The sequence below is a fragment of the Lampetra fluviatilis genome, chromosome 6 (genome assembly GCF_964198595.1).
Source record: "Lampetra fluviatilis chromosome 6, kcLamFluv1.1, whole genome shotgun sequence".
Taxonomy (NCBI): domain Eukaryota; kingdom Metazoa; phylum Chordata; class Hyperoartia; order Petromyzontiformes; family Petromyzontidae; genus Lampetra; species Lampetra fluviatilis.
Window position 1 is genome coordinate 14,008,977 of NC_136280.1, and position 71,877 is coordinate 14,080,853.

The 71,877-nt window shown below is 44.7% G+C and overlaps 3 protein-coding genes and 1 long non-coding RNA gene across 6 annotated transcripts in view; 2 read left to right on the plus strand and 2 right to left on the minus strand.

The window, feature by feature from the left end:
* Positions 1-14,979: 14,979 nt before the first annotated feature.
* Positions 14,980-23,446, minus strand: C6H19orf53 (chromosome 6 C19orf53 homolog). Its single transcript, XM_078857799.1, has 3 exons — positions 23,255-23,446; positions 19,875-19,930; positions 14,980-17,563 (listed from the first exon to the last, which is right to left on the minus strand). Exons 1-3 carry the CDS (start codon positions 23,355-23,357, stop codon positions 17,384-17,386), a joined length of 339 nt encoding a protein of 112 aa, XP_078713925.1. The 5' UTR covers positions 23,358-23,446; the 3' UTR covers positions 14,980-17,383.
* Positions 23,447-27,721: 4,275 nt separating this feature from the next.
* LOC144933181 (uncharacterized) lies at positions 27,722-37,254 on the plus strand. 3 transcript variants are annotated; one of them, XR_013636989.1, is made up of 7 exons: positions 27,722-27,855; positions 30,283-30,400; positions 32,841-32,956; positions 33,861-34,916; positions 35,083-35,241; positions 36,227-36,322; positions 36,455-37,254. It is a non-coding gene; the product is annotated as an uncharacterized LOC144933181 (long non-coding RNA). The 3 variants fall into 3 exon arrangements; XR_013636988.1 differs by lacking the exon at positions 32,841-32,956; XR_013636990.1 differs by lacking the exons at positions 32,841-32,956; positions 35,083-35,241.
* A 5,110-nt stretch (positions 37,255-42,364) lies between these two features.
* On the minus strand, positions 42,365-54,303 carry LOC144932923 (caspase-7-like). Its single transcript, XM_078857322.1, has 4 exons — positions 54,063-54,303; positions 46,451-46,617; positions 44,658-44,835; positions 42,365-44,318 (listed from the first exon to the last, which is right to left on the minus strand). The coding sequence occupies exons 1-4, from the start codon at positions 54,301-54,303 to the stop codon at positions 44,068-44,070; spliced, it is 837 nt and encodes a 278-aa protein (XP_078713448.1). The 3' UTR covers positions 42,365-44,067.
* Positions 54,304-70,817: 16,514 nt separating this feature from the next.
* PTPA (protein phosphatase 2 phosphatase activator) overlaps positions 70,818-71,877 on the plus strand; it is a 23,370-nt gene continuing 22,310 nt past the window's right edge. Inside the window, exon 1 of the mRNA XM_078857801.1 lies at positions 70,818-70,873. Within this exon, the coding sequence (XP_078713927.1) occupies positions 70,858-70,873 (16 nt within the window). The 5' untranslated portion in view covers positions 70,818-70,857. The remainder of the gene's footprint in view (positions 70,874-71,877) is intronic.

Sequence of the window (71,877 nt, forward strand, 5' to 3'; positions counted from 1 at the left end):
CACTTGCCCGAACAGTCTGTTAAGGCTACACGGGGGATCTTTGTCTTTGCACAGGTAATGGACTCGAGCGAGTGATGTTTTAGGTGGCGCCACCTTTGTATCCCACAACGCTGTATGACTTGTATTTACATTTACGATGTTAAGATGGTTCGGTGGTCCAGACTAACGAGGGAATGCTAGCCACGGGAGTGACTGCGCCTGAGAGAACATCCATTCGGGACGTCACGTTCTGCCTGCCAGCCAATCAGCAAAGGCGCCCTCCTCCTCTAACCAAGCTTAAATATACGCTGCCAAGCATGGTGGTGCTCATTCGGACGCTGTCTTTCCGACAGCCCTGTTCTTCACCTGAGGACGGCTGCTTACGTTGTGGCCGAAACGTCGTGAGAATTGTATTTTATTATGTTTAATTTTTATTATTTTATTATTTCCCTTCTACGTGACTTTACCGAAAGAACCAAGAAGATGAATCCCTGAAGTCACGAAAGCTTTAAATCGAAATTTAACCAGCAAAAACCTTTTAAAATTATATGCAAAGTGCAGCCATGTAATTACCGACTCACGCCACTGAGACCACTCTTGATGGATTGTCACATTCCAGGCCCGTGATGAATTGTGACGTCTTGGGGAGGCCTTCATCCAGCAGTGGATTTATTGATCATGGCTGATGATGATGATGCTCATTCAGTGATGCTGACTAGGCTATCCGGCTGCAAGGAAAAACTGTATTTGGCATGATTGCTGGAACCAGATGTCATGTAGTAGCAACGTTCCCATGATGTATAACGATTCAACGACTCCATCACTCGCTGGAGAGATTACGCAACATCTCTGCTGTTATTCATTTTCGTCTGAAATGAACTGACGGTTTTTTTCCCACGGAAGAGCGTGCGAAGATTAAATATCGTTACGTTCCGATCCTTTACGCAGGGTTCGTTCTTTTTGGTGGAGTCTAAATCCAGCGATGTTTCCCTCGGCGGTTGTGCTAGATAATGTCAGTAATATCTCTGACTATTGGGAAAATATTCAATGTCCATCCACCCCCCCCCCCCTTTATTGGTGGGCAGACAGCACGGCTAGCCTGAGTCACTGGCAGAAGTTAAGCACAGACGAAGGGGTTCAGTGTTTCCAAAGGACAGGCGAGGTTGACTTTATGCTGAGTGGGTCCACTTCACCAGGGGCCTGAAAAAGTGAACCTAACAATATATCTTAACCACACCTCCCATCCAATTAGAACACACAGACACATACATACATTTCCTTAAATCTATATATAGCCAATTCTTCCGATGTATGTATGTATGTACCACTTCGACTAAGCCTTATACAAATCCACATTTCTTTCTTCAAGTTACGCGTACAAATTTGGTATCGACCGAAAGCCAGACATTCTGTCGACGTACAACAAAAATAAACTTTTGTTTCCCATACTCGTTCCTTGCCGAGTTATGGGTGCGATACTAACGACCCCCCCCCCCCCCACGTTTACGCCGACTACAAAATTCAACCATCAGGAATCCTAACGTGCTTATGTGTATTACAAAATCAAATGTATCTCTGCCGGTCGCGAGGACCAATTGTCAGCCTAGCAACAAGCATCCTTAGCAACGGTATCCCTAGCAACGGTATCCCTAGCAACGGTATCCCTAGCAACGTCTGGGCCTGCAGGAAGTCAGAGGAGAGCATCCGGAGTGGCTGGAGGATTGAATGAGTCAAGAATGAAAAGTGTGAGAAACGAGAAATGTAACCAACATTTTGTTTTTATTTTTCACAATTCTGCGGATGTATGTTGAACTTCTTTCGCGCCGTACGTAGCCAACCGTGCTAATCTGAGGTGCGGGGAAAGGACAACAAATTAAACACAAAAAAAGCAGTTCCAAAGAAATGAAAAATTTGCACCATAAAGTGCTCATGTGCATTGCTAAATTCGAAGTTTCACTGATGTTCGTAAGAACACAGTGTGTGAATGTAAAAATGAGTGATTTAATGAGAGTAGAATGGGAGTGCGAGGATTGAGTGAGTGAGCGAATGAATGAGAGGAATTAATGAGGGAGGAATGAGTAACTGAATGTGGCATGAGTGAATGACGAAATAATGAATACATGACAGAATGAGTAAATGAGGGATACATGAGTGAATGAAAGAATTGAGAGGATTGAGTGCGCGAATACATAAATTGAATTATTTATTGAATGAGGCAATGAGAATGAGGAACGAGTGAGTGGACTGACTGAATGAGAGATTAATGAGTAAATGAGGGAGCAATGAGTGAGTGAATGAGGGAAAAAAAATGAGCCATTGTGATGGTCTAGTTTCATGGTGTTGTTTAGTTTAGCGGTGTGGTCTCGTTGCGAGGTGTATAGTGTTAAGTGGTGGAGTGAAATGGGTGAGCAGTTTACATCAGTGGCGGAGTGTGGACTGCAATGGTGTAGTGTGGTGGTCTCTTCTTCTTCTTTCGTATGGCTGATGTAGAGGCAGAGCAACAACTACAACTTTCACATTGAGGTGGTCAAGCCAGACAACCGCGTCAGGAGCAGCGGAGTGTTATCATCGCTGTGATGTCTCCTTTGTATTTGTAGGATTCTATTATATTTAGGATTTATATAGCGACCTTTCCATGGCGCTTGGACCGGACATTGCGTCGTTATACGTCGTTCTGAATGATCACAGTCGCAACACAACTGGATAGTTTTTTTTCTCTATTTGTGCATCAGGTATCCGCATTTGCCACTGGAGCTATGCACTTCTCTATCATTTAGATTGAAAACGCATTTCTTTAGAACTGTCTTTTTGTGTTTAGTTTGATGTCCTTCCCCCGCACCTCCGATTAGCAAGGTGAATAACGTACGGTGGTAAAGAAGTTCAACATACATACAGAGTGGGCATATATATATATGTGGAACCTTTCTTGCCAGTATTTAACATCTTGACACCTGTTTTATTGCCAGAAAGGGTAAACCCTATTGTTATATTGTTAAATGAGCATATATATTTTATACAAATAGGCAGTCAGCCATAGAGACCCATACACTAACACAGAATCCCACAAACTCGCATAATATGCAATGTGGACTTGCAGAGCGTCGAAGTGCGATCGCATATCAATACGCTGTCCAGAAACAGTGGGTATGTTGACTTTATAGACAGTTATAGGCAGAGGAAAAGTGAAGTTCTTGAGCCTGAACTGTAGCCACTGGATGAAGTCGACAGCACAAACCGCGGGAGGAAGGGCATTCGAGACCAGGGGTCGGCAAAGTGCGGCACCGGAGCTGCATGCGGCTCTGTAAGGGCCGCTTCGTGACAGTTATTTATTAAGGACCCATCGTCTCGTACTAATATGCATCGCGTCTCTTCAAATATTGAGGGGTTTTTTTTGGACCGAATTCGAAAAACATTGCCTCTGCTTGTTATTTTGGTTGCAGACTCCTATTCTAGATTACGGAGGGTGGATAACGAGCGACCTCCCGCGCGACAATCATTCAAGTTCCAATCTCGTATTTCAGACAAACAAGTGCCACATTTATTCCACGACGATTTGACCTCTGAACTCAAGAGCTGTGCCAATGTCTGCAAGTGGTCGAGTGCGGATTGTCTGCGAGGGGCTCGGGTGTGATTCATCAAATCCACCCGGGCCACGGTGGTTCAGGACATGACTCAAGTCGTGTTTTTTGGTTGTGAGCTCTGTTGGTGACACACGCACGATGACCACCCCACACCCCCTTATCCGCTCGTGGTTTTTTTCCTCCCTGCGCGAGTTTCCCAACCTCCCCCCCCCTTGCTGTGGGCTGTTTATTCCGGAGTTGGGCTCCACCGCAAGGCAAAGATCCGAGAGATCTCAAGCGGATAAAGCCCTGAGCCAATGGAACTCCGGCTGTGGGGGTATCATGCCCTCCTGCATCCATAGTTGGGGGAGGGAGCTGATTTTTTGCGGTATTTAAATTTAGCCCATAACACTTTGCCCTCTTCCCCCCCAACCCCCAACCGTTCCGTCTTCTACAATGTGGGCGAAACGTCACGATTAAGGGTCGCGAAATATACATAGAGTAAATCTTGTACATGTTGTTTATGTCGATTATTGTGAAAATTCGGTCACAGTTCCTATGATCACTGTTACATTGCTTTCATGGCTTTATTTTGGTGATTTCGAAAAGTTTTTTGGTTTGGCCATGTCTGTTTGTTGTAGTACGGAGTTAGACTGATGGCCTTAATCTAAGTTGTCTTGTGGTTGTTGTTGTTTGACTTGCATCCCACTGGGATTTTTGCACAGCGTTGGTGTACGGTGCTTTTTCTGTAATATTTTGCTGTCTTTTCTTGGATTTTCTATTTGCACATAGTTACATAGTCACTTTAAGATGTTTTGTTGTTCTTGTTCATGTTTTAGTTTTTTGTTTGTTGCGATTGCACCCGATTCAAGAGCCGAATGGCTCACGGGGCTGTACCAAATAAATGAAACTGAAAACTGAATGTTTTAACACTGGAGTGAAATTATAACGCCCCTAGTGGGGACATAGGTAACGAATGAATGTAACAATTTATTTTGAAAATAATTGACGCCAACACACGCATGATTCGATGCGTGTATCGTGAGTGTATACATCGGTTTTAATCGACGCATCGTTCCAAGCCTGATATAACCAGGCACACATTGTCACTGGGAGCCTATGGCAGTCAGCCCTCTCACGTTATAGATGCAATGCCGATAGGTCACCACAGCCAATGACGTTGATAAGAATAATAATTAAAATGTATTAAGTGCCCTTGAAGTGAGAAAGACGTTTGAAAATAGCTATGTTTTTAGTCGACAGTTGAAGATTTGTAGTGTTTTGAATGTCCTGACCTTGAAGGGCAAGGAATTCCAGAGTTTAGGTGCCGCAATTGCAAAGACACGATCACCTCAAGTGTGAAGCCTAGACCTTGGGACAGTGAGCAATGCACAATCTGAGCATCTTAATGATCTTGATACGAATATACGTGGCTGAAGGAGGTCATGAATGTAGGGAGGAGCAAGTCCATTTGAGGCCTTGAATACCAGCAAGATAATCTTAAAATCAATACGAGTTCGGACAGGAAGCCAGTGAAGGGACAAAAGCACAGGTGTGATCCTTAAAGAGTGTACCAGTTAGCACCATGGCGACCGCATTTTTAACATACTGCAACCATTTCTTCCTTCCATTGCTTGATGCCATTGCTTCCTTCCTGCTGTATGATCCCAAAGCTGCCGCCAAGTCAACACCTGACTTCAAAATTATCTTCGAGTGTCCCATCATCTGGCTTTAGGGTCTTCCCCATTGCGATACAGTTGAGGGTCACTCCTGAAGTTTCAACACCACCATCACCACAATACTGTATGGCTTTAGGTCTTCCTCTTAGTCACCGACCTCTATCTACCAGTGCCTGTCGCGGTTATTCGCTCCTATATGCTGCAAATAAACACTGCATAGTTAGCTAAATTGACAAATGACATCCGTGCAAAGTGCATTACAAATTCACCTTCTCATTATGCTGCTTTAATCAGAAGAGTTATACTGGAGGAATCCGACGGGCTATAAAGCTCTTTTTCACAGATGTCCATTAGGGGCAGGTCAGGACGTTACAACAACAAGCAATATAAAATCACGATAGGAGTGCAAATTATAGGAAAGATAAACAAATCATTTTAAAACTATACACAAATAAAACTTAACTATTTTTTTCATCTTACCAGGTAAGGCCCACTGAGCTATTAGCTTATTTTTCAGAAGCGACCTGGCCACAAAGAATAGCTTATCACGTGGAAATTTTATATAAGAAAAATAATCTAAATAATCTAGAGGCATGTTTCTAAACGGTAAAGGTTTCCCCAATGTTCGAATGAGTGGTCTTCTCATCTGTCTTTAGTTGTCGGGAGATAGAGTAGTGGTAAAACAAATTCCACATTGCCGTGGCCAGGATTATTCTCCATAGGGCAAGGGGTTGTTGACTTCTCACCAATCGGTGCAGCCTCTCAGGGTGCTTGCTGGTTCATCCCCCCAACCTCAGAGTGACGATGCACCAAGTTGACACTGCCCTGGTGTATTCACAGGACGTGAGTTCCATCTCAAACGGGAACGTGGGATTATGCCCCAAGGTCAATGATAATCACTCTGCATGCATATCCCAGTACTCCATTGCTCACTTTTCAACTTTTGTTCCATTATTCGTGTTGTTGTTAATAACCATATTTATGAAACCATACCATGAGCTACGTACTGATTAGAAATGTACTTCTGTAGCCACATTGGTATGTTGCTTGTATTATCAAGTTCAGATTTGCAAAAGTGCTCTCATCTGCTTCTTTATTCAATAATTTTCATTCCAGTCCACCCTTCTGCTGTGTTTTCCATGTGTGTCCCTCCAAATTATATCACCTTACATTTTTTGTTATTCAGCAAACTTTTTTGTGCATTATACCTTTCATTTGCTCATGTTTATCCTGAGCTCAACTGACACGGACACAACACGAGCCACACAAACACCTCGTAAAGGGACACTTGAACTCGAATCAAATGTGGCATTCTCACTAATATTATAGCGCAAGGCTATCGTGTAAGCCATTGCCTTTCACGGACAGAGTCTGCTGTAGTTTCGCAGTAGGGGGCGATGTTCCCTGTATTCTCTTTTTAACAAATTTCAACAGCGACACCAGCGCGGTGGGTGCTCAACATCCAGCAGTGGACTGATCATGGCCGATGGTGATGTTGAGTGTGGTGGATGCGCGCGCGTCTCTTTCTCAAGTGATACGCCACGACGGACGGACCTGGTGCCGTCACGACAATGTTGAATTTCCGCAATCGCGTCGTTTCTCGCTCTCCCCCCCTCGGATCACCGCGTGTTTTTTTCCGCAGTCCTCATCGACTCAACGAAGTTTGGGTTTAATCTTAGTTCATTGGCTCAGCCAGTTAATTGCCTCAATTCATGGCTCGGTGTGCCTCGGCTAAGACGGAGGAATCGTGTTGTTGTTTCGGCCAGTGTGAGGCTGCGTGTGTGTTGGTGTGCGTTTGTTTTATATTGCTAATAAATGGTATGGGAGCAGTAGTGCTAGCGGATAACGCGCTGCGCATCAAACCCGGCGACCCGAGATCGATTCCCGCTCACGATCAACACCAGTGACTATTATCGAAACCGGTCCTGGGCCTCTCCTATAGATCGACTCAGACTCCAGCGAGTACCTGTGTGACCATCGCCACTGGGGAGACAAAGGCGGCCGGGCGTGGTGCTGGCCACCAACCCCCTCGTGTGCCGTTTCGGCCTTCATAGGTGCTCGCTAACAGCACTTATCCCAAAAGACAGTAACGGCTATACGGAGGATCTCTGTCTTTGTTTTGATTGATAATTGTTAGGATGGCCGTCTGTTCGTCTATTTAATGATTTTATTTGGAATTATGTCTGTCTATTGTATTCATTTCAATGTATGTGTATTTTTAATGTGTTTCTATGTGCTTGCCTATTCATTATTTAATTTAACTGCCTGTTTTATGTTGATGTGTGTGTGTTAATGTCTTTGTTGATGTTATTTCATTCTCTGTGTGGCGTGATGTCATCTTCCTCGCCTGGTATGCGGGAGGTTGTGGGTTCGATCCCGACCCTGACGCCTGCTGCTGTATATTTGGAGTTTGCGTCAGAGGTCGCAATCGGGTACCCGATACCCGTACCCTACCCGATACCCGGCTACCCGTACCCGGTCGGGTACGGGTACCCGTTTGCGACCCTGGTGCGGCCGGGTACGGGTAGGCCGTGAGTCACTTGTGAGTCAACGTTTGTCACTCATTTCCCAACGTCTTGTCTCTTCTCACAATTCAAGTTCCTAGAATCAACCCACCCGTGCCTGCAACATGGCTTCATCCCAGAGGTCGCAATCGGGTACCCGTACCCTACACGATACCCGGCCGGGTACGGGTAGCCGGGTATCGGGTAGGGTTACGGGTACCCGTTTGCGACCCTGGTGCGGCCGGGTACGGGTATGGAATCAAAACCCGTTTGCGACCTCTGGTTTGCGTGTCTCTCTCCGCGTGGTTGTGTTTTTTTTTTCTCAGGGTCCTCCAGTTTTCCCCTCCACATTTATAAACGTGCGTTTGGAGTATCTGGCTGATATACATCTCCACACGATAAGCCGCTTCATTGAGCTATCATTTGTGGCCAGGTCCTTTAAAAAAAAAACTATCTAAATAGCTCAGTGGGCCTCACCTGGTAATATAAAAACTATTGTTTTAAATCGTTTCTAAAATCCACGGCACATCTGAAATTTAGGCGAGACACACCGCTTGCCAAAGCACTGCCAGACCAGTGCACAAGGGCTTTACCCTATCTTCGAATAATATCATGGCAATCTTTGATGTCCACTGTGGACCAGACGGCGTGCATTTGATTTACGCACGCGCAGTATTAACGAGGGTGGCCGCGGGGGCTTGAATCGTACACGTTTTAGCACGCGTTGAACAAAGTAACCGGAGAAATTTGACTTTTAACTTGCTGCGTATTTTTCACGCACTGTAAACGACCACGCAAGGTTTTTTTTTTAACGGAAGCGGCCTGTGGTTTGGTTTTTTGCACATGCTCATGGAAAAAAAGGTTTGAGGTGTCCATCTTACTTTTTGGTCCATTATTTTGCAGCAATTTAAAGTTCTTTTTTTTTATTTACACGCCTCAAGTCCTGGGTTTGTCATGTAATAAGTCACGCTGACAGGGATTATTTTAGTAGAATGTGTTCCAACATATTACATGGACAATCATCAGCCATGATGAACGCAGATGCCGTCCATCACGGCCCTGCGTTATGCTTTGTAACTGACCTATAACACCCACAATGCTCCACAACCACGCACACAGTAATGAGTTTCGAGACAAAAATGCGTTTTCTGTAAACTATTATCTATTTTCATTTTACCAGACAAGACCGACTGAGGTATGTAGCTCTTTTTCAAAAAATGTCCTGGCCACAAATGATAGCTCAACGAAGTGGCTTATCACGTGGAAATATATTGCAGCCAAATACTCTTAAATGGATGTTTATAAATGTGGAGGGATAACCCGGAAGATCCAGATACAAATCCACACGACCACGGGGAGAGAGAGAACATGCAAATTCCAAATATACAGGTGTCAGGGTCGGGATCGAACTCACAAACTCCTGCATATCAGGCGAGTTAGTTAACATCTCGCCACCGTGGCGCGTTGAGCAGGGCTCTATCGTTTATATTGAGTGCGCTTGCCAATAACAGCAATGTGTCGATCAGGCTTAACTGCGGAGATCTATGGCGAACAAAACTGGTCCAGTTAGCCTGCTAAAACAAAGAAAAACTGCTGAATAATATTGAAATTCGACAGTCAACAACACTGCCCTTAAAAGTAAAATAAATATAGCCTTTCTTCATAACACATACACGGGTTTATGATGTTTTTTGTGTGACATAAACAATGGCTATTGTCTGCAACGTTGCTGCTTGTTTTGTTTTAAGGCAGTGTTGTTGACGAATGTTTTGCGTTTGCTGTTCATTGTACTTGTGCACCATTTCCAAGGCAGCGTCCTCCAATAAAGTTGATGAATATTGTCCCAAAGAGCCAACGAAATTAACTACGTTATTTATTTACATGTGGAGACACAAAACGGAGTTCCGTTTCTATTTACTTTTACAAGCAATGCGTCACGGCTGAACATGCGTTTCTCGGGTTACATATGTATGTTGAATTTATTTCGCACTGTACATAGCCAACCGTGCTAATCGGATGTGTGGGGATGAACAAACTAAATACAAATAACTATTCTAAATGAAATTTCGATTTAGATTTCAAATTGCATAGTTCCAGCGGCTTCCTAATATCGGATGAGGGTTCCAGACGGCCGCAGAAGCGTATCTTGTTGACATCGATGATTACATTCAGGACCCTAGTTTGCAGAACTAACTTGCCATGTTCCCCCAAGACTCCTGAGTCTGTCATTGTTCTAAAAAAACTATGAATTATAAATTTTATATAAAAGGAAAGATTTGTCCTCGACTAGACTGAACGTATAAACACACTGTCGTTAACAATAATAGGATTGAAAACAGATATAAAGATGCAATTAATGTTTGTGCCCAAGTTTTATGAGTTATTTTCCCTCGATCTGTACGGCATCATCGGGAGTGTGGAATGCTCATAGGTCTATTTGACGACGCACATCCACAATACCACGTGTTTATTTTAAACGTGTGCGTAGCTCCATAGCATGCACAAGGCGAGTACAGAATTAAATAAAACATTTAGCAACCAAGACTCCCCCTGCTGACAATCATACAATGCAGATTTCTACATGGCATATAAATACAAGCACATCTCAAGGTGCTGTACAAAACTTTAGGGGGGGCATCCTGATCACATTTTATTGGGACATACGGAAATTGGCAGAGGCAAAGAGGGTACAAGGGAAAGTGACCTCCCAACGAGCAAAGGTTGACGGTGGGCCTTTCACTAAATGCATTGGTTGTTGGAGCAGTGTGTGGATAACGCGAACACAGTGAAGACGAAAAAAAATCTCACCTGTTGCCACGTTGTGCCGTTGGACCGGAGGTGATGGGCAAGGCTTGTAAACACATTGGCATCATCAGTGGCGCGCACGTGTAGGCGTGGCTTGCAGGGGGTTTCCTGCCTTTGGGAGGCCAGATGTGGGGAGTCGGCCTGCACTTCCATGTTTCCCTCGCTTTATGCGACAGTAGTAGATGCGTTCCCAAAAAATGGCGCACAAAGCGAAACCGCACGCAACAGCTGCCTGCCGAGCAGCAAATGCAGCACGCACAAATATTGTTCCACATTAAAACCCAACAAGATTGTTTTAATTTAATTTTACCAGGTAAAGCCCACCGAGCTATGTAGCTCTTTTTCAGAAGCGACCTGGCCACAAATGATAGCCCAACGAAGTGGTTTATCATGTGGGAATTTATATCAGCCTGATAGTCGAAACGCGTGTTTCTAAATGTGGAGGGGAAAACCGGAGGACCTGGAGAAAAATCCACGCTACCACAGGGAGAACGTGTGCGACTGCATAGCCGCATATGAGTGAGTTCAAACCTTACATCGCGAATTTTGGGTAGAAATAGGGTAGCCCCATCACGGCGAAATTGCACAAACTGAAACCCACATAAAGCCAGGAAAACCTTTGATCGTCCACAAAAAAGGAGACGTTTATAACATTTAATTGATATTATCGATTCAATTATAATCTAATCATCCTAGCTCACGTCACAAGGACTGGAGTTTGGGAAACCCTGGGGTGGAGTTTTTGTTGTATCACCCGTATTTGTATACTCGCAGAGGGTGCATAAGTCCCGCACGGGTACCTTCAAAAGTGAATAATACTTCAGGTTCCTCCAATAACAGAGGGAAGGGCACAACCCAGGCTGATTGATGCAAATGTAGCTGTTGCGTTTGTAATTATTGAGTCCCACAAATTAAGAGCCACTGTGTATAAGCGACTTGATAATACAATCCCAATAGAATCCACTTAAGCAAAATAGAAGTTATATTTCTTGGACATGCAATGAGAAAACAAGAGACTGAATATAATATTTTGACTGGGAAATGTATAGGTACAAGAAGCTGGGGAAGACTGCAAATCAAGTTACATCAGCAAGTTTAACAATTGGATGCAACTGGGCGTAAATGGAGGCCATGTTCGCAGACATCTTTGACAAAGGAAATGGCATGACAATTCACGGGCGATTTCAATTCACTGCCGGATGAAGGCCTCCCCACCACATGTCGGTTGTGGGGATTGCTTGCCCATTCTTCACCTCGCTGGTCAACGCTGATTGAAGGGGCTCCGAGGTACCCATACCTGTTTAGAAAATATCAATCGCCACCAATGTTAGTCATGGTTGAGATTCAAACTCGGGGTCGTAACATTCGCATGCTCAAATGAGCAGCGAGTGGCACTAATCGTCTGCAGTCCTGAATTGGTTGTAGAAATCCCACATTCCTTTGAGTGGGAATTTCATTCATATCGCCTGAATGTAACTCACAATGCGCTCCAATTTCTGGTGTGTCAAAAGACGATGACATAATACTGGTAGGAACCTCCTGGTTACACCAGCCCACAGGGGATTATTGTGTCCGTCCGTCGTGCAGGGAGGAGATAGGTGGGGCTGGGTGGGGAGGGGCTGAGTGGGGAGGGTGGGGCCTGGTGGGGAGGGGCTGGGTGGGGAGTGGGAAGGGTGGGGCTAGGTGGGGAGGGGCTGGTCACCCCGTGGTGCCCTTATAAAACTCAACGTTTAACCTACTCACGCCGGCTTGTGCCTGCCCTCACAGTCGGCAATATTTGCGGAATAGACCACGCCACCGTTGACCCTGGCCATTGACCGAGCAACCCAACGTTCCTACCAGCTCCCTCCGCAGGAATGTTATATATAGCCTGCTCTTTTGGAATACCAGTGTTTAATATCCGCTTCGTATTATAATTCATCTGCGACGTGGTTTGGGTTACTCTGGGAGCTAATATCAAATCATACGTAGCCAACCGTGCTAATCGAAGGTACAGGGGAAGGGCAAACTAAACACAAACAACAATTCAAAGAGGACACCGCACTGCGACCACTAAGATTCTGGGCTTGAATCCGAGAAATTGAATCTCAGCCTAGCCACCTAATGACTGGGGTACCGCAGTGGCAAAATGTTAACGAGCTCGCCTGGTATATAGGTCATGGGTTCGATTCCAACCCTGACGCTTGTATATTTGGAGATTGCATGTCTTTGTGTGATCGTGCGGATTTTCCACCGGCATTTCCCTCCAGTTTCGTGAAAGACAATTTTTTCACGGACGGAAGGGGGGGGGTCATCATTGGGCCTTTCCCCCTTTTCAAAGCTCTCCAGCATCGTTTGTTTTTTACTCATTTTGGCTAGGGGTTAGCTTGTGGGCTTACCAAAACTGTGACAAGTGCGCAGTGCGAGAAAGAGGCGTGGACGAAGTGGTAAATAAATTCATGGGTGGGCCACGCGGACTCGCCGCTCATTCCTGCTGTGCGGACCGGTTCCTAACAGGCCACGGACCGGTACCGGTCTGCTGCCCGGGGGTTGAGGACCCCTGATTTAGAGGATTCAGCAGCTATCCATTTCCACAATCCACTTCATTGGACTATCATTGGTGGCCAGTTCATTTGTGAAAAAGTTAAAGAGCTCAGTCGGCCTTACCTGGAAAAATAAAAATTTTAGTCGACTGGAAAAAAAATATTAGAATGAATTTGAACTGTAGCTTACTTCGGCTCTGGGAATTGAAGGTTTTACTTGATATATGGGGAACACCCTGTTCAAGAAATGCAAAACGTGTTCCAAGCGCCAAGAGGCATTTTGAAGAGACTTCTAAAGTTATTCTGTGACAAAATCTTTTGTAGCCATTCTCGAATATAAGCCTGGTGCACTACTTGATGTTTACTATCCTGTCAAGACAATGCTCCACTATTCGATATTTTAAAAGGGAACTTCATTTTACTTTTTTTTTATCCTATAAAGGATTTATTTTATCCACAAAACACACTCTTTTCAATGTGAACACAAATGTCACGCAATAAAGATCCCCATATAGCCTTAACAGACCGTTGTAGCAAGTGCTATTAGCGAGCACCAATGAAGGCCGGCACGGCACACAAGGGGTTAGGTGACCAGCACTACGCCCACCTACGATTGTCTCCCCAGCGGCAATGTTTATACATTGCACCACTACTCATTGGGGCCGAGTCAACCTCGGGGAGGCTTAGGATCGGTTCAAATAATCGTCACTGGTGTTGGCCGTGAGTGGGAATCAAACTCAGGCCACCGGGTTGGTAGTGCAACGCGATAACCGCCGCACGACCGCTCCCCACACACGTTCACGCACACAAACATCACAAAAACAACAGGTTTTCATTAAGCTTATTTTAATAACTCAAACTAAGTTAGCAAAGCGTAAATATCAACGACAGTACACAAATTAAAAAACACAATCTAAAACCTAAAAATCATGTAAAATTTCAAGAGTTAAACTGAAAATGTAGTTTTGATGACAAAAACCCAAATTTGTAATTCAAGTGTTCTTTTCGAGTACGTGTAGGTTATTCTCCATACTCCCATTCCTCCAACAAAAATACTCAAAAATATATTAGCTAAACATCTCAAACAGCACCATTCTGAAAGTCTTGAGACTAAACGAGCCTTTCATAGGTAAACATTATCGAATGCTTGCAATGTTTTGTTTAACGTATATGGTTTTTGAGCAATGTTGTATTCGTCCTGCATTTGCGACAATTTCTGAATGTGGGTGAAACATTTCCTGGGTTTTTTGAACACTTTGGTATCTTATAAGGCTGACTTTATTTCACTTCAATACTTTCTCAACGCAACTAACGAGGCAGTTTCAACCTCCAGTATCTGATCTTATTAACTCTTGTTACGTTACTACATCAGCTGTATCGTTTAAAACAGCTGACATCACGTGTACCAAACTTGATAAAGCAGATTTGTAAGCAACCCAGCATTTAGGTTTGGTCTATCGATGCTCAACGTATCGTTACTGAAATCTTTCGATCCCCTCTATTGTCCATATCTTGCCTTGGCTTCTGCAGAATATGCGCTGTTACACTACAGGCAATCCAGAAAATGGCAGCCAAACTTCACACTGAGCAAGTCACCTCCAATCCAGAAATCCACCCACTGGCTCCCTGTCCATCTAAGTATTGCCTGCAAAATAATATTTCCAATATCCTTTATGGATTCATCTCCACCGCTTCTCATTACACGATCCTCCTCATCCCCCATTTATCCAGTAACCATCTCCTAATGCCATCAGTCCAACTTCACTCAAGGGGTGGGAGGCAGGGTTACTCCTCCTCTGCATCCCTGCCTGTAATTGTCCTCATCAGCGTTGCCAGCTCCCCCCCCCACCCCAACTTAAGACCTCCTTTAAATGAACACCTAACTTTGCACTCTGATTACGATTCACTATTACAACTGACTTCTGTGTAATTTTTAATACTGTAGAAACTCATCATCCCTCTCAATCTTTTTCTTTGGTGCCCTGCCTTAACGGCAGTGCCTTAGATGCAATAATTTCCATCCTATTCTCTGCCCTCTTCATTTCCACAAGACCCTTCCTTCGGCTTTTACAACATCCCAATCCTCAGCCTTTCTCATTATTTTCCCATCCACTCTTCCTTGTACAATATCCTTTATCAAAGCATCCCCTTGTAGAATGTCCTATCCAGTTCTTCTTCTGATGACTGCCATTATCATTATTTTGTTGATGCCATTAAAGATGTCTTCGTTGGTCTTCTCTTTCCAGCTCTCGCTCTCTCTACATCACTGATGAGCAACCCAGATGAGACAGTGGGACACACGAGTGGCCCTCCTTCACATCAGTGGGCCACAAGCTTCAAAACTTGCTTGCCCACTCATCATGCCGTCACACATCACCCGAGACACACTTGGACCAGGCCACCACGAGGGGCTCCACAGGTTGTAGGTTGCCCACCACTGGCTCTAGATCCTTCTCCACCTTATTCCATCCTTTCTCAGTCTTCAGATTTCCGCTCCAGACAAAGAAGCGCTCCGCACCTTCATCTCAACTATCTTCCTTTTTTAGTTTCACGGATTGTTCTTGCCAACTCTTTCTTTCTTGCCGATTACCTGATTCACAATATCAATCCTTGACCTTAATCGCACACATCCATTTTCCATGAGATATGCTCCCAAGCAACTGAATGTCTTCACCTGTTCTACCAGTTGTCCAGTAATCAGAATATTAATTCTTCCTCAACCTAAACCTTGTAGTAACCCCTCATCTTATTCAATAATAGTTTAAAAATTTCCACAAACGTTTCTACCCATTTTCACAACCTGTGTTGCACTGCTCTAAAGCGTTTTGATTAGATGTGGCGTTAAAAAGCGGTGCGAGTTTGATATTATATAATTCAAAATAAAAACTGCTATAACAACTGGGTTTCCAAACAAAATGCACGTTGATGCTTGCTGTATTTTACCGTCACCGTTAACCATCACCTCACATGGATCAATGGAGCGCCTCGTATGATAATAAGAGTGGGGGGCCATTTTGGAAACTGTCACCAAGCCAAATGAGTGCAGTATAGAGAAAGGAAGCACCTTGCTTCCTAAACACATCACGGATTTTTCTCCAGTTAGTGAGGCAGGCGCACATCTGACTGATCACTTGACAATATGAAATGAACCCATCAAGAAAAAAAAAATACCAGTTTGAAACGATAAACCAAAAAGGTTAACGGTTACAAGCCTGCAGACTGTGGCGGGTGGGCACATGCTGCTTCAGTTAGGTCGAGGGTGGCACACGGTAGGCACACTGAATAATCAACAAGGAAAATGCAACTGGGGCGTTTCAACACAAAGTGCTGGTCAACGCCCCGATGCTCGACACTGATCTAAGCTGGCATGCATAAAGCATTTCCCTTTTTGTTCACCGTGTGTTTTACACATTCATGCGCATTCAACACAAATTTAATCGATCCTTTAACGTGAGAAATGTAAACATACGTACGTACACACTCTCCAATAGAGCTCAAATGATATGTGATAACCCGTCACCTGCATGAGCACCCACAAACTGGGCAACAAGGTTATGCCATCAGTACAGGCAGTAGGCTTCTAACAAATTACCCGTGTTGACTTGTGTGTTCTCCTCTAGTACGCACCAGTTTTCTCTAGGCACTCCAATTTTCAGCCACGTGCCAAAACACTCCCAAAACATAAATGGCTTATCACGTTCGGCACCCTCTTGAAAATAAATCTTGCCTTAAGACTCAACGATGTTTGCTTGCAAGTTATCCAGACAACGTTCTAGTCCACTATCCTATCACAACGCCAAAGCTGTTTTTCCCCACCGCTGGCTGTTCACTTGCTTGGCGTGCACGAACACAAAGTGTACCACGGACAGTTTTAGGTCCGGATTTATGCCACACTTTTCCCATTTGGCAGCAGTTAGTTAGATGCCACTACTAATTCTGCATTCAGATGTTCGTTTTCAATTCCTGCCATTGGCTCAGTGTGGCCTGTGATGTGGATGCTTGCGAACGAAGACAATGTAAAAGACATGAGCCCTCAATACAATTGTGCATTATATAAAATGGACCATAAAAAAATTAAACGTGCCAGTGATCATCACGTGTATTTTTGTTGTAAACTTGCAACAAGGTAATGCTTTTACTGGCAGCAGTTCTGACGACACACACGTGAAGATATATGGACGGATTTGAGTTGGACCACAGAGCAACTTTTATACTTCAGTGTTAGTGACTGTCATTCGAAGATAATAAACACCTACGTCACAACAGCAATAAAAACAAAAAACATCAACTCAACCACTAATGGGGCACCATCAGGAAATCCGCCACGTTTACTTCTAAGCAGATTTAGTCTTTGCTGCCGGTCTGCCTCGCTTAGGGGCCGACTTGCCTGGCTTGGCTTGGCTCTGACCGCCCTGCGAGGCCTTAGTGGCCACTGCCTTCCCTCTTGATTTTCTGGCGCTTGCCTTGACGCTCAGCTCCTCCTCGATGCGGCCTCGTATGGCCACCTCCAGACGCTGAGACGCGCACAAGCACAACACAAGCGCACACGTGATTCATTTAACACCAGCAATGCTACGTGTTGTTCACCAGCCATGTCACTGGAGCTAAGTACAAAACTTAAGTGGTAAAAATGTAAGCTGTTGCCCGAGTAGGCATTTCTCACATGAAAGAAACTGGTCCAGTTACATCATGGGACCTCCTTTGCAGGTACCAAAATATGAGAATAGGTTTTCCCCTTTTTTCTAGCAACGAAACAGGTGTTAAGATGTCACAACACCAAACTGAAACCTTTTACAAGGAATCATGTCTGCATTAACCACAATACTTGTGGTCAGAATGCAAACAAAAAACATACTCTGATAATATATGCATTGTCTTTGAAACTGATTGATGTGGACCACTGATTGGTGTGGACCAATCAGTTTCAAAGACAATGCATATATTATCAGAGTATGTTTCTTGTTTGCATTCTGACCACAAGTATTGTGGTTAATGCAGACATAATTCCTTGTAAAAGGTTTCAATTTGGTTTTGTAACATCTTCACACTTGTTTTGTTGCCATAAAAAAGGGAAATCCTATTCTGAAACTGGTCCAGTGTAAACAAAGTGTAAACAAAAACATTTTGAAAACGTTTATCAATAACACTGCCTTAATAGGAAATATATAAACATGCATTCGCCAATGTTTTGGGTAATGGCTCTTTTTCATGTGCTATGATGAAGGGCCAATGCCTGAAACGTTGTCAAATATATATTTTCTTTTTAAGGCAGTATTAATGAAGAGCATGTTGAGTTTTTTGTCATTTGTGCTTGTGCATCACTGCCAACCCACTGTCACCAAAATAAGCTGTTCGGTGTATTTTGTCCAAACCATATGGTATGAAAAATAAGAGGTAGGAAAAGTGGTCTTGGGTATGACATGCCACTCGAAAGGATCATGGTTAATAATGTTGATGGGAGACAAGAGGACGACCACTGAGGAGATGGAGGGATGAAATGAGCTTGTGTGCAGGCGCTAAGGGGGATAGTTGCATGACAGAACCACGAGATGACGATGGCTTGGGGAGGATTAATCATGTAGATTAATCATGGCTCATCCTGATGACGATGATTCACATGTGATGAGCCAAAAACGACTGACCTCCCAAAATTCAAATTAGGTCAAAGAAGTTGTTATTCGTCTGCGATTTTGTTTTAGCTGTAGTGGTCCCTCTGGCGGAACTGCTTCATGTAAACGAGGCATGCGACGGACAGGTTTTGCTTTGCATAGCAATCTCGTGACCCCTTTGTGCAATAGAAAAAAACACAACAGAGCAACATTATTCACGTAAACCAGCCGAGATCCCATTGAGGTGATACGTACTGGGAATCTGTGACGCTAAGTAGGGTACAAATATTTTTTTGCTTGATTAAATAACAAAAACTGTTAAATATTCCAAATGTGTAAATTAACCATCTTACGATAAATCACCGTTCCTAAGAGATCAAGGAAAAACGTTATCAGCAGCGACCTATCTGTGAAACGCCCTTAGGCAACGGGCCATTACCCTAGCATTAGCTAAACACTTGATACATTTGTTCAAGTACAAGCCAATGTTTGTTCTAAGGCATGAAAGTGCTCTCGATCTGTGTTTGTCCACACAAGTGTTGTATTCATTAGGCATAATGCCCACTTGCCTTTTAAATTATAAATGAGCTCTGGCTGTACAAAGGTGAGACTGTAATCATAAAAATACAAGCACAAACATAGACAAGACACATTTGAACAGTCAGTCTGCCTTTTGAATGTGACTTGGCGTGGAAATTGTTATTCTCAAGTGTTTTTTTGTGGATTGTTACTGATTAAACACTTAAATATGGCTGATAAAAGGCAAAACACATTGGCAAGTGATATCTCTGCTGTTTCTACCGTCTATGCAAAAATAGGGTCCGATTTAGGACAATACGATCCAATTTACGATGGGGTTTCTAGGAATACATTGTTGTAAAAGTCTGGACTGCCAGTATATAGTTTACTGCCAGCAAGAAGATAACGCTGACTGAATCCCAGTGCATTTGATTCCTCAATTTATATAAATATGCTATTCTTTAAATGCTTAATATCTGTATCCAGCGACCAGTGGGAATGAATTGGTAAATCTAAACGATAAGTTTCACCGAGCATTAACGGTTTGGCACTGGAGGAGAAACAACTAAAGTGAAGTGACCATTTCTGAATGCGGTGCATGCTTATGAATGTGGGGTTCACACAATTAGCACAAACTGTAATTAAAATGTTAAAGAGCAACAGAGTTCCCTCCCTACAGACCCATTAAGCTGCTTACCTTCTTCAGCTTTTGGGACTCCACAACTTTAGCTTTCTTCGGGGCAATGACACGACCTATGCACGCATTCGCACACACACACAGAAGCACATCAAGAGGTTACAATGAAGCATAATTATACTCCAGACAAAAATGTGTCAACAGTCCGGTGGAGAAAATGAATGCATGTGCAAGTCGACTGAATTTTTACATCTGTTTTTCCAGGGAACAATGTGGAACTCTAGTTATACAGGGACAGTTGATAATTTAGACCTACTTTACAACTTGAGGCAGGTTTGCTAATTATTAAGCCTTGATATAAAAAGGTAAAGGTGCAGCCCAGCAATTACTTGCATAGGCCAATGTTGGCAGAAGGGCCTCCACTACAGGAAGCACAAGAGAGCCCCTCTGAAGGATATCTGGCCTACTCTTCCACACCAGTCAGACAGTGTAAAAGGTGAGAGTACCCACATTGCATCCCACCACACGTGACCTGCCGATCAGGTGGACAGAGGCCCGGAGGTTAAATAACTTGCCCCATTATTACAACTGCCCTGCCAGGAGTCTGATAGGAAGTCTGGATTAGATTGCAAGGACAGTGTACTAATCATCACACCACAGGCATCTCAGCTTTCATATGAACCTTGTGGCAGGATCCTGAATAAACTTAAGTCAAAATCGTAATTAATGTATTTATTTATGGCGACTCCGTCCCACCGCACACAAACGCCGCGACCCACCATAAATTAATACTCTCGTTCTTCACCAAGCACCGTCGCCAAAATTGCCAGTCATAAACAAAACTTTGAAACTTTAACTAGTGTATCGTGTAGAGCTCGTCGAGAGGAATAGATTGCCGTACCGTCCGCCTTCAACAGACATAAGATGACCTCGCAGCGCAGTTTATGCGATGGGGGCTTATGGGACCACGGAGTACCACAATGAGGTTCATATGACCAATAATAAATTTTCTTCTTACGCAACAATTTGAAACAAACTGATTAGCTAAAGCTAAGCAGCTGAATTAGTTGTGGTCTTTGTTCTCTGAAACCAAATCTGTCCTATTGGTTACTTACAGTCTATGTACTAGGAGCAAAATGTGTTCAGAACATGAATGCAGTCAATGAATGGCACCTCTTGACTGTCGTAATGAACAAAAGGAATTGGCGTGTGTCGTTACTCAACACGGTGTTGGGTGTTGTTCTCCACTGTGTGCATGAAGCACCGACATGACAGTTAAAAAGACAATTACCAACCACTTGCATAATCTGGATGGCCCCCTCGAGAAACAAAGTACCCATGGTGAGCGCACATTGAGAAGACGCAAATACACAAGGCTGCCCTGTCTCTCAACAGCTGACTTTCATTCGGGTTGTAAATGTCGTGTATTTACATTACTGGTAAGCATATACAATAAAACCCGGTAAAAATCGGTTACCTGTTTGCATCCACATTATTTATTTTACCTTTCAACTGAGAAAATTAGGGGCGTTTCCGTGGTGTCATGGTTAGCACAATCAACTATTCTACCGACAGGTCACGTGTTGGGATAAAGTGTGGGTAAGCCCACCTCTTCCAAGACGTACACGGTCAGCAAGGAAGAGTAGACCAAATATCACACTACAGGCTCCCTTCGAATGGCGTGAGTAAGCAATTGCAGAGCTGCATATTTACCTTTAAACTGAGAAACGAGGGCACATTTACCACGCGGTGACATAAGCCGCCGTGCCCTTTGTAGGCTGGCGCGTGCCAATCTTTACACTACTAACATTTCCCCTGAAATCGATGTCACCAGTTCCTGACGTTGTGAACCGGTAATTGATGAGTACAAACGGTTACCGGTTTACGGGTGCCGATAAACCTGAATGGTTCACGTTACGCCACCACACCTAGGGGAGGCACACAGGTGTGCCGAAATTTAATTTCATGACGAGTACCAACGAGAGGAAGTCCAATATTTTCTGGGGTTCAGTCGTTGTTCAAAGGGCGATCATAGCAAACATTACCATGCCAAGACTGTGCAAGAACTGTTAAGAGATCACCTTATGACGTCAGACTATAGCAAACAAATGACAGCAAAGGCCATCGAATTTACGACCACACCGAAGTCAACAATCTCCCCGTAGGACAAAAGAATGTTGGGGATGTTGTCGTTCACGACCTCGTATTTCAATGGAGGCCGTGGGTTCGATCCCGACCCTGATGTCTGCGGTATATTCGGAGATTGCGGTGTCTCTACTCGTGGTCTCGTGGATTTTCCTCCATGTCTTCCCGCTTTTCCCTCCACATTTAGAAACGCGCGTTTAAACTATTTGGTTGCTATAAAATACCACATCACGAGCCATTTAGTGGGCTTTTTCCTGGTAAAAATTTTTTTTTAAGTTTCGTTTGATTTCTATACTATTAAGTGACGTTTACCTTTCCTATATTTTGCACCCATATCGTGTATTTCTATTGTTTATTATTGTAAGGTTCTGACCCGCCCCTCTTGGACATGTCCAGAAATATTCTTATTCTGAGCAATGGTTTGGCCAGCACCAGGATCGGCCACCTTTGTCTCCCCTGTGCTGATCTTCGCACACAAACACAATGCACCACCAAATAGCGAATCATTTCAGACCGAGTCGGGGAGACCCAGGGCAGGTTGAGACAATGAGACCTTTCGCCGTCGTGGCCGCGAATAGAATTCGGGTGGACGCAAGGTTTGTGGCGCAGTGCGCTAACCACTGCACCACCGCTCTCCCGTACAATGTCTCACGATTTCATCTTAACACACACGGGGGGGGGGGGGGGGCAGCCTTATTGAGGCTCAATGAGCCCCAATGGCCATTGTAAGGGCCACTGTGTGATTGGCTTTGTAAGCCCCATGATGACTGCGAGAGGGGGGGGCGAGGCTTTTATATTTTCTCTCTCAAAACAACGACACAGCTTTAACATAATCTTAGTGCAATTGCTGTTAGCGAACACCTATTCCATATCTATATACTGCACACACGATTAACGCAAGCGGACCTCTTAACTGCGGCTCATTGAGAAGACTGCGCACGTGTTAAGGGGGCAGAGGAACGACGTGGATAGCGTACAATTGTCGAGACATCTTACCGACAAATTAAAGTTACCGGGCTGGGTCAAAGCACCCAGCACCAGCCCCAGAACGAACCCACGTGGAGGGCACAAACGCACGTGGGTGGCCCCGCCACCGCGGAGACGGAGCGAATTTAAATTCACGTGCGAAACGAGCGTGATACCGACAGGCCTCCATCTAGCAGTGGATGGACAATGGCTCGCTGCTGACGCTGATGATGACGATTATGTGGAGGAGCCTAAGGATCGCACGACGCCATCCCAACAACAACAACGACGACGACTGCGGTTCGACCGCCAAATCATCCGTCGCCCACCTCCCTTCTTGGGACTTTTGGCCTTTGCGGGCTGCGCCGACTTCTGCTTCTTGCCCGTGGCTGCACGCGCCTTCGCCTTCAGCTTCAGGTTGCCCTGCGCCATCGCGACCCTCACAGTCGGCGGAGCGGGAAGAGGACGAGGACGACGACGACACGGAGCCTGGATCGATTCCCGCGACTGCGAATCGGGTGGTTAATGAACGATGTCGATTCGATTCCGCGATTCGCACCCCCGCACCCCCCAGTAACGTTAAGCAGCCCGTGGGCTGTGGAATCGAGTGGTTTGTCGATTCCTCGAGAAGCGATCCACGCGTTTGTTGCCATTACAGAGGGGTTTTTTCCCTCTGACCTCGAGAAATACGGCGGATTTATATTTTTTTAAGGGGATTTTTGTTTTGTTTCTTGATGTGGGTTTACAAGGGGGGGGGGGGGGGGGGGGGGGGCAGACCTGTAGCACTCTGCATTTAGCTCAAAAATAGTTAATATTCTCAGGAGGTGGCTGGAAAGAGACATGCGACGGTGGTTTGGTGATGCCGTCATCCAGCAGTGGATTGCTCATGGTGGATACTGAACATATATACTGGATTTACATTTGCCGGAAGTTGTGATGATGCGTGCAAGCGATTACTACTGCCTTGCTTCACTGAGCCACAAAGAGTCCCAACACTTTCAGTTGGTGTGTGTCATATTGAAAACTTTACAAATGGAAATGAAAAACACCATTTCCGCCGGACAATCAGTCGGTCTGGCTCGCTGTGGCCCTCTCGATGCCGCAATTGTTCGCCGATTTAGATGTGGAAATGTCCCCCCAAATAGAGTGTCGAGATTCCTCATTGGTGGGCAGCCACGGTGCCGCCATTTTGTTTTAAAATGGCCGCTGGAAGGGGCCCTCCCACAAAATGAGAGAGGGGCAGGTTGAGGGTCACCTTGTCCATTCTACAAGGGCTGGTGGGAGATCACAAAACAGCTACAAGTTTTTGGCACAAATATAATTGAGTTACCCTTACAACTGGAGAAAGCTGCAATTTGCTCTTTTGGGGCCCTTCAGTTTGGTCTTCCAAAATGGGGAGGGAGGGTAAGTTAACTATAAGGGCTACTTAGGGCAGTGAGCATTTGCGTACAAATACAGCAAAGTCGATACTCGAAACCAGAACATTTAAAAATTTGAATATTTTTGTATTCAAACAAAACTTTTTTTTATTTTACCAGGTAAAGCCCACTGAGCTGTATTTCTCTTTTTTTGAGAAAAACGACCCGGCCACGAATGATAGCCCAACGAAGTGGCTTTTCATGTGGAAATGTACAGCACATAAATACTTAGTGCAAACGCATGATTCTAAATGTGGAGGGAAAACCCAGAGAAAATCCATGTGACCACGGGGAGAGAGACATGGAAACTCCGTATATACAGGCGTCAGAGTCGTTGATCGAATCCACGACCTTTATACCAAGTGATGGAGATAACATCTCGCCACCACGGCTCCCTGTTAGGGCTCCCCAGAATAGGAGGGGATGAGTTAGCTGACACTTCTAGAAAATTTAGAGCTGAAATTTACAACAAAAAAAGTCGAGCCAATACAACGAGAATACACTAAAACTTTCAATTTTCGAATTTTATTGGGCCCCCAAAATACACATTGTAATGTTGGGTTAAAATAATGATCGCTGGATATGATTCCGGCGGGATTTAACAGTACATCACTCAAAAAGATGTGTAATGGGTATTACAGAAAGAATAACATGTATATATTTAAAATGAAAAACTTTTTTAAAAGCTGATGAATAAAAAATAAAATGTTCATGCAATAGATCTTCCAAATGGCAATCCAACTGCCAGTTCAGCTGACAGTTGTATCCATCTTCCTATGCATTGCCAAAATATTTTCTGTGATCAGGGTAACTCGGTTAACACTTTTCAGTGTCATAGAATTCATAATCAGCGTTTTTGGGTTAGATCGCGTTATTTATAAATTTGTCGAAACCCTCCACCACCCGACACGGCCAATCAGCAAAAAAAGTGTCACGTTGACAAAAAGACAAATAGTTCACTACTTTAGCCCACCGGTGTGTTGAATTGTGAAACCACAACATTTACAATTTTTGAGTACGACGTTTCGCTGGTAATTGCATCCAGCATCATCGGGCAATTCGCCAGAATGGTGAGGCTCTGCTCTTGCTCCCGGTCTTGCTGGATGCAATTACCAGCAAAACGTCGTACTAAACCCTCCACCACCGTGTCGGGTGGTGAAGGATTACGACACATTTATAAATAACGCAATCTAAACCCAAAAACGTTTATTATGAATAATATTGGTTGCGAAAGCCAACGTGTTTAACTGTCATATAGAACTTGAACCAGTTAAGATGTTTAAGTGCTTTACTGTTCTAGAATAATGCAACGGCCCTTGGATTGCTAAGAAGTAATATAGTGTATTATAAAATTGCTTGATTTTCAGGGGGTGCTGCAGAGTACTACTCTAGTGCATTGGTGGCCCATACACCAAGCACTCTGATCCATTCTGGGGTATCCCAACAGGCTCCGCGAACATCAAATGCTAGTGGGATATATTGGTAGATGCTATTATGTTCTTTAATGTTTGAATTCCTAGTCTCGGATTTTTTTTTGCCATCAGCTGTAAAGAAAATAGTTTTATCCTCATATTAATGTTTTGATTTCTCCTGAGATCTGCATGAAGTGTTTACGATCCACCCATGGAATGCGATGTATGTGTAGCGACATATATTGGGTCACTACTGCGTCTAGCGAGAGTCACTGACAGGAGAGTGGAATTGTGTGTGTGAGAGCTTCTCTCAAATACAAGTGTATGTTATGGCATGGAAGGGGACTCTCGGGGGCAAGGTCCCGGGTGGCTGTCAGGGAGAGACAGTCGAGGACGTGACAGTATAGAGCAGGGGTCGGCAACCTACGGCTCCGGAGCCGCATGCGGCTCTTTACGGGCTGCTTCTTGACAATATGTACGTATGTACAGTATGTACTCAGATGCATTGCGGCTCTTGAAATACTGCATTTTGTACCGAATTGGAAAGAAATGGCTCTTCTTGTTATTTTGGTTGCCGACCCCTGGTATAGAGGAACCCGGGAGGGCACGTGACGAGGAGAAGATATGGAGGGGGGGTGACAGGTGACGAGAAGGACAGGTCGTGTGAGGCCCAGAACCTTCTGGGAAGATCCTCAAGGGGGCGGGGCCGAGGGCGGAGGGAGCCCCACTCAGGGGATAAAAAGGGGGGTCAGGAGAGCAATCGCGGCTGTCTTATGGAATCAACCCGCCGGGCTACGTCGCTTCGATCTACGGTCATCACGTTCGGCATCATGGGTCAGGCAGTATATTCTGACCTGACCCGGTTATGTAGTTAACTCATTGTTACGTTAGGTAGTAGCCCTGTTGGGGCCATTTAATGATAAACGTGTTTCCTCCAAATTCAAGTGTATTCCTCCGTGGAACCCACTACATATGTATTATTATCCACAGCTGCCTACACTCTAATGATGATTTTGCCAACAATGTTGATCATAATTATGTTGGTGATTATGGGTTATGCATTGCCATGCATGTGTAGTGAGCGACTTCCGAGACACGACTTGTAGAGGGCTCCTTATTTATTTCCCACACTTTACAGGCAATATCACTGAGCAACATATACACTGGGCTACGTAGAGCTGACCCACTCATACAGCCACATCGCTGGCGTCTAACTATATAGCTGGCTGACTGATACAGCGATGACGACGATGGGGACCGTACAGCGGATCGGGCATACGGCCGGACGATGATGAAGAGACGACGGTGAAGACAGCGACGGCAGCCAGGACTCGAACCCTCACGACAGCACCGAACCTCTGGTTACCTCCCTCTTATATACTCCTCAGCGTGGCCAAGCCCCGCCTCTGGCCACGCCCCCTTCTAGAACTCTCATGCAGGTTCCAGGAGCTTCCTGATTGATCACCGCCTCTGACCCTTGGCCCAGTTACACCCCCTTTATGGTTGGCTGTTACATAGTGCACCCATACCCGTAGTTACTCTTCATGGTCAACACCCTGTCACTACACATGTATGACAGTTTTCTGCGTTCTGATATAAGTAGAGGTAATTAAGGCCTCGCTTAAATATATATTGTGAATGTTGCCAACAATCTATACAATTTTGAGGGCCTACAATTGTTTTCTAGACCAGAACAACCACTGTGGACGTGCACACTGTAAAAATGACAACTCAAAATTGTTCACCTTACTAAGATTTTTGCATTCACTGACAATAAAATTGCTAGTTGGAACTTGAACTATCTGTTGTAAGCCACTTGAACTCACTTTCAGACGTTTCTGAGTAAAAGTTCATCTTACTTTATAAATTGAGTTGATTTTATTTTTAAGTTGTAGTTGACACCCAGTTAAAGTGAGGTCAACTTATCTGCGCATGCTCATTTGAAATTTGTCATGGCAACCGGCTGCCACGGGGTTTCCAAGGATTTTGCCAGGAGCTCTCTTCGACAGTTTGAAAGTTTGCGTCCGCCATTTTGTCACGATGCCAGCGGTAAATTTCTCTGACTTCTTGGCCGAAGATAAACAACATTCATTCTAACAGGTAAGCTAATCATATGAATATGTATATGCATTTGGTATTTGTATTACATTTCATTGCGCGAAACAAAATCGATAAATCATAACCAGGCGAGGCGTTAATGGCAATACAAAATCCCACACTTGCTAACGTTAATTGGTTAGAAGCTAACGTAGCTTATTTTGAACAGCTAAGCTCAATATAATTCTTGTCCACATATTAATTGAAAGATTTGTGTTGCCGTTATGTTTGTTATTCTCGATGAATGATATGGCATTGTTTTATGCACGTCTGCTTTGCTCATTGACCTGAAACCGAAGCACCGGCGGTAACAGTTCACATTGCTGCTCGTGATCAAGGTAGAACTAACGTGCTAAAACTTTGATACAAAACTTCGGTTTGATACGGTTAACTAGATTTATATAGCTTCTAGCATGCGACCTTTGTGTAGGGCTGGGTAAGTTGCCGAGTTCGATACTTTTTAGGTAACGTTACCGACCGAATTGCCTCGATACTATCGAGTAACTTTATCTAAAAATGACATGTGGTTCGGTTCCAGTTCCAGAATTCGATAACGTTACCTAAGGAGTTAACTCGTCAACGTCAGTGCTCAAACAAATACATATGAAATGCACAACGACACACATAAAGTCGCTCACGCACACTCATATTATGAGACGCGCGCGCGCACCCACAACTTTTCACACGCATACTTATATGAGACGACGCAAGCACACACACACAAACTCTCCGCGCACATATTCATATGAGACGCGAGCACACACACATAATACCTTAAAGATGTGGAAAAGTCGATCAAAAGTGTGGGTACATTTCTCCAGGCTCGATGCCAACAGCGCGCGATTCAGTATTCGCATTAAAATAATTGCTGCAAAGACCGGTACCACGACAAATATGATGAAGACCTTGACAGTGCACGGAGTAAACATAAGAGCAGAAAGTTGCTCCGTCTTCGACTGGTAAATGAAGAGATACCTTGTTGATCACTCCAGTGTTTATATTTCAATAAATAACCTACTGAATGTAACGTTACACACTGTCGTTCAAAAATGTGTTGGTTTGTCAGAATTTGTTTTCTGTAAGGATGCATTAAAGTTATCAAAGGGTGACATTACAACGTGTAATGTTACAAAATATTTCGTTTTTAAATAAATCTTTTTTGAATTTTTTATTCATCAAATAATCATGAAAAAAATTATCATAGTTTCCAAAATATTAAGCAGCAAACTGTTTTCATATTTCTGAAGGGTCATTTGACACTGAAGTAATGATTTTGAAAATTCAGCTTTGATATCACAGGAGTAAATTACATTTTGAAATATATTAAAATAATATTTTAAATTGTAATACTATTTCACAATATTAAGTTTTACTGTATTTTTTTATTTTTTAAAAATCAGTTTTGGTGAGCATGAGCTCTTTATAAAAAAAATGTGTTCCTTTGTGCACTGGCTAAGGAGCATGAGTCAAACTAAAAAAATAAAACCAAAGTTTTTCTGAGGTAATGTGTTATGTATAGGGATGGGAATTGATAAGGATTTAACGATTGCTTATCGATCCGATTCCTTATCGATTCTCATTGGGTGAGGGAATAAGTACAAATGTGTTTGTTTGTATTAACTCGCTTTAATATCTGATCAGAAGACAGAGCACATACTGTATACACAAATTATGTGTAGCAACCTCAGAACAAATCTAAAAGTATAGGTGAGCTACTTCTCAAAGTGAGTGTGTGTGTGAGTGAGCATGTGTGCGTTTGTGTGTGAGTGAGTGAGCGCGAGAGAGTGTGTGTGCGCTAGTGAGTGAGCGAGAGTGTGTGCGTGAGCACTAGTGAGTGAGTGTGTATGTGTGCGCGTGTGTGAGTGAGTGAGCGCGAGAGAGTGTGTGTGCGCGCGCAAGTGTGTGTGTGTGCGCATGAGAGTGAGTGAGTGTATGAATGTGTGTGAGATAGCACGCGATGGCTTGTCGGAAAGCAACATGGCGTCCCGTTAAAGGCCTCATTATACTTCTGCGTCGAACTTCTGCCTCTGCCATGTTTGCCACGTTCTTAATCAAAACAATGCAGCGCGTGTGTGACATCATGACACATTAGCAACGAGCGGAACCGATACGCGGAATTGTTAAGCAGGCATGCTAACGGTTCCAAGGAATTGATTCACTGGGCACCGGTTCTGAAGAAGAATTGGTTCTCGGTTCCCATCCCTAGTTATGTAATCTTTTTAAAATGGATTTCATAAAATTGGTATCGAAAAAAGTATCGCTAGGAACCGGTATCGAAACTGAGGTATCGAAATTGGCACCGGATCGAAAGATTTTGAACAATACCCAGCCCTACCTTTGTGTGTTTTAGCCCTGAAGCTCAACAGCATTAATGTGAACGGTTGCGAAGTATGTCACTGTGTTAATTTTCTCCTCTTATTTTTGTGCTAGGTTTTCTATGAAGTGTCGCTTCTGCAGCTTTGCCAGTGCCAGTCAAGAACGTCTGCTTAGGCACCATCGGCTCAGGCACGGTAGAGGAGCTTACTGGCCGTGTGTTTACGGTGACTGTGTATGTACTTTTAAAACACCTGGCGCCTTAAAGTCACATTTGACCAGATCACATTTTAGGACAGCCAAAATACATGATAAATTCACCTTTTTTTGTAATCTATGTGAATTCCGGGAAATCTGCACGCAACAGTCTTTCTTCAAACACCTTGGACGCCATTTAAAAAAACATGAGACTGTGTGTTGCCCCTTCTTGAGATGTAGTTTTAAAACAAACAATCTAAAGACTTTTAGTTCACACAAAAGTAGGAAACACAAGCATGGTGATATCAGAACCTGTTTAAGAGCAGACTTAGAAAATGAACCTGTGTCCATTGAGACAGATTCCTCTGACCAACCATTAGGTATCTGTAGTGAGGAAGATACACTTCCAGGTAGTTCTGGAAATTCAGATGTCCAAGAAAAGGAGGAGTATGTAGATGCTGAGACTCTTGAACACAGGGCTGCTGGATTTTTTCTACGTATGCAAACTGAATTACATGTTAGTAGACACGCTGTACAGAAAATAGTTGAGGGGTTTAATGATATTTTACATCTTTCAAAATCCCACTCGCAACCAGGTATCAAAGCAGTGCTTGCAGAACACGGCATTGAATTAGATGATAGCGTTCTCCATAAGATTAATGATGCTGTCTTGGAAACAAATCCATTAATTGTAAGCACTCAAGGAAAGGGTGCATTGGCCACTGATCACAGGAGAAATCTTTTTTTTAAAGATAAGTTCCCTGTAATTCAGCCTACTGAGTATACATATAAAATAACCCATAAACAAACATTTGTTTATGTTTCAATCCTCCAGGTTCTTGGGACTTTGTTGAGACAGCCAGATTTTGTGGAGAAGTTGGTGTTTAGTCAAGGGGACAACCCAGGTAAATTTTGCTCTTTTCGAGACGGACAGTACTACAAAGACAATGGTCTTCTGGGTGTGCAAGATGCAAGTATCTCTATAGGACTTTACATAGATGACCTGGAACTATGTAATCCTTTGGGGTCCTCAAAAAAAATCCATAAAATTACTGCTGTCTATTGGATTTTGTTGAATTTACCAAGCAAGTTTCGCTCTACTCTCCCCCTAATTCAACTGGCTTGTCTTGGAAAAACTGTCGATGTCAGACAATTTGGGTATGATGCCTTTCTTTATCCTTTGATTAAGGATCTTGGATATCTTGAAAAGATAGGAGTGTATATTGAGACTCTAGATACATTTGTAAAGGGAACAGTGTTCTGTGTCTGTGCTGATAACCTTGGTGCACATAGCTTAGCAGGTTTTCAGGAAGCTTTAAATGTCGAAAAATTCTGCAGATTTTGTTGCATCAGTCGAGACCAAATTGGAAATTGTGAGCCAAGGAACTTTCCACTGAGAACTGCTACGCAACACGATTCTTTTGTGGAACAACTCAAGTTGAGTGATAAGCCTAAGCCATGTGTGAATGGTGTTAAATCATCCTGTGCTTTAAGTAAGTTGTCTTTCTTCCACCCAGTTACTGGATTTCCCCCTGATCTTTTGCATGATCTATTTGAAGGTGTTGTCGCAGCGGAATTAAGTTTGTGTTTAAAAGAATTGATTAGAAAAGGTTTCATTACATTCGATGGACTGAATAACCGCATAAAACAGTTTCCATACAAATTCTCTGATTTGGTCAACAAGCCACATGCAATTACAAAGACAAGCCTTGTATCTGGAAAGGTAAACGGTAACGGACATGAAAACTGGGCACTTTTACGTTTGCTACCTCTCTTGATCGGGAACTATATACCTGAACAAGAGCAGTCATGGGAAATTTTAATGGACCTTAAAGAGATTGTGGAGATTACGGTGTCTACTACGTTATCAGAGGGAACATTATGTTACTTGGGGAATAAATTGTCTGACCATCGCCAGTTACTCACTGACACCTTTCCTGAATTTAAGTTGAAACCAAAGCATCACTTCATTGATCACTATGTGCATCTCACACGGTGCTTTGGGCCATTAGTGGATCTGTGGACGTTTAGATTTGAGTCTAAGCATAGTTTTTTCAAACAGGCAATCAATGATGCTCACTGTTTTAAGAATGTACTACTCACCCTTTCCACTAAGCATCAACACCTCATGGCATATCTTCTTTACACACAGCAATTGTTCAAGCCAAAATTGCATGTTGGTAGTGTAGATAGAGTGAAAATATCATCTTTAGATGAAAAGCTCAGGACAGGACTAGAAAAGAAGTACCCAAATGAAGATGATGTGTCTCTTGCTAAAGAAGTACATTTGTATGGGACCCAGTATGTGAGGGACATGATAGTGTCTGCGGGTGAATGCAGTGGACTGCCAGAATTCTTTAGAATACTACACATATTGGTGGACAAGTGGTGTAAAGTGTATTTTGTCACCGCAAGATTATCATCTTGGTACATGGAACATTATCGGTCTTACCAACTTATTGATAACTGTCACTCAGATGTAGAGATCCTGGATCCAGAGACTTTGAACGATTACCACCCATTGGCTGCATACCAAGTTGGTAGAACTTTGATGGTGACCCCAAGGGCTTGGCTACTGCAGTAAATTGAAATGGTAAGCACCTTTCTGTTTGTATGTTTTCATAATTTTGTCATGTGTTAATGACTTGATTTTAAGTCTTCAAGGTACAGTCATGGCCAAAAGTATTGGTACCCCTCCGGATGTGTTGGTTTTCGAGCAAAACTCACAAACTTTTGAAGGTGTTTTTAATGTAATAACCAAACCAGGATATTTTCAATAGCTCAACAGAACTGAAACAACAAAAATTGGTTTCCTCAAATTCAACACAAAATATCACCAAAATACTGCGGGAAGTGAATACTGCATGGTCAAAAGTATTGGCACTCAAAATAACCGTCTTTTGCTGTGATACAAGCACACTTTTCATTGTTAAAATCCACAGCTAAGGTTATGGATAGTCAGACATCAGCTGTGGTAGCATTCCTGAGAAGTATAAGCCCATTTCTAAAGGATAATAAAGTCGATTCTACTTGAAGAAAACCTTATACTGTCCATATAAACCAACAGATGTATAGTAAGTAAACTGGAGATTTTTGTCCGTTAGAAATGGGCTGATATTTCTCAGGAGTGCTACCACAGCTGACGTCTGACTACCCATAACCTTAGCACTGGATTTTAACACTGAAAAGTGTGCTTTTATCACGGCAAAAGACACTTGTTGTGAAGGGTGCCAATACTTTCGACCATGCAGTATTCACTTTCCACAGTATTTTGGTGATATATTCTGTTACATTTGGGGAAACCAATTGTTGTTTCAGTTGTGTTGAGCTATTGAAAATATCCTGGTTTGGTTATTTTATCAAAAAACCTTCAAAAGTTTGCGAATTTTGCTTAAAAACCAACAATTCTTGAGGTGTGCCAATACTTTTGGCCATGACTGTATATGGCTTCAGTTTAAAGTGTTATGCAAATATCTGTTCTTCTTTTGTCCTCACAGGCTTTGTTGCTTCTGGTCCACATAAATCCCAAACTCGTCCGTAAGATTCGGCTGACCAAAGCTCCTGAAACTTTAGAGGAACTGTACAATGAACTGCGTCAAAAACTTGAACTTGTGGGTGAATTCTGTATACAGTATGAAGACTCAGACTTTGGCCAGGCAGTTTGCAACCTGATTGACATAGCAGAGTTACCTTCAGAAAAGGCTGTCTTGCATATTCTGTGGAGCAATGAGGACATGCCATCACCACCACCTCCAACACCAACTCGGTCATCCTCCATCTCTTCCCTTGACACAGCCATCATTGGATCTCCAGGCTCAATCCACAGCTTATCTTCAGTTGTGCGGACATATAGGAGGAATGTTTCACAGTGGCCCACTCCGTTCCCAGTACCAGAATTCTCATATGATGTGGAACTGATACTCCGCAAGGGGAATGACACGTTTGAATTATTAGGGAAGGGTTTACATGTAACCAGAGATGTGAAAAAAGAGATTCTGGACAAGTTGGCACAAGAAATATTTTCTGTGAAAGCCTACCCTGAAAAACATGAGTTTGATTCTGTTGCTGCTGAACTTGTCAACAAACATCCCTGCCTCAAAGAGCCTGGTGGTGGTACTGGATATGCGGGATGGACAACCAGCATAAAGTACAAGATGGGGAACTACAGATCAAAACTACGTCAAGCTGGATGTAATGAGGTTGGTGTCAACAGGAGATCAAGAAGGGAGGAGGCGGATGATCATGGTGTCAACAGGCAAAGAAGAGATGATGATGATGGGGATGGTGGTCCGGAGGGAAGGTTTTCCTTGAAAAAACCAAAACGAGGTGAGGTCAACCATGTACCAGATCATCCTGAAAGCTACACCCAGGATGACTTGGAAGACCTGAGGTCTTCCCTGGTTGAAGCCATGAAGAAGAAAAACAAGGACATGGAGTTCATCAAACAGAAGATGGACATCACATTCTCCCTTAGGAGAATGGAGATTGTAGAGATGGAGCCCATGGTCTCAGAGGTTCTGGAGAGGTGGCCCGGTCTATTTCTTGAAGAACAGGTAAGGAATCTTTTTTTTTCTTGAACTTGGTGCATTTGTGTTATGTTTTTTCCATGATAGTGTATGTAGGTTAATTTGTATTATGGCTTTGAGTTTGCAGTCTTAATTATAACAATGAAATCACACTATCAGCTTGTTGTATTTGTATTGCATTTGTTTAATTCAGATTTGTCAAGAGTTCACTCGTGTGACCACCAAGGACCTGATGGGAACATTTAAAGCTGCCCTTGAGATGTTGACCCCTCGTCTGCTGAAATTGTATCGTGCCAGGAAGTGCGCCTTTAGTCGAGAGATGGAAACCCTTTTGGAAATGCTTGACAAACAGGTTGTTATATTGACTACAAGGCCCTTTCTTGGTAACACTTTACAATTTGGTTCGTTAGTTAACATTAGTTAACTACATTAGTTAACATTAACTAATAATGAACTGCACTTATACAGCATTTATTCATCTTTGTTAATGTTAATTTCGACATTTACTAATACTTTATTAAAATCTTATTAACATGAGTTAATGCACTGTGAACTAACATGAACAAACAATGAACAGCTTTATTCATATTAACTAACATTAACAAAGATTATTAAATACTATAACAAATGTATAGTTCATGTTAGTTAATACATTAAATAATGTTTAATAAATGAACCTTATTGTAAAGTGTTACCCTTTTCTTCAGTTTGTCCACTAATATTTAAACCATTAATCAAGAAGGAACTACCAAGCTAGCACTCTGCACTTTTGATGGAATATAACTTAATAATTTTTTTGCATCAGCTACATTGGTGAGCGAGTTCCATCTTGATTGTCTATTTAATACAGTAATATTTAAAGGATACGTTCACGGTTTTGCACTTTGAGCCTCCTCTGTGGGTTGATGAAATAGTGTTTGACACCCGAATTTTGACTATTGGTCCAGTCTTGAGCTTTTGGCTGATTTAGAATCGGCCCTGCCATGCTTCAGAATGGCTAGCTACATGCATTCACAAACCTGTCTTTAAATCAACCCTAAACGTTCGTTTTCAAAGATGTGCAACTCACCGATTGGTTAGTGGTGTTCGTTGAGTGTTCGTCAAACACTCTATTTCAGCCAAGATAAAAGTGCAAGGGCTCAAAGTGCAAAATAGTGAACTTATCCTTAAAAGACAAAAATAAACACTAACAAACTAACAGAGCCTGCAATTATTTTATCTGCCTACATGCACAATTGTAGAGATGGGAATACAAATGGAACCAAGTGCACATACAGGAGTACATTTCACAGAGCTAAACAAAAGTATTTGTTTGTTTTTATATTCTTCCAAAACAGACATCTGACATCACAAGTCATCGCAGACAGGCAGCTGTGGAAGGTCTTCCCATATTTCTGCGGGAGAATACTGAGAAGCTTTTCTCTAGATGCCTGGTGAGTGCAGCTTGGAAGACCTTCAGCTTTTAGTAGTGTTGTATAGCAAAGAGGCCATACACAAATAGACATCACTCTTTATTGACTAGTTTTCTACAGGACATTATTTCAGTGGTGTTTTTGTTTTGTCAGGCAACTGATGCAGATGACAAACAGGTGAAAGGCATCAAGATGGGGGTCCTCACAGTGCTTGATGATGATGACGACACAGTCATTAATATTGCCCTTGTGTTGGAGGAAACCATTGTCCTGAAAGACATCCCAGACACCCCGACTGCGCTTGCGTATCTTTTTGGCTTGCTTTATGCCCTTAACATGGAGTTCCCAAAAGACATCAAGTATACCTGTGAAACTATCCAGCACATTTTCATGGAAATGTCCACCAATTGCTCACAGCGTGTCCGGAGCTTCAAGACCAAGCTGTTAAACCAGTGATTCATTTTCCATGGGGAAGATTTATTTTATCATGTTTGTTCATTTATGTTTGGATATTTTGTAAGTCTTCACATGGACCACCTTATAGTTTTTATGTTGTTCTTTTATTTTGACTAAAAAAAAATCTGTTATTTGTAGCTGTCATATAACTGTCACGAGAATATAGATTGTTTCTCAGTAGAAGCAAGCTGTGTTTCACAATTACTGTTATAGCCTGCGTGTTTGCATTTTTGGCTAATTTCAAAGTTCAGATAATTCAGAACGTTTAGACAATTTGGCTTTTTCAGCTGGGGATTTACACATTTCTGAATTAATACTTAGGCACTATACAACTGTTTATCGGTCATCTTTGACAATATTGCATTATTTGTAAGGTCTCAACAAGAGTCGGAAAGTAAAAAAAAAGATGTATTTGCTTTGGGTATAACTCGTTTACATTGCCCAATGCCCATACTGATGTCATTATGGAATTGTAAAGCTGTGCCAAAGTCGTTCAAATAAACATGCATAAATTAACAGTTTTACTGTCAGTGGATGATTTAGTGTGTGTGTGTGTGTGTGGGGGGGGGGTAATTTAAACTCAAAATAGTAAGCTTTTACAGACTTAAAAGTTCCAGTAACTTGAACTAAAAAAACCTAGTTGTACGAACTTGAAAAACTTAGCTGACGCAACTTAATAATTGTTGTTCTTCAAAACTTAAAAAATTAAGTTGATATCTTCAACTCAAAAATTCTGTGCAGTCGGTTACCTTGAAAATTTGAGTTGAACTAACTTAGCTGACGCAACTTAATAATTGTTGTTCTTCAAAACTTAAAAAATTAAGTTGATATCTTCAACTCAAAAATTCTGTGCAGTCGGTTGCCTTGAAAATTTGAGTTGAACTAACTTTTTCTTTTTTACAGTGCTGGGAGGTACGATTGGTCAGAACCTACTGGACAAGGTCGATTATAATATCGAGGGGTACAGCTTGCCTGAAAAAAAAAACATCGTAACTTGTATAGGGACGTGGCCTCAGATGCATTTGGCAAGTGTGAAAAAGGCTATAGAGAGTGTAGATAAACAAGCATTATTTATGGACATGAGCCACTGGGTGATTTTTAGAGCAATGGTTATAATAGTAATAATTAAAATTTATAATGCGCATTCCATCCTAGGATCCCAATGTGCAATGGTTGAAAAGCAGGAAACAAAAAACAGAACCAGGGCAACCGACCAAACTAAAGAGGGAAGGCCAGTTTAAAGATATGGGTTTTCAAAGCAGACTTAAATATATCCGCCGACTCTGATTGCCTGATTTCAAGTGGCAAGGCGTTCCATAGCTTGGGTGCCATGCTAACAAAAGCCCGATCATGAAAAGAGCGCAACCTAGACCTGGGAGTGCTGAGCAGTTGGAGATCACAAGATCTTAAGGACCTTGATGGAATACAGTGGCGGCTCCTGCAAAATCTCTCAGGGGGGGCAAATGTCTGGATGATTGATAAGGATAAGGTCCACCCATGCAATGGATAAATTAACAGCTTAAGCATGTAAAGGCAACTTCACTTCTTTAATATTAATGAAAAATAAAGTGACTCTTACAATACATCTTGTTTGTTTCTATACTCACTATTAAAACAAACCACTCAGGTTTATTTTATTAAAGATTCCACTAGGTGGCGACAAATTATATTGTTGGATGAAACGTGCTTACGTATGATGACGTAAGCACGTATGATGACGTAAGCACGTTAGGGCGAGCCCTCCCGGAACCCATAGAGAATGCATTGCAGCGCCCCCGTTCGAAAAAAAACATCTTTGAATGTAAGTCTATGGGACCACTCGGGGCGATTCTCAGCTGGAGGGAAATCGCCCAAAAAGAGGCAGTACTCCACAGAACGTAGCATGACGCTGATTGGACTATATCCAGCGGCACAGTGACGGCTAGCGTGACTCTGTGGTTGAATGACATTGGTGGTGCGTCGCCCAATCGCCCTAATGAAGAAACCGCCCCTGATGGAATATATACATTTATTCGTTCCTCCAAGCAATGTGAGGTGAACCCTTTAAAGCCTTTTCGGTTAATAACAGTATCTTAAAATCCACTCGGAATTTAACCGGTAACTAATGAAGAAAAGAGGACTGGTGGAATGTGCTCACGTAATGGTGTACGTGTAAGTGTAGTACCGTCGAATACAGGTCGACACCCGGGGTTGAGGCACACTGAGGTTTATTACAACAAACGTTGTGACATACACACTTGAGGGGGTATTGGCCCCCTCACCCGTCTATCTGAGGACACACCTCCTAGCCAACCCTAGCCTGCCTCAGAGTCCTCCTCTCGTGGACTAGGGGAGGCTATCTTGGCCCGACACTGGTCAGTCGGGCCCGGTACTCAGAGTCCAGACCAACACTGGCTCTGGCTCTGGCACCACGCCACTGGCTCGAGCCTGCGCGGTCCTGACAAGGACGGCGTAGCAGGGGGAGACCAGGGCTCTATCTCGGACGTCTTCCGTCTTCTCTTCTTAGCTAACCCAACTCTCTCTAGTCCCCCGATACATTCCCCTTTTATACATCCCCCTCCCTGAGGGGTGGGGCCCCGGGGGATCGTAACGTCCGAAGCGCGGACGTCGTAGAGGGCACCTGCCCGTGCACTGACGTAGCCCCGCCCACTGTGCTAGTTTCCCGTAGGATCCCATACATATCAGCTCGACACATATTTCCTCCGTAAGACCCCTACATAAGTATTCGAGCAGCTGCATTCTGAACAAGCTGGAGTCTTGTTCAACTCGGGATAACACAAAAGCATGCTGAAATCGTCAACGGCAATGGTTGCCACAATATATCCCGTTGTAAAAATCTCGTTGCTCAATATATGAACAGGTCTGATCACAGTTCCCCCTTGTGGGCAACTGGGGTAGCAACTACCAATCAGCTCAGAGTGAGCTTACCTGAGTACAAGCTGTCACGCTCTCTTTATTTGAAAAAAGTGTGGGATCTGGACGTGATTGTGTGGGATGATTGTGTGGTGGTGAGATGGTGTAATAGACTAATAATTAAATAGTGTGGTGAGATGGTTATATTCTATTCTTGCGTATAGAAATATGTTCAGGACAGTGGTGTAACTACATTATGTAATTATCAGCGCAGGGGGTGTGGCAATCGGTCAGTTGGGACCCCAGTCCAGGATTTGATTCGTCTCACACGGTCGTACCGAGGCTTTATATCGCGGATCTTTTTGCCTAATCACATCTCATCCCTGTCAACCCCTTATCAGTACCAACCATATAATAATAATAATGCAATTTATAACGCGCGCAAATTTGCAGACCTAACGGCCGCAACTCAGAGGCGGAGCCAAGCTCAGAGTCACTCGAAAGCGTCTCTTGAAGGAGACGATTGAGGTGATGCTGCGAATGTGCAGAGGCATTGCATTCCAGACTGTTGGGGCAGCCACCGAGAAGCGGCGCATAGACGTGACCGTCCTGAATCTTGGAATCAAGAGGAGGTCGTAAGTCACACTGCGAAGGCATCTGCCGTGTGCTGTGCTACAAGTCGTCAATAATGAAGAGAGGTACGGGTGACAGACCAATTCAGACCTTATTGGTCACCCCCTGCCCTTACAAATCTCAACGTTCATCCTCCAAAGTTCCATCACAAGGGAGAAACATAAACAACAAATTTTGTAGGCCCGTATTGAAACGGATGTACGCCGTATGGACCTGAAAACTCAATTTCCTTGTACAAGAATACAGGTCAACCGTATGTTCTTCATTACGTTCAAGGTCTGTTGGGGTGTTCCGTCTTTGCAAAATGCAGCCAATATTAAATGAAAGCTCTTTTATAAAAAAAAAAATACTGCGTTTTAAATAAGTTTTTGTTCTTTTACACTGTTGTTGAAAACATATCTCATGGTGGTTGTAAAGGGAGCCCCAATTCGTAGCTTTGGTCACCAGAGGGGCCAAGGCACCCCCTGCCCCCACGCTCGTTACGTGACTGGTTCAGGAGCGAAATGGCAATGTCGAGGTCTGCTCATAACGAAAGGGTTTCAAGAGAGAGTTCATGTTGTTTTGCTATTCTTCCACTTAAGCACAGTGGTTTGCTATATGGTCCGTCCATAGTTTGGTTTGCATAACGACAGTCGCACTGTAGTTATTCTTTATTTTTCCAATTACGAAGGAGATGTGCGCATTGGTCTGTTGATGTTCTGATAAAGTTGATGGTTCCACCAGCGTCTTCGTGGGGGAATGCCAACGCCAGGAGGTGTGCGATGTCTGGGTCTCGAATGAAGTGTTTATTATGGACATCTCCATTGTTCCACTGTTCACCAGCGTTCTTCCGGATCTGGGTGACATTCTAGGATGCTAACAGCGCAATCCCAGGAGGGTGAGGACTTCAGTCGGTAGCAGAGAACCTCGTTGAGGTCTTGGTTGATGGGTAGGTGGTTGTGGTTGGCAATCAACGTGTAAACTCTGCAGTTTGCATGGATATTTGAGATAGTGAGATGGTGTAAGAGACTAAATAGTGGGATAGTGGTAAAATGGTGTCGTGAGATGGTGTGAGAGTATGGGGAATAGGTGTGATAGTTGGTATAATAGAGTAGCATTGTGTTGTGGTGAGATAGTAGGGTGAGATGGTGTGGCATAATGGTGTGGTAACATATTCTTAGGTTTTTTTTCGGTAAAGTCACGTAGGTAAAACATCAAAATTAATGAAAATAAAATAAAATAAAAACAAAAATCACGACGTTTCGGAGGCAACACAAGTCTCCGTCAGGTGCAGCTAATTCGGCTGTGACGGTCCCACCTGATGACGGAGACTTGTGTTGCCTCCGAAACGTCGTGATTTTTGTTTTTATTTTATTTTATTTTCATTAATTTTGATGTTTTACCTACGTGACTTTACCGAAAAAACCTAAGAATATGATGCCTTGCAGTCACGAAAGCTTCAAATCTAGAAATGGTGTGGTAACGTCGTGTAATGTGATGGTGTGATGAAAGTCAGGAGGGATGGTGTGACCAGTCGAAGTGATGGTGTGTCGTGATGAGCCATGACGGGCCTCTGAGTCATTCTGCAGATTTTACAGTCCAGTATTTAGACACATCATTGCTAAACAAACGTAATGCTGGATAGAGAGAACTTCGTCACCAGATGTTATTTCTTGTCAACTTTCAATAATCGCTCATGATTAATGCAGAATCAGAATCAGATTATTTCTACTGGAGGAATCCGATTAGCTCTCCAGTTATTTTTCACACGTTCAGTGGGGGCAGTTCATAACTTTACAAAAACAAACAAGACAAAAAACACGAGAATACATTTCTGGTGATAGTTGCCGGCAACTAAAATCACCCCTGCAGATCATGGCCGTTTTTAGCACCGGGTGCCTAATACGGATCCCTCGGAGAACTTAATGTTTTATAGAACCACCTATGATCGCGTGTGATATAAGGTTCACTTTAGTGATAGTATAATGTTGAAACAGTATATATTCGTTTTGGGATCTGTTTTAAATACAACCGTGAATCAAAGCTGTCACCATTACGTTTTGTCGCTGTAATGCTGTGTTGTTGTTTATTACGTTTTTCAGCCAGCTGGCCAGGATTGGGTAAAACTTAGCAGAGCACAGAACTAAGTGTTTATAACCTAAAATTAAAACAAACAATGACATATATAAGAATGATAGTTAAGAAACAAACAACATATACTATTAAAAGGGATTCAAATAAAATCAGGAATCTATGAGCACGGCAAAACAACTCATTTAAATCTACGAATCCAACAATGGAAACAACCATAATACACGTGGGATTTATACCATATGAAACAGGCTTAAGACTCACAAGGTAAAGTAGCATACAAAATATATAATCACACAGTTTTTGTAATTTATATTATAAATTAGCTTTACACTCCAATATCCAATATCATCAGTAGTAGCGATGCTACACAAACCTTTATGCCCTGGCTCATGAGTGCGTGCTTTTGAATATATAGTTAGGAGTCTGCTTCTTGCCAAAGTGCACTTTAGGTGGGTGCGAAAGAAAATAAAACGGTTAGTCTTCATTTGAATTTTGAACCTAACGGATTTGTGGGAAACTGCTCGCAGAACCTTTGCCCTTCGTTATCTTTGCTCCTAAAACTGAAAAGAGGCAACCAAAACACAAGAGATAGCCCATCATAAATAGCCATGATCAATCTACTGCTGGGTAAAGGTTTCCCTACATCGTTACTTTCCTTTACAGTCCAGCAATGCCCAGGGCTGGAAATGGGAATAAATTATTGGGTGCGCCGCGGTTGCAAGATGTTATCTCCCTCGCCTGGTATCCAGGAGGTCGTGGGTTCTGACCCACTGTACAACTGACCACATCACCGGAATCTGCGAGATCTTCCCTCTGGCAAAAAAATGGGAACAATCAAGTAGCAAAAATGATTAATGAAGCCATCGAGGAGTCATCCTCAGTGAGGAGCTCGCATCTGGCTCCAATTCCAAATGGCTCACATGGTGGAGCCTAAAGAGACTGAGAGTGTGTTTCGACAGATACAACTCTCTCATGAATCGTGGGGCTTTTGCAAATCATGCATCATCTCCTGAGATGCCCTGCAGCACCCCAGTGCACTCCTCAAAATTTGGCAATGCTAACACCAGAAGCGGTGGCCTGTGCAGGATATTGGAAAATTACTATATTGGTTGGGCAGGAGACACGAAGAAGAATAACGTGTGTAAGTCTCTGTGCACATCTGTGGGTATCGATGTGTGTCTGTGGGTCACTATGTGTGTCTCTGGGTCTTTGTGTGTGTCTGTCGGTCTCTGGTCGTCTGTGGGCCTCTGTGTGTGTCTGTGCATGTCTGTGGGTCTGTGTGTGTATGTCGGTGTCTGTGGTCGTCTGTGGATCTCTGTGCTTGTCTGTGGGTCTCTATGCATGGCTGTCGGTCTCTGAGCGTGTCTGTGAGTATCTGTGTGTGTGTATGTATGGGTATCTGCACGTGACTGTGGAACTATGTGTGTGTCTGTGGGTGTCTGTGCATGTCTGTGGGTTTCTGAGCATGTTTGTGGATTTATGTGAATGTCTGTGGGTCTCTCTGTTAGTCTAGGGGTTTTTATGTGAGAAAACAATAATAATCTTTCAATATTTTCAGAATGCAGTCAGATAAAATTTTTACTCTCACTATGGTGTTCCGGATTGTTCTGGCCCATGGGTCAGTTTGACTTTCTATAAAGCATGTTATACGGTGCCTATGTAAGCTTTCTCCCACAAAACGCTCCAAAAATAAAACACTCACGTCCCAACAGCAACATAGTAAATGAGTTTATTATTCTGTTTGAGCGTTGTCACTGGGTGTAGCCCTGCCGCTGCACAAGGTACACGTCTCGCGTGAGGTGGCTGACGAGGCAAGGCATCTGCTTCTTGCCATTGTACTGTTTGTCCTTCGAATTCGATTGGAAGTCTCGCGCAATGTGGTGGGACACGCGTGTGAGAGACTGCACAAGCTCGACGCGCTTTTCCCAGGCTCGCATCAGCTCAAGTGCCACGGCCTCGATGAACTGACAGCTGCTGAGGTTCGGCCGGTATGAAACGTAACCTGGTTAGATGAGGGAGAGGAGAAGGAGCAGCCGGGAGAAAAGAAACACATGGGTAAATACGTAGATTAATGTGCTGTATTTATTATATGAAAATAGAGCACGAATTATAAACTCAACAATTTTTATGCCAGAGGCAGAGCTGTCGAGAGTGCAGGCAGTACAACTGCACCGGAGCTCATGGGCCAAAGGGGTCCAGGTATTGGGTTACAATGAGGGGGGGGGGATTTGACAGGGCCCCCCATTCCATTACCTGCACAAGGGTCCATGCCGACCACGATACATCACTGGAGTGTATGAACATTTTTTTGTAAGAAGAAAAAAAACTCCTCTGCACACACCTTCCGGGGTAGAGTAAATTGTGAGTGTCTCGGGTGGGGCAAACAGGTCATCCTTTAGAATGCAGGCCTCGTCCACGCTGCTACTAGCATCGTCTGTGTTTCCAGCCTCCTGAGTTGGCTCGCGGTCCCCACCTTCCTCCAGCTCAGCGCCGGAGTCAGAACTACCGCCACGGCAAGCCTGAGCACACGGCCCCAGCAGAAGATGCAATCATAACAAAGTTTTATGGTGGTAGGTGGTCTCTAACCTTAAATCGGGGTTCAGACCTGCACATAGCTCTGGTAAGGGTGGTCAATGATTTACTTTTGTCAGCAGATAAAGGCTTAGCCTCCACATTCTGCTAGATCTAAGCACGGCATTTGACTCCATTGATCACGGACGGAGTTCTTCTTGAGCGACTGGAAGTTTTAATGGGGATCTCTGGCATAGCTTTGTTCTGGTTCCACTCTTAATTAAAGGATCGTAGGTACTACGTTTTCAAAGGATGGCTTAAAATCACCAATTAGACCGGTTCTCTGTGGTGTTCCGCAGGGATGTGTGCTTGGCCAATCACTTTTAGACATCTATATGGCACCATTGGGTACTCTGCTCCAACATGTTGTCTAATCCTAGCATTGCTATGCAGATGATACTGAAATTTATATCTGGTTAGGGCCAGACTATGCAATAGCATCATCTGCACTATCTGCATAACTAAAAGTAGTGAATTAATGGTTGCGCCAAAACATTTTGCTACTAAATGCCGACAAGACCGAAGTCATATTCATCGGCTCCCCTCAGCATCTTTCTAAAATTGGTTTGCCTCGTTTGTTGATTGATGGTCAAGATGTCAGTCCCACACAGGAGGTTAGAAGCCTTTGTGTTCAGTTTGACTGGTCATTATCCTTTGAGGCACATATATCTAAGGTGGTTAAAATGTTATTTTTCCACCGAAGAGATATTGCCAAAATGCATCACTTCCTGTCACCTGCTGACATGGAGAGACTCGTCCATGCTTTTGTGTCATCCCTACTGCAACATCTCACTGGTTGGGATGCCGAGAAAAGTACTGGGCAGACTCCAGCTTCTTCAGAATGCAGCTGCTCGAGTGCTTACACGTACACGATTACATGAGCACATTGCACCAGTCCTCTTATCTCTTCATTGACTACTGGTCAAATTCTGAGTGGATTTTAAAATACTGCTATTAACCTATAATGCTTTAAAAGGGCTCACACCACATTACTTGCAGGAACTAATACATTTATATATTCCATCAAGGTCCTCTAGACCATCTGATCTCCAACTTCTCAGCACTCCCAGGTCTAGGTTGTGCTATTTGGCAGTTGGGCTTTTGTTAGCATGGCCCCCAAGCTATGGAATGCCTTTCCACTTGAAATCAAGCAATCAGAGTCGGTAGATATATTTAAATCTGCTTTGAAACCCCATCTCTTTAAACTGGCTTTCCCTCTTTAGTTTGGTCGGTTGCCCTGGTTCTGTTTTTTGATTCCTGCTTTTCATGCATTGCACATTGTGATCCTAGGATGGAATGCGCATTATAAATTTTAATTATTATTATGATTACAATTATGCCGCTTAATACACAATGCTGCTAAGTTTCTGGCAAGCTCAACTGGGACACATGGGCTGGCAGTCTCTCCCTCCAACAGCCCTGTCCACTGTTCAAGTAGCTGCCACCCTTTGCCCACATCACGAGGCGAGCATGACGCCAGAACATTTGGGCGATACGCCGGGACGTTTCGTATGTTTAGCTCATGAATCACCGTCCCATTCCTATTCACAGCCATGCACTCACCTGTATAATGAAGAGCTTGAGTTTGTGTTCCCAGGCTTTGTTGTTGAACAGGCTGTAGATGTCCTTATAGTACACCTTGGTGCCATCGTAGCACACGAAGTGTCCATGCCAGCCGTGGCTCAGGATGACGCACACGAAGGCCTCTGCATTTTTCCGATTTTCCGCGACTATGCACAAATAAACATCATTGCCCAAGCTCAATTAAAGTGCTGACAAATGGCAGAGTCAAGCCTTTTGTATGGAAATAATATAAAAATCATAATAATATACATTTCTAAAGAGCCTTTTACCCAGAGATCACAAGGCGCTGTACAAAACACACATGCGTGCGCGCAGACTCACGCCAATAAAATCCAACCACAAAACAAAGGATTCCAGAAATAGAAAAATTCCGCGAAAATAAATGCTTCTTAAGGCGTGATTTCAATAAAACGAGGGGGGGAGTCAGCAAAGTGAACGTCAAGTGGAAGTGAATTCCACAGCCTGGGGGCCTCGCGAGAAAAGGCCCGGCCACCCATCATCCTACAGAGGCGTGACCTCGGCACACAGAAAAGGCCAGACTCAGAAGACTGAAGTACAGTACTCTTGTTTGAACTTGTGGGCGAAGGAGGGCCTGTATAAATGAGAGAGCATCGTCATTGAGAGCCTTGTAGGTATGGAGAAGAATATTAAACTCTACTCTAAACCGGGCTGGCTACCAATGGAGAGATGCCACCATGGGGGGTAATGCGATCAGCAAGAGGGGTGCGCGTACGAATCCTGGCAGCCGCATTGCAATGGACACGAGTCGGCGAGTGGACAAATGGATTGGAAAGTGTGAGGGATAACTCGAGGTGGGACAATGGTGATCGTTGAATTCAAGGAGACTGTGTGTCATCTGTGCGACAAGATAAAGGAAATGTCCACGACTCGATGTTCCAGAGAGGGTAAGGACTAGAGCTGGGCTTGATTTGTCAGATCAAGTTGATGAATGTAATATAAGCTGTAAGTGACCACTTTCTGTGGACCAAATGCCAGCATCACCAACGTCCTGCCTCCCGAAGGCAGGAAACCCCCATACAAGCCACGCCTAGTGTGACGCTGGGGTGACGGTGCACATGATGTTATCAAGCCCTGCCCATTACCTCCCGTCTGGCGGCACACATGGGAAGAGAGGTGAGAACGTTGTGTTGTTGTTTCTAACTTTTTTCCGGGCTATCTGATTAAGCCGAGCAATCGAATCGACAATCAGTGGAGAAAATCAAATCCCCAAATAATGAATCGAAGAGCCGAGCAACAGTGGATCAACAGTGGAGGCAGGCAGTGGCCAATGTTCGTCTGAACAAGGATACTCTTTTAACTGTTAATGTTGCTGTTATCATAATTGTCACACAAAGAAAGTCACCTAGAACTTCCGCTTTTCTTTATGAGCAAAGCGTAGTGACAATAGCCCTCTGAAAGACCCTCATAAAATCATGAAAAATAACTTCCCGCGGATGGGGAAAGTGCACTTTCGTACGCAGATAAATGGCATGCCTGGTTCAAACAGGTGAGGTCTTTTTATAGTTTGTGCTTCTAAATAAGTGGTTTTAATCTTTTTTAAGTTTTGCCCCGCCCCCCCAACTGCCTCACCCCCCTAATCAATACCTGCGCCCTCTTCAACCTTTTGCAAGACTTCTGACCAGCGTGCAAGAATAGGCACACGTACCTCTGAAGGAGCTCTCTCCTCGAAGGAGCTCTCTCTCTAGAGAGCTCCTTCTCTCTCTAGAGAGCTCCTTCGAGGAGTGGAAGCCCTTCGGTGATCAGTGGCATGAGCAAGCCATCGTCACATCACTACCTCCTGCTGTTGAAACGGATGTCAGACGAGAGGTATGATTGCGAAAAGACTCACATTTTAGGGTTGCAGAGCTATATTTGCTGACCGTTGGTGTCAGCTAAGCTCGAAGCAGACAAACGGCTGTGCACACGACTCTGTGTTTGCTGTCGTAACATCCTTCACATGTACATCTTGGCTTTGTTGAGAACATAACGGGGCTTATTACCAGCGGTGATGGATATGAGCACTGATGATTATGCGAACGATGTTCCAGAGAGGGTAATTTGGCTGACTCTTCCATGTTGGCCAAATCTCTTGGAACAGGTGGGAATACCCACACTTAACCCCACCAAAAGTTATCTGTTGATCAACTATTTGCATTGTAGCAATTTATTCTGTTGAGCAGCCAGGGGCGATGGGATTTAACTGCCGAGCCGGGATTACAAGTCCTGTGTGCTAACCATTACATCATAGTAGCATTCCTGTCACTCCAATCACAAAACTGCAGTATTTATTGAGACATTATAAAAGCTGATAAAAAAAAACACAATTAAGACGTCTCATGTAAACAGCCTCTAGAGCAAGCTGTGGAAAAAACCCTGGGGCCTCTGACAGTAGCCAAACCTCATAAACAGTTCTAGATTTGAAGCTTTCGTGACTGCAAGGATTCATATTCTTAGGTTTTTTCGGTAAAGTCACGTAGGTAAAACATTAAAATTATGAAAACCGTATATTGCATTAAAATGTTTCGCAACTTTAAGGAATAGATTTAATGACATATAAAGCTGTGCAGCATTGCATGGTGCAAAAGGTGTCCACCTTATATGGTAATTTTGCGGTTTAGAACCACCGACTCAAAAGAGTTAAGAAAATAGTAGCTCATCCCAACAGCGCAGCAGTGAAACAAAGACCGGTTTTGTCCTAGTTAGGATATGTCAGACCATAGAAGGTTAACGACGTAATGCCTGATCCATAATCATGAAGGAGACATTACAGCGATGCATTCCGCTGCTCCTGACGCGGTTATCTGGCTTGACCATCTGATTGTAAAATTGTCGTTGCTGCTCTGCATATACATCAGCCATACGAAAGAAGACGTATAGTACATGTACAGTCATCATTGTTCGCTGCTGCAATATGTGTCCGGGTGGCCCTATAAATAGAAAGGACTTGCACCTGCATGGCCTCAAGTCCTGTTTACCGTTGGAAAGTTTGTCGCACAACAAACGTGGACAGTTTCCTGTTCCTACCCACTCAGCAACACGTTACTGATTATTAGCCTTTGAGTCGCAACGCTACTCAGCGAACATGATTAACAATCGTAAGAATCTGGAACACCTCAACTCATTTACCCTTTCCAGAATTGGCATGAGTCCGTATCTCCACAGACATCTAATCAGCCCTTTTAGCTTTCAATAAAATGTTATTCAGCAGCATTTGTTGAAGCAAGCAAACTCTGGGCCAGTTTTGACCTTCTGGGCTGCATCAGCAGAGTCAGACTTATTAAACAAATCCTGCTGGGTTGCCAGATGTTATTGGTTAGAGCACTTCATCTAAACAGATTGCGATTATTTATCCAAGGGGACTAAGATGAGCTATGAAGCTCTCTTTCACAGATGTCCAGTAGGGCAGGGTCAGCTAGTTAAACAATGTGGGCCCCAATTCAATGCAAAAGTCCACAGCGGTTGTTCTGTGGAATAGCTGGCCCCAACCGTAGGAACGTGCTGTTTTCATCACAAACTCAAGGAAAATAACACAGATGTGTTCCACCCCATGCTCGAGTCGAATCGTGCTTTGCTGAGTGCTAATTTCAAGCAGCCAGTCCAATGTCGGTACCGAACCGCATGTGAATATCTGTGTTGTTGGCCTGTGTGTCCTGCAAAACAACCCTCTACCTCCTTGTTGATGCCAGATGATAACGTTGTGGTGAGCAGTGCCGTGGGGGGAGGGCCAATTTCGATTGACCATTCCCCTCATTGCGTTTGTAGCCACCACAGCAGCCAAATGGGGGCTCTGGATGGGTGCGAGGGGCCGGTAACCCCTCCACCTTCAAATAAATGACCACTATACTATGAAGAAAATATCAAACGAAGCTTGTGCCAGAGGCCTAGGGGGGACAGGCGTCTATGACGTCTCCTGGGCAAACCCCATTTGGCGGAGTCAGGATACTGAATCCTTACCCTTGGGATTCTTCCACGAGCAGCAAAAAGCCACTGCGGGTGGCCACGTGGAATGTTCGAACGCTCACTGCAGATGAGAGGCTGCCAATCCTCTGTCAGGAGCTGGACCGGTACCGCCTGGATCTCTGTGGTATTCAGGAGGTCCGGTGGACCGGCTCTGGCTCCTGCCACCATGAGGGGTGGACAGTTTTCTACTCGGGTCAGGAGACTGCCAAACAACAGGGAGTGGCTCTTCTTCTGAACAAAATAATGAAGGTGTGGGAGCGTGGCAGTGAGGTGTGGGAAGCTGTAAGCCCCAGGCTACTTTGGGGTCGCCTTCCCACAAAGAGTGGTGGTCGTGATTACTTATGCCCCCACCGAAGACGAACATCAGTAGAGGGATACAGGCAAGGCCAATGAGTCAGATGCCTTCTATGACCTCCTGTCACAGGTGCTAGCTAAAATGGCCCCTCGGGATAGAGTCATTCTGTTGGGTGACTTTAATGCCCGAGTTGATCATGATGCTGGCACCTGGTCTGAAATGATTGGAATGCATGGGCCAGATCAGCTCAATAACAACGGTAGGAGGCTGCTAGAGTTTTGTGCAGCCCATGGGCTTGTAATTACCAACACGCTGTTCCGGCATCGGCGCATCCACACAACATCATGGATGCATGCCGAGTCCAAGCAAGAACATCTGCTGGACTGTATAGTGACAGAACAGCAGATGCGGGCCCATGTCCTTGATACCAGGACCTACCGTGGAGCTGATCTGCCCACTGACCATAGACTTGTTATCTGTAAGATTCTCCTGCAATTCTTCCACTCCGGTGGTGGGTGTACATCCAGTACCCCATTCAAACCCATAGTCGCCTGGTCTCAGCTAGCTGATGAAAGTTGCAAGTGAGAATTGAATCATCGCTTGCAGCTTGGCTTGGCACCATCCACCACTCCTCCGGATGTCGAGGGGAAATGGGCGAGGTTTAGGACTGTGGTTTATGCAACTGCAATAGCTACCTTGGGTACACGGTCTAGACCTTCCCAGCGGCACTGGCTGACAGAGGAGGTGTTCAGGCTAGCTGAGAAAAAGCGACAGGCCCACTCTCATCATCTACAGCATCCCACGTCAGAGAATGAGGATGCTTACCACAGCCTTCACTCGGAGGTTCAGAGAGCCATGAGGCGCTGCAAGGATGGGTGGTGGTCGCGGGTTGCTGTGGAGATGGAATCTGCATCAGTAGCCCACGATCACAAATCACTCTTTTATTCCATCAAAAAAGTAACTTGTAGTGCCACACATATCACTATCATTTGGAGAAAGAACGGTGATCCAATCTCCGACCCCCAGGAACAGGTTTGCAGATTTGCCGAGCATTTCTGTGAGGTATTGGGGGAGGAGAAATCCCTCAGCCTGGAAAACATGGGGCAAAGTGGGGATGACCCTGCTGAGTCTGCGGTGCCTCAAATATTGGAAGAAGTAGTCACCCCCTGCCAGTGGCTGGCTGAGGTGCCATCTGTTGAGGAAGTACTGAAGGTGATCCAGAGTCTGAGACCAGGAAAGGTACCGGGCAGAGATGATCTCACAGGCTGCCCTACATGACATCATAATAACATTCTGGACCACTGGACGGGTTCCATAGGGTTGGAAGGATGCCCTGGTGGTCCCCCTCTTTAAGAAGGACAGACTGTAACAACTACAGGGGCATCTCACTCCTCAGTGTGCCGGGAAAGGTCATGGCAAGGATTATTCAACATCACCTTGTCAGGTACACTGAGGAGAGGCTTGAAGAGCCCCAATGTGGTTTCAGGAAAGGGCGGTCCTGCTCATATGCCATATTTTCTGTCCGTCTGCTACAGCAGAGGTGTAGGGAATTCCAACAAGACCTACATCTCTGCTTTATTCACCTGGTCAAGGCCTATGATACCATTGGTAGCCCTGGGCTCTGGGTTTTTCTTTGTACTTTCGGTGACACTGACTCTCTGCTCACGATCATTAAGGACCTTCATGATGGTGAGCGGGCCCGGGTAAAACTACATGGCTGGGAGTCGGAGCCATTCCCTGTGCAGCTTGGGGTGTGACAGGGATGTTCTCTGGCTCCCACATTATTTAACATCTATTTCGACCACGTAATTCGTGAAGCCTTTGATGGCTGTACCAGTAGAATTTCCGTCTGGTACAGATACAATGGGAGGCTGATCGATACCCGGGTGTGGTCAAGGGATGGCTCCCTATTGGTCAACCATGTTATTTATGCCGATGATCTGGTAATTTCTGAACACTCAGAGGAGGAGTTGGAGGTGCTGCTACTGAACCTGGAGTATGCCACTAAGAGGTGGGGCCTTTCCATTAGCCCTACCAAAACTAAGCACCTATCTGGGTATTTCGTACCATCAGACACTCCACCCCCACAATTCCCAATTGGTGATGGGGAAGTTGTACAGAGAGTGGAGAGTTTCCCATACCTAGGCAGTGTGCTCATGACTGGCTCCGGTTTGACAACAAAGGTCTCACTACAAATCAGTTGAGCGGCATTATCTTTTCATCGGTTGCATAAGGCTGTGTGGAAGCTACCTGGTCTGTCACTCCACACGAAGCTTCAGGTCTTATTGGCCACAGTCATGCCCTCTCTTCTCTACGCTTGCGACACGTGGACCCCCCCTAATGTAACATCTTCGCCGGTTAAAAACATTTAGGCTGGCCTGCCTACGATCCATCCTGGGTTTAACCAGGCTGGATTGTGTGAAGAGCTCACAAATCCTTGAAAGATCTGGACAAAGTCCCATCGGTGAGCTCCTCTGGCAGGCAAGGCTGCATTGATTGGGTCATGCAGCCCGCATGCCGAGCCACCGCATGCCTAAAGATCTTTTGTTCAGCCAGATAGAGGGGTTAAACGGGCGCGGCACAGGCTAGAGAAGAGATGGAGTGATGTGGTACAAGAGGATGTGGAGCTGAGTGGACTTGCCGATGCCTGGTAGCAGCCGTGTCAAGATCGACCTCTGTGGAGGAGGCTCGTGAAGGACGCTACTGAGCAGTTGGATGCAGTTACCCTCCAACAACAATGGATGGCAGAGGAGCGCTGCTCACAACAACAAGCGGAATGCCAGGTGGCTAAAGCACAGCAAGTTGGCACAGTAGGGGGCACAGGTGGTGCATCGGCCAGTCATCTCAGTCAGTCGATCCGTGGCACCTGAGTCTGCCTCGTGACCTCCTGCCAGCGGGCGTTCGACACTTCACGTAGCCACAAAGTGCACATAGCCTGGCACAAGCGCCGTGGTGAAGTCACCACCACTTAGTGGCGAATGGCAGTTGTTGTTGTTGGCCTGTGGGCGCAGCACTGGTGCAATGGTTAGTGCACTGTGCTACGAATCAGTCGACCTGAATTTAAATTATGCCCACGACTAACATATACATCTGAATCAGTCCTGAGCATCTCCTTGGTCGACTCAGCCTCAAATGGTGTGGTGTGTGTAAAGGGAACCTGGTGTGACACTGACCACATGACCCTCATTGTGTGTCACGTCGGCTTTAATAGGTCTTCACTAACAGCACTTTACCCACCAGCCAATGTGTCTATTCAGTGAATATTTATCTTTATTATTGGCCCAAAAACTGACCTAACGTCAGAACGTTACTCAGGAGGTGATGCAGTGGACATACCTTCTTGGAGCGCCTTCATAATATCATCGGAAGTTTTGTCAAGTAACAGATCGACTTCGAATCCGATTTTGCCCAAAATCCTGGTCATTATCTGTTCATCTTTCTGGGAGCCTTCTCTATCCTGCAGCTCCAAGCCTCTCATGAAATGCACCGAATTAATGATCAGTGCCGTCCCACTTGACACCTCCAGGGGTGAATCATCTCCACCGGACAAGACTATTTCGCACGTCTCAAGCGGCATCTTCTCTGTCCCTGCAAAACATAATGACGATTGAATGAGTGCTTTGGTGAAAGTCAATTTGTTTAATTGAATAGAATACAAAAAAAATCCTGGTGACACCGTTTATAAATAGAGCTAGGATTTTGGGGAATGGTAATTTTTTGAAAAATGTCATGGCCGAGGTGTGGGAATCAGACAAAAATTCACGGAAACAGTCACGGAATAAGGTATAAGTATCCCTCACCATGAAGTAGGGTATTTAATAGTTTCTACAGCTATTTGAAACATTGCACTCGATTTTATGAAGATAAAAACATTTCCGAGACCACCGTGACCCCCATGCCAAAGTTTTCGCCTTGTATAGTATGTATGTTGACCTTTCCATACCTGTCAACCCATACGGTTTACCCGTATTCTTGTACAGGGAAATTGAGTTTTCAGGTCCATACGGGGTAGAGCCGTTTCAATACGGCCAAAAAAATGTTTTGTCTATTTGTTTGTGTTTCTCTCTTGTGGTGGGACTTTGTAGGATGAACATTGAGATTTATAAGGGCACGGAGTGACCAATAAGATCTGAATTGGTCTGTAATAAGGTAGGCACTGACAAGGGTTTGACATGTGTGTCTTTCGCCCCATGCATAGCCAACCGTGCTAAGCGGGTTATGTTCAAGTTCAAGTTCATTTATTAGGTGTAGCCCTGTGAGCCATTCGGCTCTTGAATCGGGTGCAACCGCAACAAACAAAAAAACAAAAACGTGAACAAGAAAACATCTTAAAGTGACTATGTGACTATGTGCAAACGGAAAAATCCAGGAAGAAAACTGTAAAGTCTTTCAGAAAAAAAGTAGCACCGTACAAAAATCCCAGTGGGATGCAAGTCCAACAACAACAACAACAACAAGACAACTTAGATTAAAGTCATCATTCTAACTCCGTACTACAACAACACAAACATTGCCAAACCAAAAAAAACTTTTCGAAATCACCAAAATAAAGCCATAAAAGCAATGTAACAGCGATCATAGGAACTGTGACCGAAATTTCGCAATAAACAACATGTACCACCAACATCCTGTAGCCAGATGTCCTGTCGAAACACAAGTTCAAGTTCATGTATTAGGTATAGCCCAGTGAGCCATTCGGCTCTTGAATCGGGTGCAACCGCAACAAACAAAAAACAAAAACATGAACAAAAAACACGGGATATACATTCTTTCAGTGTCAAAGTGAAAGGTCAAAATATACCCATCCTCAATTGTGAGTAGGGCAGAGTTATCTCTGTTGGCGGCCCTGAGCCAGTGATGACGATTCCACATACCTATGACGAGGGTCAGTATATCCATAGTACTCTGATACGTCCTCAAAACATGCAACTGGCCATTCGTGTACAAATAGAAATGGAAGACGATGACGTTGGAATTCCTGTCAAGTAAAATGTTACTGTATTCTTTGGGTCTTTCGGTAAAGTCACGTAGAATATGAATTCCTGCAGTCACGAAAGCTTTAAGTCAAGATTTAAAAGTTTACTGCTTTCCCGTCGGAAAAATAAACATTTTAATTCGTATCATACTGCTATTTATGCTTTCAAATGGGCTCGATAATGTTATAACTAGTGTATGTATGTGTGCAGCGGTAGTGCAAGCTGTTAGCGCGCTGCGTTACTAATCCAGCTACCCGAGTTCGATTCGCCCTGGGCCTCCCCTAGGTCGACTCGGCCTCAAATGAGTAGCTGGTGCGATGTGTAGACATCGCCATTAGGGGGAAAAGGCGGCCGGGCGTGGTGCTGGCCACCCACCCCCTCGTCTACCTCTACGACCATCATAGGTGCTCGCTGACAGCACTTGCTCCATCAACCTGTTACGTGTGTGTGTGCGCTTGTGGCATGCGAAATACTTGCTTGCGACACTCGATGTGAAGTGAGCCTCTCCTTGTTGAATGCACCCACCGCTCGCTCGCCAGCCGTGCGCAGAAAACTCTGCGTTGGTAATGTTCAGCGTCCTCGCCCCTGTACAAGGTGTTCAGGCACGTGGCTGGCTGGGTCGCTACCTGGCTGACTCACGCACGCACACCTACGCAGGATACCGCGCTGTGCAATTGGGCGACTTGAGACAGCATTGCCTTTTATGCACCTCCCCCACTGCCACTCATATCTCCCACCCACCCATCCGTGCTTGACTCACTGCGCGTGATAATCCTACAATCAGGACTTGAAAAAGTTACAGGCATTCCATGTTTCCGATGACTGCGTGCTTGTGAACGTGTTGCCGCCCCGGGAGATCGAACTGGCGACCTCCGGATGACGAGTAGAGCGTTCTGCTGCCCATTGCACGCAAGCGGTGTGCAGCGTCCACGCTCTTGATACTATTCATGTACGACCCTTTGTCAATCCACTGGTTAATGAAGGCCTCATGGAGGTGGGGGGGGGGTCATAAAAGCCATGCTTCAACTGCCTCTTTCACTGTCCTCTCACCCCCACCACCCTTCCACATCTCCACATTCTCAAAATATCTCTGCCCGTCTCTTCTACTGGAAACTACTTTTATCACTGTCCTCACGTGTGTCATCAACGTTTCCATTGCGGTCTGCGATGTCGCATTTTCAGCACCTCCAATGAGCACGGTTGGCGACGTACGGTGCGAAAGAAGTTCAACATACTGTACATAGTTTAACAAATAGGCTTTTACGACCAATATTATCCATAATAGAGGGTTTTTTTTGGGGGGGGGGTTAAATCGCGTAATTATAAATGTGCCATTAAACCCACCGCCACGCCATGTTGGCAAGATGTTATATATCTCGCCTCGAATACAGGAGGTCGTGGGTTCGATCTCGACACCGACGCCTGCATATTTGCAGTTTGCATGTTTCTCTCCCATTGGTCGCGTGGATTCTTCTCCGGGTCCTCCGTGGTTTCCCTCCACAATTAGAAACGTGCGTTTAGAATATTTGGCTGCGGTAAATGTCCAAATGATAAGCCACTTTGTTGAGCTATCATTTGTGGCCAGGTCACTTCTGAAAAATAGCCCGATAGCTCAGTGACTCTTATCTGGTAAAATATTTTTTAAAGAGTTTAAATATTGGCAAGAACACTTTATGTAAACAAAGGGGGCCCTATTCAACGCAAAAATCAACAGCGGTTACTGCCTCCCAACCATAGGAACGTGGAGTTTTCACCACCGACTCAAGGAAAATAACATAGATGTGTTCCACTTCATGCCCGAGTCGAATTGTGCCTTGCCGATTGCTAAGTGAAAGCGACCAGTCCAATGTCAGTACCGATATGCACGTGGGATATCTGCATTGTTAGCCTGTGGGGCAGCAGAGCCACTGCCCAAAACTTCGCCTATTATGTACTTTTCATTCTAAGGCCACAATGTTATTGACAAGTGTGTTGAGTTTGTTAGTTGTGCTTTTGAGCACCTATGCCAAATCAGCATTACCAAATAACGTATTCAGTCACTTGGCGTTGATAAAAAAATGGTATCACCGTTCATCGCATAAAAAAATCCCGGTTAAAAAAACATGTCTGTTTTCCGGTTTTCCGCACATACAGAAACGCTTCGTGATAAACGTTATATGTTCACTATTTACCTGTGACAAACGAAGGGAACTGCTGCCCGTGTAATGGTTATCGCACTGGACTTGCAATCCAAATGTCGCCGGTGCAATATGATTGCCCAGTTCGGCCAATAAAACAACGGTGAAAGTTTCTTGAAGCCAAGGGTTTGTGTGTCTACCCGGCAGAATACGTGGCTTCACCCAAGTTAATCGGCAGATCTCGTGCGGTGGAGCAATGTGTGGGTACTCCCACCCAGTGCCGGATTAAGCTAGTGCGGCGGCTGTAGCATATGTTATAAAGGGGCCCTAAATTTTTTTTTATACAAAATTTTTAACACAAATGTTTAACTTGCATAGTAAAGTTATTGCATTTTTTCATTTGCTATACAGCCAGATAATACGACAAATCGCTAACCTTAAACACCCAGTCGTTCATTAAAGTTTAAGGCAGTATAGTACAATAGTAATAGAGCAAGTGCAGAATCACTAGAAACCGGAATTGATAGCTTGAAAGCATTTAGCGCGGGACCCTTGAAAGTACGGGGGCCCGTAGCATATGTAGCGGCTCTTGAAATATTGAGTTTTGTACCGAATTTGAGAAAAAAATGTCTCTTCTTGTTGTTTTGGTTGCCGGCCCCTGCTCTCGATCTTCTTATCGTAGAAGCCCCTTCCACCAGCAGTGGCCGTGAGCAAGCAATTGTAGGGTTGCACCTTTACCTTCCGACTTCGAAACGAGGGCAAATCTACCAAGCGGTTACTTATGCCACCGTGGCGCGTGTAAATCATCACCCCGATTACGAGATGTTAACTACCTCGCCTGGTATACAGGAGGTCGTGGGTTCGATCCCGACCCTGATGCCTGTATATTTTGTATGATTGGAGTTTGGCTGTCTCTCTCCCCGTGGTCGCGTGGATTTATCTGGGTCCTGCGGGTTTTCCCTCCACATTTAGAATCAGCATGCGCTCAGAGTATTTGGCTGCTGTCAATTTCCACATGATAAGCCACTTTGTTGAGCTATCATTTGTGACCAGGTACTTCTGAAAAGATATGTATCGCTCAGTAGACCTTACCTGCAGGTGAAATAAAAATAATGAATTAGTTAGTTGCATTCACCGTAAAATTCTACTGGAAATTATTAGCGGTTTCTGGCATCCCAGTGAGTTTTGGAGGTTTAACAAATCCGCACAATCCACCAACCCTTGTCTCGAAAGCACTGGGGCACAGGTGCGTGTGTGCTAGTCCCTGCGAAAATCGAATGCAAGAACGAAAAACACCTCGTTGAGCGGGACTTTGGAACTTGAGCCTTGTGCAATTATGTTAACAGTCACACGAAGCCAAATGTATTCTGGAGCCCAGCTTGTTTCCAGGTCACATTAAAATGATAAAAGAAAATCCGACACCACACATTGGGCCACAAGCACAATGCCCATTTTTCTTATCGGGGAAAATCCCCACGGAGACACAATACTTTTTGCAGGAGGATCCTGTTTTGGGACGTTTGGGCAACAACATTCATGGGTGTTTGGCGTGCGGGAGGAAACCAGAGTACCCGGAGAAAACCCACAAATTAGCGTCTGTCTTTCCGACAGACCTGTTCTTCCCCTGAGGACGGCTGCTTGCGTTGTGGCCGAAACGTCGTGAGAATTGCATTTTATTATGTTTTATTGTTATCATTGTATTATTTCCATTCTACCTGACTTCACCGAAAGAACCAAGAAGATGAATCCCTGCAGTCACGAAAGCTTTAAATCGAAATATCAAGGGTGTGTGTCACTCCAATGCTTGGCACATGGATTCAATGCACTTGCCGTACTGCCATCTCCTAAGATGCCTTGCGACTCAACGAAATTTGGAAGATGCACAAATGTGTGTGGTTTGCCGACCATTTTCTTCTTCCTTCAAAGGGCTGGATCAGCTGACGTGTATTATTGTGTGCAGCCAAATATAAAGTTCGCATGCCCTTTGTGAATTGTTGAGTGCTGACTGACTGCCGAGTGAACTGTTCGCGCAAAATTCGTCAACTTTGCCCTTGACTCTTGGCTGAGTTCACAAATAGCGATAACGGCTGAACGGGCTAAAGCGTCGGGAGAAGTTGATTTATTTACTTAAGGTGACTAATGCGGGGCCCTGGTTGCCCAATGCAATGTTATCTCTCCTGTCACATAGCCCCGTGAGTAGACGGATGACTGGGAAAAAAAATACTGCCCGATTGATCGCTTCTCGTAAAATCTAACTGCAGTGTAGATATCGTGTTTGACATTAGCTGTTTGCAGCGCCCCGTTTCCCACTTCTAAACGGTGCATGTTCTTGTCGTGCACATTACACACAGAGTGCTTGCCACAAATGAACGACAATACCTTGCTGATATCGTCAAGAAGCATAAACCATCACGCGAGCCTTGCACAGAAATGTCAGGCAATAGTTAAGTCCGTTTGCAATTAAGTATTTTCTTCCATCTCTATTCACTCCAGACCGCTCGCCGTCATGTATCTATCTGGACACCGGCTGAGGAGGTCGAGATAGAAGAGAGAGGTCTTGAGGCTGGACTTAAAAAACAGCTGGTATCCGACCGATAGCGAAGATGGCCGGTGTGTGAGTTCCAGACATTGAAAACATCAGAGGAGAAAAAATTTACCCGTAAAAACAAAGTTTTTCACTATAAATCCTTTATATGCGTGGCGGCTAGAGTCCTCTCGTCCTCTGGCTTGAGATGGCTGCCACCTATGGGTCAGGTGATTGCCTGCCACCATTAAGCAATTGGTAATTAAATATAAAAAAAAAAATCCTAAAAAGTATAAAATTTTGGAAAACAAATTTCACGAAAATAAATTGTCACGCACAACGAGTCTGTGTGCAAAATGTCAGCTCGATTGGATCACGGGAAGTGGGTTAAAAAACGACCGAAAGATTTGCACGGTCGTAAGCGCACAAGCAAGCAAGCAAGTGAACTTAATATAAAGGATTTAATCAAAAGGAGCAACCTCATCATCTACTGGCACGTGCCTTTGTTTAAATATGCGCGGAAAGTTTATGATTTTTTCTACGGCGCAATGATATTATTTCGCTAATTTTACCAGCGTTCATTTATGAGTGGAGTGAGCAGTTGTAGCAAATTTTGTAACAATGCATTGCGCGCGGTTGCAAATCTGCCCATGAGTAGACTTTACGTTACCGTATGTAGCCAAGTGAAATTGCTCTCCATCTGACGCCAGTAGACAAAACAACTGCAATAACCGTGACAATTGTTCTAGGTCAGGCGTCAGCAAAGCAAAATAACAAGAAGAGTCAATTTTTGTTCATTCAAATTCAGTAAAAAAGAAGAAGAAAAACCCTCCATATTTTAATAGCCTGCAATGCCACGTGGTGAATACGAAACGGTGATCATTAATCAGCTTGCCGATCTCCTTGTTCTAGGTCCATCTGTATGATCTCACACGCGTGACACATACCCACCTCATTTGAATTAAGTACACATATCCTGCCCACAGCGCATGGGTTTGGAAAGGTCAATGAGCTCCTTGAACAAAGACAACGCCAAGGGGAACCGTTTAACTTTAAACGTTGGTTTCAGAATGCCACATTCTCTCAATGAGTATCACACATGTGCTGGATACACGGCAAATACTCAGCATGCAAATAACTCATGAGACAAAAATGAATCATGCATAAGTCATTTTCTGAATTAAACATGCTAAAAGCCATTTGCTGTTTAATAAATGTGCATAGACTGTGAGGTCTTGATATCCCGTGGAAGAGCGATATAAAACTGTTATAAACTCTACATTTTTAAATATTTATTTTACCAGGTAAAACCCACAGCTATATCGCTCTTTTTCAGAAGCGACCTGGTCACAAATGATAGCTCAACGGAGTGGCTTATCAAATGGACATTTAGAGAGCAGCAAAATACTCTAAACGCGTGCTTATTCTAATATGAAGAGGAAGAAAACCGGATGACCCAGAGAAAAATCCACGCGATCACAGGGAGAGAGACACGCAAACTCCAAATATACAACAGGCGGTCAAGGATCGGGGATCGAACTCGACGACCTCCTGTATACCAGGCGACGTAGTTAACATCTCAGCACCGTGGCGCCGGATATGGCTTGGTCGCCCGCAGTTATCGACCCTGATCGAGGCTTCGGTCTGTTTGATCTCACGAGATATTTTATGCTCTGTGTTTTTCGCTGTGTCCCTTGCAGTGTTCTTGAGATGCTCGATGAAAGGCGTTATGTAATTATTTATTCGCACGCTGCAGCGGATGTGGCAATGCCTTGTAATTCTATCGGTTTGCCTTGGGCTCCAGACAATTGCGATGACGCAGAGCGAAAAAGGGGAAGTTGGCTCTGTGTGGTTACCAAATAGTCATGAGATAAATTACCCATTACTGTGAAAAGCGTTGCCACCTCCCTTTGTCAATGCACCGCCTGTGTCAAGGGCGTGTCGGTCGCAGGGGTTGTTTGACCATACTTCATCAGGATGACCCTATCTCCAGCCCTCGCTGCGGTGTTTGCAGGATGCTGGAGAGGGGCTAAGCCTCCCTGCCGAACACTCACCCTGCCCTTTAACAATATTATAGTCAAGTAAAAATAAGTAATATAAAAAAATACTTTTTTTAAAACACGCTTTAATTAAATGAACCGTAATAGCAATGGAAGAACTCGACGACTCCAGGAAGTGGCCCCGAAGCTTGCCATAACGTAAGGGGCCGTGGCCAATTACAGCCAACGTCAGTTGAGCGTGGACAATTAGACCCAAGCCGAAACATAACATATAGAAATGAATGTTTAAAAATACTTTTTCATGTTTTAATGATAGAATATAGTATTGTCACCAGTATGACATACGTATACCAAGTTTGCAGTCGATACGACATTGTGAAATGGGTTAAAATTTAGTTACAAGATTTGAGGATACGACAACAGACAGAGTGAGTTTAACATGTAGGCTTTCGCGACCGATATCATTCATAATAAAGTTTTTGGGTTAGATCGCGTTATTTACAAATGTGTCGTAACCCTCCACGACCCGACACGGCCAATCAGCAAAAAAGTGTCACGTTGACAAAAGACAAATAGTTCACTATTTTAGCCCACCGGTGTGTTGAAGAGTGAAACTGCAACATTTACAATTTTTGACAGAGTGAGTTTATCAAAAGCGTGTAAAGTACTGTTTTTAAATATATGTTTTAGATTTTTTTTATGATAGAATATAGTATTGTCATCAGTATGACGTAAGTATACCACGTTTGCAGTCGATAACACATTTTGAATTGGGTAAAAATGTAGTTACCAGACTTTTTTGAGGATACGACAACAGACAGAGTGAGTTAAATTAAAAAGCGTGTAAAAACAAGATAGTTTCACTATTAAACGCCGGTAGCAATAAAGCGACCTGCGTCAAAGACTCTCCTCTTATACATAATTAAAGTACAAAAAGTCGAAAGTTCAACTTGGAACGCACTGCCGCACGGCATCCGCTCACTCGCAAAGAGAAATGATTACTTGGAGGCGCGAGAAACAACTGCAGACAAGCGGGAAAAGCACGTGGTGAGCGGCCAATACATCACACCCCACGCTCCGCGAGTATTATTAATGAGGTATTATCGGCCAATGAATGGGTTCTTGATTTGAAGCTCTCGTGACTGCAAGGATTCATACTCTTAGGTTTTGTCGGTAAAGTCACGTCGGTAAAAAAATAAAATAAATGAAAATAACTAAATTAAGATCTTGTCTCTTGAATTTCCCTTCACTTGAAACGGTAAATTTGGCTGTGACTGTCCCACCTGAAGACGGAGACTTGTGTTGCCTCCGAAACGTCGTGATTTAATTGAGTTATTTTCATTTATTATTTTATTTTATTATACATTTTTACCTACGTGACTTTACCAAAAAAAAACCTAAGACAATGAATGGGTATTCACGTGTGGCAAGAAACCGGAGCATCTGGAGGCAACATTGGTGGAAAAAACCCGATTTTTCCAGCGGCAGGCATCGGGTTTTTTCTTTAATACAATTAAACCCGATTTCGGGGAATTAAAACCTGGTTTAATGAATACGAAACTCTGATCAAATGCTTAGGCTGCTTCCTCATCGGTGCTGCTATCGTACTCGAGGCCGTCGGGCACGGGGTAGTCGTAGAATGCGGCGGGCAGGTTGGTCTTGATGAACACGAGCTTCTCCTCCACAATCGTGGGCGCCAGTGAGTTCCTTAGCTTGGAATGGATGAAGCCCATCGTTGAGAAGTTGGCGAAGTGCGGTTCTGCAATTAGAACCAATTAAACCGGATTTCTCCCAATCTCAGATGATCGGGTTTAATATAAAAAAAACAATTAAACCCGATTGTAAAAAACCCGACTGTGCCACCCTTGGGAGGCAAACCACGCTTGGGATGATGGGAACACTGTCCCATACAGTCGAAACAAGCCACGGTATAACGCCTCATTGCCCAAGGGAATGGAGAATCTATTTTGAACCTGTTCTGCACCGTGCGTAAACTCTACTCAACGTGTGGTGTGAGTGGGGCTGACTCAGAGTGTGGAGTGAGTGGAGTCGACTCAGAGTGTGGAGAGAGTGGAGTCGACTCAGAGTGTGGTGTGAGTGGAGCTGACTCAGAGTGTGGAATGAGTGGAGCTGACTCAGAGTGTGGTGTGAGTGTAGCTGACTCAGAGTGTGGTGTGAGTGGAGCTGACTCAGAGTGTGGAATGAGTGGAGCTGACTCAGAGTGTGGTGTGAGTGGAGCTGACTCAGTGTGTGGTGTGAGTGGAGCTGACTCAGAGTGTGGTGTGAGTGGAGCTGACTCAGAGTGTGGAGTGAGTGGAGCTGACTCAGAGTGTGGTGTGAGTGTAGCTGACTCAGAGTGTGGTGTGAGTGGAGCTGACTCAGAGTGTGGTGTGAGTGGAGCTGACTCAGAGTGTGGTGTGAGTGGAGCTGACTCAGAGTGTGGTGTGAGTGGAGCTGACTCAGTGTGTGGTGTGAGTGGAGCTGACTCAGAGTGTGGTGTGAGTGGAGCTGACTCAGTGTGTGGTGTGAGTGGAGCTGACTCAGAGTGTGGAGTGAGTGGAGCTGACTCAGAGTGTGGTGTGAGTGGAGCTGACTCAGAGTGTGGTGTGAGTGGAGCTGACTCAGAGTGTGGTGTGAGTGGAGCTGACTCAGTGAGTGGTGTGAGTGGAGTCGACTCAGAGTGTGGTGTGAGTGGAGCTGACTCAGAGTGTGGTGTGAGTGGAGCTGACTCAGTGTGTGGTGTGAGTGGAGCTGACACAGAGTGTGGAGTGAGTGGAGCTGACTCAGAGTGTGGTGTGAGTGGAGCTGACTCAGAGTGTGGTGTGAGTGGAGCTGACTCAGAGTGTGGAGTGAGTGGAGCTGACTCAGAGTGTGGTGTGAGTGGAGCTGACTCAGAGTGTGGAGTGAGTGGAGCTGACTCAGAGTGTGGGGTGAGTGGAGCTGACTCAGAGTGTGGTGTGAGTAGAGCTGACTCAGAGTGTGGAGTGAGTGGAGCTGACTCAGAGTGTGGTGTGAGTGGAGCTGACTCAGAGTGTGGTGTGAGTGGAGCTGACTCAGTGAGTGGTGTGAGTGGAGTCGACTCAGAGTGTGGAGTGAGTGGAGCTGACTCAGAGTGTGGTGTGAGTGGAGCTGACTCTGAGTGTGGTGTGAGTGGAGCTGACTCAGAGTGTGGTGTGAGTGGAGCTGACTCAGTGAGTGGAGTGAGTGGAGTTGACTCAGTGAGTGGTGTGAGTGGAGCTGACTCAGTGAGTGGTGTGAGTGGAGCTGACTCAGTGAGTGGAGTGAGTGGATTCGACTCAGAGTGTGGTGTGAGTGGAGCTGACTCAGTGTGTGGTGTGAGTGGAGCTGACTCAGAGTGTGGTGTGAGTGGAGCTGACTCAGAGTGTGGTGTGAGTGGAGCTGACTCAGAGTGTGGTGTGAGTGGAGCTGACTCAGAGTGTGGTGTGAGTGGAGCTGACTCAGTGAGTGGTGTGAGTGGAGTCGACTCAGAGTGTGGTGTGAGTGGAGCTGACTCAGAGTGTGGTGTGAGTGGAGCTGACTCAGTGTGTGGTGTGAGTGGAGCTGACTCAGAGTGTGGAGTGAGTGGAGCTGACTCAGAGTGTGGTGTGAGTGGAGCTGACTCAGAGTGTGGTGTGAGTGGAGCTGACTCAGAGTGTGGTGTGAGTGGAGCTGACTCAGTGAGTGGTGTGAGTGGAGTCGACTCAGAGTGTGGTGTGAGTGGAGCTGACTCAGAGTGTGGTGTGAGTGGAGCTGACTCAGTGTGTGGTGTGAGTGGAGCTGACACAGAGTGTGGAGTGAGTGGAGCTGACTCAGAGTGTGGTGTGAGTGGAGCTGACTCAGAGTGTGGTGTGAGTGGAGCTGACTCAGAGTGTGGAGTGAGTGGAGCTGACTCAGAGTGTGGTGTGAGTGGAGCTGACTCAGAGTGTGGAGTGAGTGGAGCTGACTCAGAGTGTGGGGTGAGTGGAGCTGACTCAGAGTGTGGTGTGAGTAGAGCTGACTCAGAGTGTGGAGTGAGTGGAGCTGACTCAGAGTGTGGTGTGAGTGGAGCTGACTCAGAGTGTGGTGTGAGTGGAGCTGACTCAGTGAGTGGTGTGAGTGGAGTCGACTCAGAGTGTGGAGTGAGTGGAGCTGACTCAGAGTGTGGTGTGAGTGGAGCTGACTCAGAGTGTGGTGTGAGTGGAGCTGACTCTGAGTGTGGTGTGAGTGGAGCTGACTCAGAGTGTGGTGTGAGTGGAGTCGACTCAGAGTGTGGTGTGAGTGGAGCTGACTCAAAGTGTGGTGTGAGTAGAGCTGACTCAGAGTGTGGTGTGAGTGGAGCTGACTCAGTGAGTGGAGTGAGTGGAGCTGACTCAGAGTGTGTTGTGAGTGGAGCTAACTCAGAGTGTGGAGTGAGTGGAGCTGACTCAGAGTGTGGTGTGAGTGGAGCTGACTCAGTGAGTGGTGTGAGTGGAGCTGACTCAGTGAGTGGAGTGAGTGGAGTTGACTCAGTGAGTGGTGTGAGTGGAGCTGACTCAGTGAGTGGAGTGAGTGGATTCGACTCAGAGTGTGGTGTGAGTGGAGCTGACTCAGAGTGAGTGGTGTGAGTGGAACTGACTCAGTGAGTGGAGTGAGTGGAGTTGACTCAGTGAGTGGTGTGAGTGGAGCTGACTCAGTGAGTGGTGTGAGTGGTGCTGACTCAGTGAGTGGTGTGAGTGGAGCTGACTCAGTGAGTGGTGTGAGTGGAGTCGACTCAGAGTGTGGTGTGAGTGAAGTCGACTCAGAGTGTGGTGTAAGTGGAGCTGACTCAGTGAGTGGTGTGAGTGGAGCTGACTCAGTGAGTGGTGTGAGTGGAGCTGACTCAGTGAGTGGTGTGAGTGGAGCTGACTCAGTGAGTGGTGTGAGTGGAGTCGACTCAGTGAATGGTGTGAGTGGAGCTGACTCAGTGAGTGGTGTGAGTGGAGCTGACTCAGTGAGTGGTGTGAGTGGAGCTGACTCAGAGTGAGTGGTGTGAGTGGAGCTGACTCAGTGAGTGGTGTGAGTGGAGTCGACTCAGAGTGTGGTGTGAGTGGAGCTGACTCAGAGTGTGGTGTGAGTGGAGCTGACTCAGTGTGTGGTGTGAGTGGAGCTGACTCAGAGTGTGGAGTGAGTGGAGCTGACTCAGAGTGTGGTGTGAGTGGAGCTGACTCAGAGTGTGGTGTGAGTGGAGCTGACTCAGAGTGTGGTGTGAGTGGAGCTGACTCAGTGAGTGGTGTGAGTGGAGTCGACTCAGAGTGTGGTGTGAGTGGAGCTGACTCAGAGTGTGGTGTGAGTGGAGCTGACTCAGTGTGTGGTGTGAGTGGAGCTGACACAGAGTGTGGAGTGAGTGGAGCTGACTCAGAGTGTGGTGTGAGTGGAGCTGACTCAGAGTGTGGTGTGAGTGGAGCTGACTCAGAGTGTGGAGTGAGTGGAGCTGACTCAGAGTGTGGTGTGAGTGGAGCTGACTCAGAGTGTGGAGTGAGTGGAGCTGACTCAGAGTGTGGGGTGAGTGGAGCTGACTCAGAGTGTGGTGTGAGTAGAGCTGACTCAGAGTGTGGAGTGAGTGGAGCTGACTCAGAGTGTGGTGTGAGTGGAGCTGACTCAGAGTGTGGTGTGAGTGGAGCTGACTCAGTGAGTGGTGTGAGTGGAGTCGACTCAGAGTGTGGAGTGAGTGGAGCTGACTCAGAGTGTGGTGTGAGTGGAGATGACTCAGAGTGTGGTGTGAGTGGAGCTGACTCTGAGTGTGGTGTGAGTGGAGCTGACTCAGAGTGTGGTGTGAGTGGAGTCGACTCAGAGTGTGGTGTGAGTGGAGCTGACTCAAAGTGTGGTGTGAGTAGAGCTGACTCAGAGTGTGGTGTGAGTGGAGCTGACTCAGTGAGTGGAGTGAGTGGAGCTGACTCAGAGTGTGTTGTGAGTGGAGCTGACTCAGAGTGTGGAGTGAGTGGAGCTGACTCAGAGTGTGGTGTGAGTGGAGCTGACTCAGTGAGTGGTGTGAGTGGAGCTGACTCAGTGAGTGGAGTGAGTGGAGTTGACTCAGTGAGTGGTGTGAGTGGAGCTGACTCAGTGAGTGGAGTGAGTGGATTCGACTCAGAGTGTGGTGTGAGTGGAGCTGACTCAGAGTGAGTGGTGTGAGTGGAACTGACTCAGTGAGTGGAGTGAGTGGAGTTGACTCAGTGAGTGGTGTGAGTGGAGCTGACTCAGTGAGTGGTGTGAGTGGTGCTGACTCAGTGAGTGGTGTGAGTGGAGCTGACTCAGTGAGTGGTGTGAGTGGAGTCGACTCAGAGTGTGGTGTGAGTGAAGTCGACTCAGAGTGTGGTGTAAGTGGAGCTGACTCAGTGAGTGGTGTGAGTGGAGCTGACTCAGTGAGTGGTGTGAGTGGAGCTGACTTAGTGAGTGGTGTGAGTGGAGCTGACTCAGTGAGTGGTGTGAGTGGAGTCGACTCAGTGAATGGTGTGAGTGGAGCTGACTCAGTGAGTGGTGTGAGTGGAGCTGACTCAGTGAGTGGTGTGAGTGGAGCTGACTCAGTGAGTGGTGTGAGTGGAGTCGACTCAGTGAATGGTGTGAGTGGAGCTGACTCAGTGAGTGGTGTGAGTGGAGCTGACTCAGTGAGTGGTGTGAGTGGAGCTGACTCAGTGAGTGGTGTGAGTGGAGTCGACTCAGTGAGTGGTGTGAGTGGAGCTGACTCAGTGAGTGGTGTGAGTGGAGCTGACTCAGTGAGTGGTGTGAGTGGAGCTGACTCAGTGAGTGGTGTGAGTGGAGTCGACTCAGTGAGTGGTGTGAGTGGAGTCGACTCAGTGAGTGGTGTGAGTGGAGCTGACTCAGTGAGTGGTGTGAGTGGAGCTGACTCAGTGAGTGGTGTGAGTGGAGTCAACTCAGTGAGTGGTGTGAGTGGAGCTGACTCAGTGAGTGGTGTGAGTGGAGCTGACTCAGTGAGTGGTGTGAGTGGAGCTGACTCAGTGAGTGGTGTGAGTGGAGCTGACTCAGTGAGTGGTGTGAGTGGAGTCGACTCAGAGTGTGGTGTGAGTGGAGTTAACTCGATGGGGTTGAAATAAATGGGAAATCGATACAATGTGTTGAAAATCACAGAGAAATGTCTATTTCACCATAGGGGCCGTCCATAAATGACGTCACGCGATTTTTGACCCCCCCCCCTCGTCACACAAAAAGTCAGACCCCGCCCTCAAATATGACGTCACAAAGCTCTGCCCCCTTCCCCCAAATGAAACATGCTTCAAATCGCTTTAAACTATTGTCATTTAAGTGCGTATTTAATGTGCCGCTGCACTCTGATGTTGTAGGAGAAAACATGTATTAAAAAGTCTATTTAATTAAGTAGAACGTGTTGTCGATATTTATTTAAAGTTGCGCATTTTGATGTGACGTCACATTTCTCAAACCCCCCCCCCTCGTCACACATCGTCACAAATGTCTGACCCCCCACCCCCCAGGTACGTGACGTCATTTATGGACGGCCCCATAATGTAGAAACATAAATTAGACATTTTCTCTAATAAATTAGACCTTTTATCTCAAGTGCTGAAAAAATAAATAAAGACACCAAATCCACTTTGTTGCTGCTTAGAATTATTTATTAGATTCACTTTCAATAAAGAAAGTCAAACTTCAAGCGAATTTGCGAAACAAATTTTTTATTTCCACCCGCTCATGAATATTAATGAGGAGGGCGCGGCATGCGGAGTGACGTCACGCGCATTACACAGACATTCTTGGCTCAGTAGTAATGCTGCTGCGTTGGCTCGTGGTGCGCATGCGCAATTAACACCAATTTAAAGCTTTCGATATATTTGTATTATAATAAAATAATACAAATATGTTTGTATAGTAAAATAATACAAATATGTTTGTACAAATATATTTGTATTATAATAAAATAATACAAATATGTTTGTATAATAAAATAATACAAATATGTTTGTACAAATATATTTGTAATATTTTTAATACAAAATATTTGTATTATTTTATTATAATAAAATATATTTGTATTATTTTATTATTATATATTTGTACAAATATATTTGTATTATTTTATTATAATGAAATAATACAAATATATTGTATTATTTTATTATAATAATATATTTGTATTATTTTATTATAATAAAATAATACAAATATATTAGTATTATAATAAAATAATACAAATGTTTGTACAAATATATTTGTATTATTTTATTATTTCCCTTCTACGTGACTTTACCGAAAGAACCAAGAATAACGCTCAACTCATTCGTCACTAGCACTGTGTGTCTGGCCTCACAATATAACAAATCACACGCGACGTTTCGGGCAACGGCCCTTCGGCACAGCAACATCAAACGACGACACACTTCGACTGAGACAATCGATTCCCGAATCTAAACTAAACAGAAACTACGACAAGCTCCGCATCGATTCCTCCATTCCCTTTCCCGCCGTTGAGAATCCATCGCGAATCGATTCGTTGGCATTACCGACATAATCGGAGTTTCGATTCCATCACCACAGCTGATCGTCGATATGGCTGCAACAGCGGGTGAGGTTTGCGCGCAGAGCTCCTGAGTTTGAGTGTCGCTACGAATTTTCGCTTCTCGTTCAAAGGTTTCGGGGCGACACCGTCACCGCGCGTAAGCCTCGACTTTGATTCACAGCGGCTGTGGGACGAATAGCCTCGAACGAACAGGCTCAGCTTTGGGGCAGGCCGCTAGCTAGTCGACGAGCTGTATAGGCCCCAATTGGGGCAGAACGAACTCAAGGGAGACTAACTCGTGTTTTAAAGTTCTACGGTTTTACAAACTCGTGGTTGGAACTGCAGTGGCCGGGTCAGCTGGCCTAACAGCAGCCTGTCTACAGCAAACGCGTCAATGAGGAGTGTGTGGTAGTGTACTGTACTGTAAATGGAGTGGATTTGTGTAAACACTGCCGAGCTTGAATCTCGATTTGAAGTTTTCGTGACTGCAAGGGAATCCATACTCTTTGGTTATTTCGGTAAAGTCACGTAGGTATAAATTAAATTAAATCACGACGTTTCGGGCGCAACACAAGTACCCGTCATCGGGTGGAACAACCACAGCAAGAAACAATTGCTGAAGTGGGCAAAAGGGGGGCTGCTCTTAACAAGAGGCTCTATAATCACACACTTACTGCCGAGCTGGTGCGGCAATTGACAGCTTACAAAGCACGGATCATAGAGCACCATGGTACAGCAGCGGTGGTACACCATGTGGACAGCTTAGCGAACAGTCGAGCTGATATAGCTTAGTGTGCACAGTATAGCTGATGCAGCATGAAACAGATTAGCGTACACACTATAGCTGATACAGCATGAAACAGATTAGCGTGCACACTATAGCTGATGCAGCATGAAACAGATTAGCGTGCACACTATAGCTGATGCAGCATGAAACAGATTAGTGTGCACACTATAGCTGATGCAGCATGAAACAGATTAGTGTGCACACTATAGCTGATGCAGCATGAAACAGATTAGTGTGCACACTATAGCTGATGCAGCATGAAACAGATTAGTGTGCACACTAT

What these genes read in the sequence shown, in the direction of transcription:
- C6H19orf53 (XM_078857799.1), bottom strand. Translation starts at nt 23,357, where the DNA reads ATGGCGCAGGGCAACCTGAAGCTGAAGGCGAAGGCGCGTGCAGCCACG. An exon ending in CAAAAGTCCCAAGAAGGGAG is followed by an intron (nt 19,931 to 23,254) that starts GTGGGCGACGGA and finishes ATGCGTGCATAG; the next exon opens with GTCGTGTCATTGCCCCGAAG. An exon ending in AGTCCCAAAAGCTGAAGAAG is followed by an intron (nt 17,564 to 19,874) that starts GTAAGCAGCTTA and finishes TGCGCGTCTCAG; the next exon opens with CGTCTGGAGGTGGCCATACG.
- LOC144932923 (XM_078857322.1), bottom strand. Translation starts at nt 54,303, where the DNA reads ATGCCGCTTGAGACGTGCGAAATAGTCTTGTCCGGTGGAGATGATTCA. An exon ending in TCAAGCTCTTCATTATACAG is followed by an intron (nt 44,836 to 46,450) that starts GTGAGTGCATGG and finishes CCGTGTGCTCAG; the next exon opens with GCTTGCCGTGGCGGTAGTTC. An exon ending in AATTTACTCTACCCCGGAAG is followed by an intron (nt 44,319 to 44,657) that starts GTGTGTGCAGAG and finishes TCATCTAACCAG; the next exon opens with GTTACGTTTCATACCGGCCG.